This window comes from Spermophilus citellus (assembly GCF_964194105.1).
Source record: "Spermophilus citellus genome assembly, chromosome: 2".
NCBI classification, from domain to species: Eukaryota; Metazoa; Chordata; class Mammalia; order Rodentia; family Sciuridae; genus Spermophilus; species Spermophilus citellus.
In genome coordinates, this window is record NC_138183.1 from 6569306 (window position 1) to 6637618 (window position 68313).

Here is a 68313-nt window from a genome sequence, read left to right on the forward strand (position 1 = left end):
GAGGGACGTGTCAAGGGCGGCCACCCAGGGGATAGGTAGGGCGGGGTCACGTAGAGGGCGTGACTGGGCCCCCTGCCCGTGGCCCGAACTCCTTGGTCCTTGGCGCTGGGCATCTCCTGGGAGGGCCAGGTCAAGGGCGGGGAGGGGCTCCAAATTGTCCTGGGGCCCGCGGGAGGACCGGTGGCGATCACCAAGGGAAACTGAGGCCCAGAGGGTGCGGTCGGGCCGGGACGTGCTGGGCTCCCGCCGCAGGCTCTCAGGGAGGCCCGCCGTCCTCGGCTTCAGCTGGGGCTTCTGCAGGGCAGAGGCTGGGAGGCGGGGCGGAGGACACCAAGGTCAAAGGTGAGGGGTTGGCGCGGGGAGCGCAGGCGGGCGCAGCGGGCTCCGCGCCGGCCCCGCCCACCCGGCGCGTCCCGGCATTACCTCATCGCCGCGCGTGCCCATTGGCTGGTTCCGCCGGAGGCCGGCCCAATGCGGCGGAGCCCGTTAACCCTTTGCGCCTCTCGGGCTCTCCCCTGGCCAAGCCGCCTGCCTTCGCGGCCCCCACGCAGCTTCAGGTGCCCGAGGGCCACGGAAGTCGGGGAGAGGTAGAGCGGGAGCAGACCGGCGGCCGGAGGTGCCAGCAGTTAGAGCACAGGACAACTCTGACTCCCGTCCTTGTCGTGCTATGAGCTGTGTGACCTTGGGCAACCGGCTTCACCTCGCTGAGCCTCTGTTTTCTCAGCTGTAAAAAGAATGATGTAACTCCTGCCCTTCCTAATTCCTTCCCGGGGTGCTTGCCAAGTGCTGGGCACACGTGGGCCCCGCGTTCCACTGTGCCTCCTCGCTGCAAGAGGTAGTTACTATTATGGGTTTTCAGGAGAGGGAGGTAGGCTCAGAGCAGCAAAGCCATCTCCCAAGATCACACAGCAAGAAAGCCCCAGAGCTGGGGTCGGACCCCAAGCAATGCAAGATACGCTTCCCAGCTGGTCACACCATGACACGTGCCACTGTGATCAAATAAAACCAGCGACAAGCTGGAGAGCCAGCCCAGGGCCTTCGGAGAGGGAGAAAGGAAGAAGGGGGAGGGAGTGGAACCTTCAAAGGGGGGGGGGGTGGAGGAGGACTCTCAGACAAAGGCTTGGGAGAGACTGAGCCCGTGGGGTGCACAAAATCGGGATGGGAAGCTCTGAAGGAAGCTCAGGCCTCCTGGGGTCAACCTGCTGGTCAAGGGTTAGCTACTAGAGGAGCCTCTGTGGGGCCAGGGGAGGCTGCTACTCTCTGGGCAGCATAGGGGTCAGCCTGGGGCAGGAGTACAGAGGACGCCATCTGCCTCCAGTCTAAGTGTTTACAAGTTATAAATCAAACTAACAAACTGCTAAATAAAATATGTTCTGTCCTCCTTCCTTGACAAATCCACCTTCATAAGGGCAAATACACCTGGAAGGCTGGGTTTGTGTTTAGAATTCTCAGTCTTGTTGGAGTCTGCCCTAGAAATGGTGGCGTGGAGGACACTGGCCCCTGACCTGTGGCTTCCCACTTGGCCCCTCTCTTCTTTCTACTCTGGGTTTCGTCCTTTCACATGAGGGGGCTGCTTGTACTCAGGTGTGGACACTCAGTTTGCACACCTAAGCTGTCTACACCTGCTGCAGGCAACCGCTTCCCGGCCACCTCTAGGACAGAAGGGCACCCAGATGGGCGGTGGAGACAGCCCTTGGGAGAACAGACCCAGGGAAAGCACTGGGGCCTTTGAGCAGGGAACTGCAGGGTCCCAGGCACCAGGTCATGGTCACAGGGCCCAGGGTGTCAGCTAGGCATGTCCCCACAGGTCCAAGTGACCTCTAAATCAGGATTCATTTGAGGGTGGTTCTGCTGCCAGCCCTGGGTTGTAGCTGGAGATGGAGTGGCCTGAGTGGACAGAGGGTCTCCCTTTCTTCTTGAACTTGCTCTTGACCGTCACTTCCAGCCACATACCCACCCTAGCCAGATCCCAGGAGCTGTGCACCTTGCAACCAAATGCCAAGCCCTGGGTGGCATCCAGCGAGGCGAATCAGCTGTCTCCACCCTCCCCCATCCCCCGGCCTTCCCTCTCCTGTCCCCTCCCTGGGCTCACAGCCCCTGCCGCCTGCCCGCCCCATATCCAGTGTGTCCTTATGTCAGCCACACAGATGTTCCTAGGAGGCAAGCCTGGCCGCCTCCTTCCCTCTCTGACCAGGCCTGGCTCCTGGACTCGCCAGGTATCACTGCCAGGCCGCAGGTGCTAGCTCCCTGGCACTCCCCCCCACTACGGTTCGGAGCACCAGCCATTTGGACATTCTCTCTCATCTGGACAGCTTCATGCTCTCTCTCCCTAGGGTCATCAGGCATGTCCCTCTCTGCCTGGAACATTTCTGCTCTTCACCTTGCCCACTGGGCTTGCAGGAGACCCTTCCTGACCCTCTGGACCACGAGGATGAGCTGGTTATCTGCAAATTTCCTGTTCCCAGGGTGTTTCCGCCTGGCCTGGGAGTGCCAGGGGACGGGTCTGCTCAGTCTTGCTGGAGCTCCATCCTGGGAGTCAGCAGGACCCCTGGCATGAGGGGGTGTCCTGGGACCTGGGCGGTGGAGTGACTCTCGCTGCTGCGTTGGGGAACCGCAGCGGGTGTCCCCGCGGCTTGCGCTGCTCCAGGGCCGCGTTTTAAGCACATCGTCCATCTCAATTCAACCACCTTTGAAATAGGAACTGTTGTCCCCATTCTACAGCACAAGGACACGGAAGCCTGAGAGGTGACAGAGGCATAGCACACGGCAGGAAGCAGCTGGCCCAGATCTGAACATTTGAACAGAGGCCGGTGAGGGCCAAAGCTCAGCTGACCACTACTTCTAGCCCCGGCCAGGCCAATACCTTGCTGTGGGTCCCTGTCCCTCTGCCTCTCTGAGCTGAAGCTTTTCTGTGTGTGACTGTGGAGTTGGCCAGGGCAGGCATCCCGAGGCCCCTTCCCCTGCTGACATCCTGGGGTATTGTGACCTTCCGAAGTCCCCCTGGTGCTCTGCCCTGCAGTGAGCACCTGCTCTCAGCCTCCCCTCCCCAGGGCTCTCTGTGAGGCACAGCTGAGGGGGGCTATAAGTCAGGTGAGGGGGCTGAGCACATCTTTCCTCTCAGCCGGCGAAGGCTGGGGTCCCTGGGCAGGGGCTCTGGCTCGGGCATCACAAGGGTGCAAAATCTTCTCCTCTGGGGAGCAGCTGCCTGGCCTGGGGCCTGGGACCCCCTCATCTGCCCTGCCTCATTAGCTGCACGAGTCTCCTGGGCCTGAGAACGTGTCACAGGTCCTGCTGGCATGGTGGCAGGATGGGTACGCAGGAGCACCGGTCACCCTTCCTCTTCTGACCCGTGGGCCCAGCAGGCAGAGGGCGGCTCCCCCAGCCAAGTGAACCAAGTGGTTCCGGGCGTCTCTGTTCCAAACATCCCCCGAGGCTGGAGCCCCGAGCCCCTGGCCTCTCTGGCTGTCTTGTCCTGTAGCCAGACTGGACTGGCGCTGGGCCTCCAGCCAACAGGGACCCAGCCCAGGCGATGAGCTAGCTACCGGGCACCGGGGCTCAGCAGATGGGAGGCTAGAGGTTGTGGGGCCTGGGGAGTTGGGGCCTGGGGCAGCAATTTGGGACAGCAACTTGGGACAGAGTTAAGCCTGGGTTCCCCACCAAGGGCTTCACGCAAATGGTGTCATTTTCAGAGGAGGATGTGAAATGGAGGCTCAGAAAGGGATAGTGACTTGTCTGAGGTCACACAGAAAGGAGCAGGAGTCCGGATTCTGCTCTTGATCATCCTGCCCTCAGGCGAAGGCGTTTAGAAAACTCTTTATAGAGGGGGAGCTACACCTAAGAAAGGTCTGGAAGAGCCCCTGGAACGCACACGTTCCTGTAGAAGTGTCCATCAGTGTGCACGGAGGCTCCTGGCTTCATCCCAGCAGGACTTGCCTGCATTTGTCCCCTAGTCACCTGTCTCTGCTAGACTCCCAGCTTGGTGGAGACGCCTCCCTCCTGACTGCCACAGATCCAGCTCCCACAGCTGTCCCTCTCTGCACTGACCAGGGGCCTCTGCTTCTCCATCTCGGCCTCCGGGGGTGAGTCCCACTGGGATTCTGGGCTGGCAGGAGCCGGGTTCCTGCTGGGCCAGGGGAGGGGCCCCAACACCCCAGGGGCAGTGAGGCCGGTGGCCATTCTGCAGCTGTGAGCAGCTTGACCGCCTCAGTCTCTCACAGAGGCACCCAGCTTGGAGGTTGCCTATAACTCTGCTCCTTCCCGGGTCCCCTCCCCTCCCCTCCCTAGGTCCCTGATTCTGACACCCATCAGAAGAGACCCACCTTCCTGCTCGGCAAGGTCAGGGCTCTGCTGGACCAGCACAAGGGGTGGAGGCTCCAGTCCAGGTCCCCTGGGAGGGGCTATTGGAAAAGAGGCACCTGTCACGTGTCAGAAACCCCAACCAAATACCCCACCCTTGGGGCCAGCACAGGTCTCATGGCCATTTTAAACATTCACTTGGGTAGGAATACTCACCTAGGGGAGGCACCGCACCCCCCATGGTCAAACTCAGCCCAGCAGGAAGCTGGTGGCCATGGTAAAGGTGCTCACAAGGACGTCTCTGAGTTTCCAAAGAACACTTCTCAGTATAAGCCCATTTTACAGACTAGAAAGTTGAAACTTCAGACAGCAGTGACCGTAAGGCTCTGGCCTTGAGCTGGGGCAGGGTAGGTCAGATCCAAGCCAGGTGAGTGACCCCAGGTGAGTCTGGGCCTCCAGTAGCTCTAGAGGAAATGGGGCAGAGGTGTGCTTAAGAAGGCCTTGAAGGAGGCAAGATTGGGACAGTGGTGACCACGGGAGAGGTGGTGGCCAGACAGTAACTGGGCAAGACTTGGTGCTTTGGGGAAGGCCATGGTAGGTCCCCACCCTCACTGGGGGACAATGCCACAGGGAGGGGGCAAGACTTGAGGCTATAGGAGGCCGGAGGAGGGGGCACACTGCCCTGGCGAGTGTGTGCTAACTGTGTGCTCGGGTACACGAGGTGTGTGTGCGAAGGGTCTGTGGATGTGGGAGATTCGCGTGCCCGCTGTGTGAGGCATGTGGAATGTGTGTGTGTGTGCGTGTGCGTGGGTGCCTGCACACGCCCGCAGGCACTGCTGTGGTCTGCGAGATGGTGTGTGTTGGTGCTGTGTGTGCTGTGCTCTGGGGCGTGGGGAGCGTCTGCTGTGTGCAGTGTTGTGGGGTGGTGCTAACTGGGACACTCCCCAGGGGAAGAGCAGGGAGAGATGGAGGCGGAGGAGTTAACCAGGAAAGCAGAGAGGCAGGGAGTGTTCTGGCAGAGGGAGCGCAGGGCACGTGCAGAGGCCTGGAGGCAGAAGAGGCAGCCTGGAGCACTGGGGGACTTGAAAGAGTTCCAGGGAGGCTGGGGGTGGGGATGCCAGGGTGCAGCAGCCTGGCCATCCTTTCTCTGCAGCCCAGGGTTAGCAGGAGGGGCCAGAGGGCTTTGCTGACCAGGAGGGTCGGGCTGGCAGGGGCAGATGCTGGGTGGAGGTGGGGGAGGGCCACCTGGGATCCTGGACCTGAGCCTAATCCTGGGCAACCCCCTGGAGCAACAGCCCTGCAGCAGAAATGGTGGTCCAAAGGAAGTGCCTGAGAGCTGCAGACCTCCTGGAGCACTTTCTCAGTGTGACCATGGCACTGCTAAACAGTCTTACCAGGACCACCAGCTGGACAGGGCCAGGATGGTGGAGGATGGGGAAGAGGGTGGGGAGGAGGAGCCAGGATTCTAACCCAGTTGATCTGACCCGGACCTTAATCATGGGGTGGGGGGACTGCTAGCCCAGGGCACACAGCTACAGGCATTTTCTCATTTGCCCTGCCCTCACAGAGAGTCCACCTGGCCATCTGGCATGTCATCACCCTTGGGAGATGAGAGGATGGTGGCCAGCAGCCTCCTTCCTGACCAGGCCCTGCACCCAGCAGACGGGGCCTGTTCCAGAGTGAACCCCACCCCTTGCATGAGGTGGGGCACAGTTTTCTCATCCCTCGGCCTAAAGGGTCTGGTAGACAAAGTCCTGCCCAGACAGCCCAGCGCTGCCGGGTCCTGAAGTGTGACTCTGGCTGGTCCCTTGCCATCTCTGCCTCCGTTTACCGCCGGAGGGTTCACGCCGGGCATCTGCTAAGCTGCAGAGCAGGCCACTTAAGTTCTTCGGAGAACTTGGGGAGTGGCCCGAGGTCAGGCAGCCGGCACCAGGCCCCCCGCAGTGACGGCCCGCCCCCAGGTGTCCCGCGGGGCGGTGGCCGCGGCCGGCCTGACGTCAGGCGGCCTCGCTCGGCACAAACAGACGCGGCGGGCCGGGGCGGCCGGGGGCGGCGATGACTCAGGGCCCCGAGACCGGCCGGGCGGGAAGCGGAAAGTTCGGGCGGATGACATCAGCCGGCCGCGGGCGCGGGAGGGGGCCGGCTCCGGGAAGCCGCGGCCTGGCGGGCGGCCCGGCGCGCGGGGCGGGCGGAGCGGGGGCCGAGGACGCGCGGCCGGCCCGGGCCTCGGAGCAGCGCGCTGCACCCGCCCGCGCAGCCGCCGCGCTCCCCGCGCTCCGGAGGCAGCCGCATCCATCCTGCGGCGGCCCTGCATTTTAATTACCCTGCATTAATATTCATGAGCCGGGCTCGAGGGGACCGCGCTGTCATTCCCTCCCTCGCCCGCGCACCCCTCCGCCTGCCGCCCGCGCGCACAGTGGGCGCTCAGCAGACCCGGGTGTGCGTGTGAGCCCGGGCGCCCGGGAGGCCCAGGGCAGGATCCGGGCGGAGCCGCGGACTGCAGAGCCCCGAGTCGCTTCCGCGCCTGTTATCCTTGGCTGCATGCCCAGCGAGTGTGAACCCGTGTGAACCAGCTGGGGCCGTGCGCTGCGTGCATCCGGGCAGTCCCAGGGGCGGCTGGGGTCTGGGGAGGTCTTGTGTGCACATGTCTCTATCAGCCTTGGAGAAGAACCAGGCTGGCCAGGTCAGCAGGGCCTGACTCTACACATGGGGAAACTGAGGCCTGGAGGGAGGCTGGGCTTTGTCCATCGTCATGGGATCCATCGGAGCCTGGCGATTGGGCCCCCTCCCACCCACTGTGCCGAGATGTGGTTTGTGACAGGTAGACACATGTGCTGGGCCAGCACCTCTCACAGGCTCATCTCAGCAAACCTGGGCAGCACCTGGTGTGTGGGACCCTCTGCAGATGAGGAAACTGAGGCAAGTGCCCAGCTGGTTGGGGTGGGGCTACAGCCCTGGGGGGTGCCATTCTTGGGTTCCTGGCCAGGACATGCTGTCCCCTGTGGTGCTCTCAGTTCCTCATGGAGGTGGTCTGGGGTACCTGGAAGTTCTTGGGGGTCCCAGGCGTCAGTGTGCCTCCTCCGAAACATGTTTCCCAAGTGAGTCGTGACAGGAGGCAGTGTTGCTGTGGCCCTCCTGTCCCTGTCCTTGGCCTCCTCCAGCCGCAAAGGGGAAGGTGAGGAACCACGACTCACCAGGGCTCCCTGGAAGGCAGGCAGCAGGCAGATGCTGGGCTCCCGGCCTCCCGCCCACCCTGGACCTGGGGTCAGACACTCAGTCCTCCCACAGAGGTTCAGCTGCCTCTGTGTGGGGTCACTGTGCCAGGCCACTAGGGGTTTTTTGCCCCCCAATTTGATCATTGCCACTGGGATAGGGGTTCTCAGGGCCCAAAAGCAGGCTCTTCTTATACTTGTGCCAACACTGACTAGGGGTGGCAGTCTCTGGGCACCTGTGCCAGGGAGGTCTGGGGTGCACACACTTGAGGATCAGAAAGGGGCTGAGGTCTCTGGGCTGGTGGGAAGGCGAACCTATTAGGCAGCCACATCTTGGGTTCCCTCTTCTGCAGCTTGTCCTCCTCTGGTCACCAAGCCAAATAATCCCAGAGGCTGGCCAGTAAACTTCGCCTTGCTCCCCCTCACATCCAGCCTGCCCGCCTTCTGGCCTTCAGAGCACCCGGAGCAGGCTGCCTGTCCCCTCAGGGCTGGGCGGGCATGTCCCTGGTACCTTTTCCTCCCGCCTTTGGGAGCTCCCCAGGGGTGAGGGCGAGAAGACAGGATGTGTCAGGGGACTCTCTGGAGAGGAAGTTAGGGTTAAACTGGGCTTCAGGAGGGACAGGAGTTCGCCTGGGAGGATTCCTCGGGGGACAGAGGCAGCCCATGCAGAGGGATGATGGCAGCCCCCATTCTAGGAGCCAGAGCAGGCCAAGGGCAAGTGACCTGGGGAGACTGGAGGGACCGGTCTCCTGTGGAGCAGGCCAAGGCCCCTATAGAGCCTAGTGGTTGGGGCTCTTGGGTGAGAACCCCACCCTGTGCTTGGGCAAGCCTAAGGGCCCCGATTTCTTGACTGTGAAAGGGGAGAGCAACACATTTCTTGGCCCAGGAAGCACAGTCCCCATGTACCTGCGCAGTAAGACCCCCGGTCCTCATGCCCCAGGCAGGCCCATTTAGCCCAGAATGGGTCTGAAGGAGCAGCTTTGCCTCACAGCCTAAGGGGGCGGGTGGAGACCGTCACCAGTCAGGGGAGGCACCGCTCTAGGTGAGGGAAAGGGACTCACAGCCCCAGGCCCCCGCCAGCTAGGCCCAGCCAGAGAGCCAACAGAGGGTCACACAGCCTGGTAAGCAAAACAAGGGCTGTTTGCCGAGTACCCTGTGAGGTCTTCCGGTTGCCTGGGATAGGGACTCAACCATGGATTAAGTCCTCCTCCTGGTGGCCAGGGAACTGGCAAGATGAGCCCCTCAGAGGCCAGGTCTTCCTCACAAGGGGCATAGCATAAGTGGGCAGTCACTAAGGCAAACAGTCTGCTTGTGGCATGCTTTCCTGGGGCGAGGAGCTGTGCTCTTAGACGTGCTCACTCCTGCTCCTGGGCCAAAGGGCTTGGGAAAAGAAGGGCAGAGCTGACCCAGACCCAGACCTTGGTCCTGCGCTAAGCAGGCACTGACCACCCAGGACCAGGGGCTTTGCCTGATCTGGTAGCTCTGGGGCTGGGGCTGGGGCTGGGCTTGGGCCAAGCAACTCCCCCACCCCAGAGGTCAGGAGTACTCCTGGGTCTCAAGGTCCATCTAGGTTCCCTCCCTAGCCTGGCCCGCAAAGCCTGCCTGGCTGTGCCTGGGAACTCCACCCAGACTCTTCCCGGCTTTGCCAGGGAGCCTGGAAATTTCTGGTCAGCAGATTGGTCTGGGTTGATTTCCACACCCGGCTCTGTGGCTCTGGGGGGCGGGGCAGGGAGGAGGAGCCAGTCTGCTCTGGCTGAACAGGCCCAGCATTCTTGAGGCTCTGCTTGGGGGGCACAGGGAGGGGGCTTCGCCAGGACTATGTGAGTCTTCAGAGAGAACAGTAACAAACATGACCCTGTGCAGATGGCTCAGCGCGCCAGGCCCCAGGCTGAGTCAGGACTTGCAGAGCCTTGCGGAATCTTCTAGCTCCCTGTTACTAACCCAACTCAGCCATGAGCAAGGGCTGCTCACAGTGGGGAGGCCACACAGCCACAGAGCTGGGAGCTAAGCCTGGACCCGCCCTTGGGTTCAGCCCAGCAACTGGGGTCAGGCAGGACTGGAAGCTGGTGGTGGTGAGGCAGGGGTGGGGCCCCCAACAGAGGACACAAAGTCAAGAGTGGCTCTGTCTGGGCTGGGGATGTGGCTCAAGCGGTAGCGCGCTCGCCTGGCATGCGTGCGGCCCGGGTTCGATCCTCAGCACCACATACCAACAAAGATGTTGTGTCCGCCGAGAACTAAAAAATAAATATTAAAAATTCTCTCTCTCTCCCCTCTCTCTCCTCTCTCACTCTCTCTTTAAAAAAAAAAAAAAAAAAAAAAAAAAAAAAAAAGAGTGGCTCTGTCAGAAACTGCTGCAGGGGGCCCTGCTCCTAACTGGGGCCTCTGTCAGCATCTAGGAGCCCCCTCCTTGGGTACCCAGGTTACCTCTGGGGACCCCAAGGGGCTGGATTCTCTGCTGCTGGTCCAGTTGCGGGGTCTGCTGAAGCACTAATCCAGACACTTCTTACCCACCTGCCCGCCCTGCCAGGCCCTGAGGCTGGGGCCTGGCAAAGGTCCCCTGTCATATTCGCCCAGTGGCTTAGGTGCCCCTACTGTGCACACACAGAGCTGTCACCCAGGCTCAACCGCACAATAGGGTAGGAGATGAATGGAGAGACCCAGACCCTGGCAAAGGAACCAAGAAGGGACGAGCCACCTGGGTAGGCAGGGAGGGCAGGGTTCCAGGCCCGGAGCTGAGTGACTCCCTGTGGCGCCTGCGCGGAGAAAGGCGCCTGGGGGCAGAGGACCCGAGAGCCGCCGGCTCCCCGCCCTGGGCTGGCCGCCGAGGGCGCAGCGTGCAGGGCGCGGCGCCCGGTTCAGCGGAAAGGAATGTCCCGCTCGGCGGGAGGCGGCGGCGGTCGGGCCCGGGTCAGCGCGGCCTCCAGGCCCCGTCGAGCGTGGCTTCGAGGCGGGCGGCGGGGGGCCACCGGCGACCCCGGCCCACCCGGCCTGGCCCTGGTGACCCGTCCCGCCGCCCCGGGGCCGCGCCCCTCCCCGTCGCTCTAGCCCGTGAGGCGGCGCAGACTCCTGGCGCCGGGCTGCGCTCCAGGGGAGAAAAAAGGGCCGGGGAGACGGGAGGCCGATGCGAGCAGTGGAGGGACGGGCGCGGGCACGCGGTGCGGCGGGTCCCCTGCCCGGGACCCGCCCTGGGGCTGGCGCGCCCCTCGGGCGGGGTCTACAGTCGAGTCCCTGACTCAGCGGCGGGCAGGGGAGGGGGCCCTGCGCAGGCCACCCCCCGCCGCGACGCGGGATCCGGGTCCCGCCGCTCCCGTGGTGAGGCTGCGGGGGGGGGGGGGGGCTCCAGGAGGGGCGCGGGGAAGTGGCTGCTCCGTGGCCTCCCGCGGGTGGCGGGCTGGAGGTGGGGACCCGTGGCCGTGGGCGGCAGCGGATCCGGCGTGGGAAGAGGGCGGCCTGTGCATCCTGATCCTCCCTCCTTCCCACTTTCCTGCGAGCCCACTACATGCCCCTGTGACCGGGGCAGAGGCGGTAGCCGTGGGGGAGTTCAGAGCAACAAGTTAGAGTTAGGGCCAAATCCTGGCCCCTGTCCTGCTCTCCCCTGCTGTGTGACCTTAGACCAGAGGCTTGTCCTTTCTGAGCCTCCACTTCCTCATCTGCCTTGTGGAGATGAGCAGATTGAGGACTACAGAGGGGGACACAGGGCCTCGGACAGAGCCTGGCCCTGAATGTGTGTGTTGGGGTTTTCCTGTTAGGAAACTCTATAGGAGTGGGGGGAGGGCAGATGCCCACGCCCTAGGATTCCACACCTTGCCCATCTGGGGGTCCTGGGTGACCTGCATCCCCTCCAGGGCTCAAATATTTGATGGTCATTATCAAAACCAAGTCAACTCCAGAGTCTCACCTGGGCTGGCTGCTCAGTGGTCTGGCCCTTTTAAGGGTGGTGCATAGGGCAGCCAAGGGGTCTGCCTGGGGCTCAGTGGGATCCTCCAGCTCCCACCTCCACTGCCTCTGCCCCCAGGCCCCTCCCTCTGTCCCCAACTCTTCCTTTCTCCTTCCTCCTTCCAACCTGCTCCTCCCTGCTGCCTATCTGGTCTGGAAAGGCCATGGGGGTGGCAGGCAGTCAACAGGAGTTCAGCTGGCCCTCCCTGGACACTCCTTGCCCATGCACAGAGTGCCAGTATCCGCCATTCTCCCCCAAAGTCTCCAAAGCTGAGGAGGCCCCCTGCAGTCACAGCCTGCTGAAGGGTTTGCTGGACTCCGACTGTGACAGCGCTCTGTTGGGAGAGTCAGGGCCAAACCAGAGTCTCTAGAGCTCAAGCTTCATTAGCTTGCTGGTAAGTCACCTCTAGAGGTGATGACGCAGTTGTCACCCCTTTGCAGAGACGGAAACAAAGCTTAGGAAAGGAAGTTGATGGCCCAAGGTCATTTAGGTAGAAAGGACAGAGCCAGTACTGAAACCCACATCTGCCTCCACAGCACCCCATACCGCCTTGCCAGTGTTTCCCCACGGCCCCTCTCACCTGTTCCCCCCATGCCCAGCCTGGGAAAGATCGATGAGGACAGCTTATGCTTCCAGAACCCTCGGCCCTGCCTCCCCAGGCCTCCATGCCCCAAGGCTGCAGCCTAGGAGGCTTTCTGTCTGTGACAGGACCAAAGCTCCAGGGCTTGGTCTTTTCTAACCTTACAATCCCCATGGAAACCTGACCATTCCAGCATCGCAGCTTCCTTCCGGCAGCCTGGCAGGCGCTCCCCACCCTTGCCAGGCAGCTAGTTCCCTGGGGAAGGTGCTGGGTCTGCCTCTGCCTCAGCACTCCAGCCCTCTGTGCGTCACAAGCACAGAGCAGGCAAAGCACAATTAGCAGTGACATCTGCTCCCAACCTCGGGGACAGAGGGATACTAAACTGCAGATTCCTGGGCTCCTAAACTACTGAACCAGGCTGTCTGAGCACAGGGCCTGGGACTCAGCATTTAAAAACAGCTCCCCTGCATGGGTCTCCAGCCCAGTGGAACTGGAAAGCCACTGACCCAGAGGCCAGAAAGGGCCTAACGTTGGCCCAGAGGAGCAAGCACTTCTCGCAAGAGGGACTCACCTCCCCTAAATCGGACCCACCTCACAGTGTCCAGATCCCCCAGCTGAGAGCTAGTTGTGTCTCACTTCTTAGAGGCCTGTGCCTGGGCCTGGGCCTAGGTTTGAGGCTTCAGAGTGTTGACCTCATTGGATTCTCACAAACCTCCTGAGAAGTAGGGACAGTTGTCATTCCCGTTTTCTAAATGGGGAATCTGAAGCCCAAGGAAGCAAAATGACCTCTGGAGGGAAGGAGGAGGCAGCTGGGAGGGACTGATCTGCCCGAGTGCGGCACTCACGTCCTCAACTGCTGCCACTGCCCACGCTGGGCAGCAGGCACAGGTCACTGACCCCAGGTACGTAACTGGCCAGGTCCTTGGATGGTACCCAGAGATGAGGGTTGACACAGCAGCCTGCAGGGGCTTCAAGAAGCCAAACACCCTCTAGAGCCACTACAGGACCTCAAGCTAGGCCGAGCAGCAAAATTAGGAGGCAGGCCCCAAAGAAATCTCATCAGGAGGCCTCTCTCCAGCCATCTTTGGAGTCAGCATTCAGGGGAATGTGAGTTTGCGGTAGGATTTGATGTATTTGCTTCAGGCAAATCTTTGCCTTTTCTCTGCTGCGGTTCTGGTGAGGAGGGAAGAGGCCCAGCAGCAGGAGGGGAGGGCCAGAGCCCTGGTGGTGCCTGGCCATGTGGCTCCCTGGCTTCTCTGCAGGGTGTCGCTGAGCTTTCCCAGAGCCACAGCTCTGGGAACACTGGCTCTTTCCTGCTCGGGAGGAGGTCAAGGCCCCAGGAGTCTCCCAGGAGACAGCGAGGCAAGTTCTCCATGCAGAGCTAGGCTCCCGAGCCTGGGGTCTTCCTCAGTGTTGAGATTCTGGGAATTTCCATTCCCAACATGATCGATCTGCCTAAGTGGGTCTGAAGGGGAAACTGGCAAAGACGGAAAGTGGCGGATGACGCTGTTGCTGCTCGGACTGGGAACCCACAGACCCTAAAGCGGCACCAGGGAGACCAAGGGGGACCCCAGCCTGCATCCTCCTACAACACTGCCACTTCTCAACCTTCACACACACCCCTTTCTCTTGCAATTATTTTTAATGTCTGTTAGCCTTTCATTACATTATTAGTAATTATATTACTAATAATCAACAATGAATAACCATATACCCATAGTATTAATGGAGCACTCATGAGACAGGCTCTATTTAAGTACTTTATTTACAAATGCACAGAATCCACTCCACAGTCCTAGGAGAGAAGGCCTCCACACCTCCTCTTACTCCTGCTTCACAGAGGAAGACACCGAGGCTCACAGAGCTGCCGTGCCAAGGTCCCCGTGCAGGGAGGCAGGCTTCTCTCCATCTACATCCCCCCAATGCAGTGGGGCAGAGCCACCACGAACCCAGGAGGGGAGTTTTCCCTGGGTTTCTGGGGAGGCCTGTGGTCTATCACCTGACTCTGCAATGTCACTCCCTTCACCCTCCTCAAAGGATAAGGGTCCTTGACAACACTGGTCCCACCTGGTGCCAGGCCTCATGCCAAGACCCAGGAAGGAACTGTGAAATGCTGGCAGAGGGAGGGACAAGGGGAAGGACGTGGCCCTCATCACAGGGTCACTTCTATCCCTGGTGGCCAGGGACCCTGAACACTCCTGGAGCTACCAAGCAGTAGCTCCCAGAAAAGGACCAGGGAGGGCACACGTCCCACCCAGTGTCCTCATCTTAAACAGGAAACCACGTGTCTGAGAAGGAAGAGACTTCTCAAGGTCCTCTGCAGGCACAGTGGCCACTGGCTCTCCTGAGTGCTCCGTGGGCTTCTCTTGCACGTCCCCATGTCCCCTCCTCTGAATGTCCTTAATAGATCATTAGTAGCATGAGAAAACATCATCAAGGGAACTAGAAGAACCTGCCCCGTGGTAAGTGGCTGCCACATGCCAGGTTGTCTCCTCACCTGCAAAATGGGGATAAAATGGATGTCACCTCTGCTGACCTCTTTGAGTGGGATCAAGGTCAAAGATGACAGTGGACGTGAGATACATTTGATGAAAATTAGAAGTTAGGTTTTTGGCTCCCAGCAGAGAAAGAGAATGACTTTAGGGCCCAGAGACCACAGTCCTTCTAGGCTTAGATCCTGCCTAGGACAGCCCCTGGCCACCTGTTCATCGACTCCTGCCCCCACCTGACACTCCTGTGTGCTGTGGGCAGTGCCAGTCCATCCAGCCCACTGGCTGTGAGCACTGGCTCTGGACCAGCTCCCTCAGAGCCCAAGTTCAAGTCTGGGCTTCACCACTTGCCACCTACCCTCTGTGAGCCTTCGGGTCTGGGTTAGGATGCTGGCCCAGCGCATCCAGCAGCACCTCAGAGACCGTGGCTAAGGGACAGTAGAGCTGATTTCTCACACACCAGAGGTTCTCGTTTCAGTCTCAGGGATGGGACGCTGCCATGTGAGCCCCTCCAGAGGGGTGTCCCTCATCCTTCCATCCACCTGGTCAAAGATGGCCACTCTCCATCCACCAGCCTCCATTGTTCTTGTGTGTGTTGAGATAACCAAGGATTTGGATGCCACACCTTCCTTTTAAAGGCCAGCCAAAAGGAGCCCAGGTCATTGATTGGGCCCCATTGGCCAGACCTGATCACGTGACCCCGTCTGGCTGCAAGGGAGGCTGGGAAATGTAGTACTGAGCCTGGCAGCTGTGTCAGTGGGACCTGGGAGGGGCTGCTCTATTACCAAAGAGGAGATGGCCCAATGGATGCTGGGTGTGCCAGGGAGGATGGGGGAGAAACAAACCACAGCAGGGATGGTGCTCAGGAAGCGTGTGCTGTCATCACTGGTGCTACAGGCACGTCCTTTGAACTGTCCCAAGGGATACAGGGACCCTCTGTGACCTAGGCCCCAGCCTCTCTGGCTGACTACAGGGGCCTCATCCCTTGCCCCTCCTCTTCCAGGTGATGAGGGGCCACAACCCCAGTCTGACCCCCCAGGACCTGGACCAGTGCAGGGAAGGCCTCAGACCCCCGTTCCCTTCAAAGGAAAAGCAGGAAAAGCCTGCAGGAGACATTCAGGGCCTGGCACCCCTGTCCCATACCGCCGTTGTGGGCCTGGTGACCCCTGCTGCCCCTGGGAGGCTGGCCGCTAAGGCTCTCCAGCTGGTCAGAAGCCCCAGGCAGGCGTCCTGGCCAGTTCCCTCCCAAGGCTGGGAAACATTCCTCCCTAAATGCTCCGGATGCAAAGTCCTTTGCAGTCCAAGGAAAGTTGGTGAGTGACAGGGAGGACAGAGACCCCCAGGGGCCCAGCTCACCCGGCCGCAGGGCTAGAGGGCCTACCCTGCAGGTGCGGGGTTCAGGTCAGAGGACGCTCGTCCTGCCTCTCAACAGTGCGCAGCCGTAATGGACCACTGTGGACGTCCCACCCTCTCGCAGAGATTTAGAGAGCCACCTGCACAGCCGCCGTGGAGGGAAGCGGCCCAGGGAACAGCGCTGTGGCCTCAGGGTGGTGACTCCTGTCTTCTTTCATCCCTTCCACAGGCCTTGACTTTCTTCCCCGGCCGCGATGCTCTCCCACCCAGCAGTCTGCACCCTGAGCCTGTCCTGGGCCCCAGCTCAGCAGCCCCTGCACTCGCCAGCTTTCTCCTGCCAGCCGGTCCAAGGTCCCGAGGTCGAGGTGTGAGCATTATTTGGGTGGGGTTTTGCCCTCCAGGCAGGGAATCTGGTGGCAGCAAGCTCTGAGGTTATTTCCTTCATTGCCACAGACCCAGTACCCAGCCAGCATGGGTGTGGCGCCAGGAGGGTTCTTGGGCAAGGCGGGCAGAACCCATGGCTGGCTGAGCGAATGACGCACCACTCTGCCACCAGCCTGAATATGTGCATATCCGGAGACTGAGAAGAGTCAGTTTGAATCTTGCCTGTCATTCATGGGCTGGGTGACCTGGAGCAACAGCCGTCTTCTCCATGAGCCTCAGTGTCCTCATCTGTGAATTGGGGGTAACGCCACCCTCCCAAAGTGTGTTGAGGGGTCACCGTGACTGTGCAGGTGTGATGCAGAGGCTCGGGGCACCTCGGACCTAGGGGTCACTCAGTAATCCTCTTGGAACAACCGCAGAGGCTTGTGCTGCACTTTCAGGTCAGAATCTCCTGGATGGGGCCGCAGCTAGACCACTGGAAAGGTCAGGGTCGGCTGATAAACCGTCCACCCATTCACGTGCTCAGCAAATCGACAGACGTGTTTTGAGAGTCCCCAGGTGTGGGTCCCCCGGCTGGACCTAGCAGGAAAGGAGAGTCCTGAGCCCAGGAGAACCCATGGGGCCTGTCCTCTGTCCACATCCTGTCTCCCGTCCTCCTGTCCCCACTGGTCCACTTGTGTCCTTTCCGGTGCCTCTTTCTTCCTGCGCTAGGCGGGGGCTCTGTGCCCTGTCCCCTGCCTTCCGCCAGTCCCTGGCCTCTGACTGTTTCCTTTGATGCCTTTTTGGGGGTCTCTTGGGATTCTCTGAAACGCTGGCACCCCGTCCACTGGGCTGGGGCTGGCCTGGTTTCCCCACAGGGGCCGGGGCCAAAGTGGGCTTTTCCTAGGACACTCTGCTCTTGCAGTAGGTGGGCCCAGTCTCCATCTTCATTCATAGGGGAGCAAGACCGCCACTGTCCCAGTCTTGTGGAGTTTCAGACCAAGGGACCACATGAAGGAGACTCTCCTCCAGGCTCCCTCGGTCCTCCTCTGGACAATACGGGTGACTGCAGGCAGGTTGATGGCATCCTCTCTAAGGTCTTCCAGACTTGGAGGCTGTGAGAGGCTGAGGGTGCAGCTGGGACATTGACAGAGGGGGCTTCTTGGACACAGGAAGGGTCCCTGGGCCCAGCAGAGAGGCAGGGTGGAGGCCGGATGGAGAGGGAGCCCCGTGATGAGGGGACGTGGAACACATGTTGCTGGTTGGGACGTGAATAGGGCCTGACCATTTCTTTGTCTCTCGTGGGCCTTGTTGAGGGCGGGGCGGTCATCACTGTGGAGGGGCTGCCATGCGCTGAGGGCTTAGTCTGTGCTGGGCAGCTGGACGAGCTGTGTGTCAGTGTGAATCCCGCGAATTTTCCCTCTGGCGCTGGGAAGCGGCTGCGGTCACCTTCCCATTTTACAGATGAGACATGGAAGCCCAGGGACGTGGAGGTGATGCAGCTTCCCCGCCGTCCTGCAGCTGGTGGGTGGCACAGGTGGTTTGGGGCCCTGTTTGCTGGACGTGGGCCCCACACTCTTCTGACCCTGGTGCGTGGGGTGCTCCAGGCGTCCGGCATAGGGTAGAGGACCGGCCCGTCCGTCCGTCAGTAGCCTCAGTCCCGGCTGGGAGGCTGCGGGCCTCACCCCTTCCTCTAGCAGGGAGGAAACAGCGAGAAAGAGCCACCTGCCGCAGAAGGCCCTTCTGAGGACAGCTTGGACCCAGAGTGGCTTCCCTGGGGTCACAGCAGGGCTGGCGCCAGCGCTATCCAATCCTATAAAGAATTTCCCAGTGGCCTTTGCAGGAGGGCAGAAGAGTCTGAGCGTCTCCCTTTCTTGGTACCTTCCTAGACAGCCCTGGGCTTGCTCCGGGCCCCTCAGCCTCTCTCTGAGTCCATCCTGTGCTGCTATACAGTACGCACAGGCCAGGTAGTTCATAAACAAAAGTTTATTTGGCTCTGGAGGCTGGGAGGCCCAGATCTCGGGCTGCCTCTGCTGAGGTTCTTGCTGCGTCATAACAGGCGGGAGGTCTGGCATGGTGAGAGCGCTCCAGAGGAGGGCAGGAGGGCTGGACTTGCTTTTTGCTTTTTTGTTTTCCAGGGCTGGGGATGAACGCAGGGCCTCACCTTTGCCAGGCTCTACCATTGAGCTACATCCCTAGGTCACTCTTGCCATGCTGAGGGTCTCCCTGAGTTGCCTAGGCCAGCCTTGAACTTAGGATCCTCCTGCTTCCGCAAGAAGCTGAGATCACGCGCGCACCACTCTGCCTGGCCAAACTTACCTTTTTTTTTTTTTTTTTTCTGTACCAGGGATTGAACCCAGGGGTGTTTAGCCACTGAGCCACATCCCCAGCCCTTTTTATATTCTTTCTAGAGACAGGGTCTTGGTAGAGACAGCCTCTTGCTGAGGCTGGCTTTCAATTTGTGATCCTCCTGCTTCAGCTTCCTGAGCTGCTGAGATTACAGGCTTTCTCCACCATGCCCGGCTCCTTTTTATTTTTTTTTTTGAGACACGGTCCCCCTAAGTTGTTTAGGCCCACACTTGCTTTTATAACAAACTTACTCCTGTCAAGTGCAGTGGTTCACATCTGTAATCTCCGTGGCTCCAGAGGCTGAGGCAGGAGGATCCCAAGGTCAAAGCCAGCCTCAGCAACTTAGCGAGGCCCTGTCTCAAAATAAAAAATGGAAAGAGCTGGGGATGTGGCTCAGTGGCGAAGCTGCCCATGTTCACTCTCCAGTCCCCCCTCCCAAAAAACACCTCACTCTCTGGATAGGGAGCCCACTCTGGCTTAAAGACCCTCATCCATCGTGAGGGTGGGGGTCCCCACTGGGTGGCAGACACCCATGACCTGACCACCTCCTGGCTACTCTCCTGGCAGCTGCCCTGGGGACTGTTTCCAGCCCGTGAACCTGGGAGACCCCTTGAAGCACAGCAGCCTCCTGGGGAGGCCTGGCTCACTCCCCGCTCTGGATGCCCCTCATTTGTCCCCTCCCACCTCCACACTGCAGTGGGTACCACGGAACCCGGCAACCGCGCCCGTGATTGGTGATACAGCGTCCTGGCTCCCCCGTCCAGCGTGCTCCCTCTGCCAGGCCTCGTGCCAAGTGCTCCCTGCCCTTTTACCCAGGAGCACCTTCAAGCCCAGAGCACGAGGTGCGTGTCCATGACACAGGAAGCATGGTGGGGACAGCGTGGCCCAGCCCATCCTGGAATCCTGCCGGCCCCGCTGCCTCCTGGGCGCTCCACCTGTTGGCAGGGCGGCCTCCCTGTCCTCTGAGCCTCAGGACAGTGTCCTGCTGACCTCAGACCCTGAGCTCCCGGCCTGGCCCGCAGAGTCCTCTTGTCCACAATATCCAGTGAAGGGAGACTCCATTTTCTTGGAGGTGCTGGGGCCTGACCTGCCCACCCCCACCACGTAGCTCCTCTGCCCTCCTCCTCCCCTCCTCTCCTGCTGATCTGGTCCCACTGGGTGGCAGACACAGCAAGGCCTCCCCTGTGCGCAGACCTGCTGTGGACCTTGGTCAGAGGGAGCAGCATCTCTGGGCATCTCCTTCTCCCACGCAGGAGTTCAGCCTGCGCAGCCTCTCCCTCCTGACGCTCAGAGCGGGAGCAGGCTGTGGCCGGGGGTCTCCAGGTCCCCGCCTCTGCAGAGGATGAGGCCTGAGAAGGAAGGCCCAGGCTTCGTGACCTCTCTTCCTCCTGTCCTCGTTGTGCTGGGCAAGGGTCCCAGCCCGACCCCCGCCCAGCCTGACCTTGGCTGTAGACACCCACTCTGTTCGGGCAGCCTCCGGAGGCCCCACCTGGCCTTGCTCCAGCCCGGCTCCTGGGCCCCATGACCCCTGCATGTGGCCATCTGCTCTTATGCCCATTTAGCAGACCGGGAAGCAGGCCCGGGGAGGCTGGGCCCCAGGGACAGGGAGGGACAGGAGAGGGGGGGGGGCTGCATTTCCCAGCAGGGCTCAGCGGGAGCTCCCTTAACCACCTGGTCCCCTGAGGCACACCGAGGGGGCAAGTCACACAGCGGGGAAGGGCCAGGGCCCGCACCTTGACCTCCAGGCTAAGGACCTAGCCTCCCCTCGACAGCAGGTGACATTGTCTTCACCCTGCTGTCCTTCTCTGGCTCCCTCCGCCCCACCCAGAAGGACACCAGCACACCAGGCAGATTCAGTGGGCACAGACTGTGACAGTGGCCTAGGCTCACATACCCAGGGACCCTCGTGCACACACGTGGCTCCTGCACTACAGGATGCCCTCAATCATCTGCGGGCCCCGACCGCCTTACATGCTGGTGGCTGGTCGTGGACCGTCCCACCCCAGATGCAGCGACGCCCAGTCAGTGTGCTTTGTCCGTCCCTCCGCCTCCGCCCGCGTGGGCTACCAAACACAGGTGAGCAAGAGAGGGGCGGGCAGCATGGGGCAGGCCAGGTGTCCAGCGCGCAGGATGGCGGTGCTGATGGGAGGAAGAGGGGCCAACTGTGGCCTGGGTGGGTCCCCCCAGGAGGTGGGCCCGGGGAGAAGCCCTCCCGGGTGCTCGGGGAAGCTGCGGGGCTTCCCTGGTGCTTCGCTGAGGGGGTGGTGAAGGGGGATGGAGGCTGCAGCCCCTGGGGAGGGTGGCCCTGGGGGCAGAAGAGGCAAACCTGGTGGCAGAGCCAATAGGCTGTGCTGTGGTGGGGTGTGGGGCAGGGGGTCACAGTGGACCCTGTCTTTTGGGAGCTTCTCTTTTCAGATCTTGGAGCCAAGGAAGGGCCTGGTGTTGGGGCAAGAGGCACTGCAGGTTCCCGGGGCCTGGGGCTCTGACCACGGCACCCCTTGTCCCCACTCTCCTGTGATCCATGGGGGCCCAGCAGTGTTGGCTCAGCTGCCAGGGGCTGGGGGGTCTGACCCCTGCCTCCATCTATCAGAAGGAGGAACTTCAGGAGGGGGATGGGGCCCAGGCAGGGTGCATCTGCCGCGGCTGGGCGCCAGCCCCCTGCCCAGAGATGACTCACTTGGGCGGAAAGTCAGGCCAGGCTTTGATCCTCCTCCCTGGCTGCTGGTGTCCCCCAGGCCTGGGACTTGGCCCCGTGGCTGCCCCCTGCTTAGCCATAGGGCCCTCTGCTCATCAGGGATCCACATTTCCAGGCAGGACAGACCCCTGGAGACCCAAGGGGGCAGCTGCAGGGTCAGGGCTGGTCTATGAGGCCCCCGGGGAAACCGTGGGAGCCCCAGACTAAGGACAGCCCTCCTCCAGCTCTGCCTCAGATGGTCCCCCCCTGCCCACCCTCTTTCTGCATCCCCCCCGCCCCCAGGCTAGTCAAATCTCCCTCTAAGTCCTTTCAGTCAGTCCACACCCCCTTTGCCATCCTGGGCCAGCCCCCCGTTATCTCCTGACATCTGCAGCACCTCGATGGTCTCCCTGCTTCTGTCTTTGGCCCTGCAATCCTCTCTCCTCAGACAGAGATCTTTCTAGAAGATCTTTTGAAGGTGCCATTTTCCCTGCCCCAAACCTTAGTGGGATGTTGAAAATAACTTGACCTTGAGGTCCGGCCCTCGCTGGCCTCTGCCTCTGGGGCGCTCCTCTTGCTCTCTGCTTCTCAATTGTTCTGCTGAACCCTGCCTTGTTCTCACCCCTGGGCCTTTGCATGTGCCCTGATCCCTTTGCCTGCACCCTCTGCTCAGCTGACTCCTCAGGTCTCAGGCTCCCACAGACTCCCGCCGCTGGCTCGGTGGGGTCAGGCTGGTGACTCCGACTCCCTCCTGCCCTGGCTCCCTTCCCACAGCTCCACCCTGCTGTGAGGGGGCTTGGAAGGCAGTCATGGGAAGGATGGCCGGAGCCCTCTGCCTCCCAGAGGCTGCCCCTTCGCGGCCACAAGCCTGGGAAGCTCCCACAGAAGCACCAACCCCTGCAGGAAAGAAATGGAGCGGTTCTGCAGCCTGCCCAGGCCCAGCGGAGGGGCACCAGCCTGTGAGCACAAGGCAGGCTCCAGCCCACCTGGCTGGGCGGCCAGTCGCGTCCACCCTCTGGCCGGGAGCCTCCAGGCCTGGCCTGTGGGAATCTCTCAGGTCACTCATCCCAGCGCGGGGCTCTGCCTGGGGATGGGACCGGGCAGATGCGGGGCAGCCTCTGGCAGGGCCTCTGCTCAGTGAGCCAGGGAGCAAGCCGGGCTGGTCCCAGAACCAGCTGCACCCAGAAAACCAGAAAAGGGGCCCACGTTCACCCTAAAACTGAGAGCGCCTGAGAGGGCAGCGGAGGGGGGTGTCTCAGCTCCTGCTGGGATCCCTGGGGCCACCCTGCCCACCAAAGGGGAGTGCATCTCCTTGTCCCCGACCAGACAGTGAACCCCACCAAAGCAAGAGCTCTGTCTCCTTCCCGGGCCGCTCAATTCACCTCCGGGGACACTTCTTGGGGCCATATTTGTGCCAGGTACAGAGGCTCAGAGGGACGGGCTGCAGGAGCTGTCCTCGGGAGCCCACAACTGACAGAGCATCCAGGTACCCAGAGCCTGAAAATCAAGAAACACAGCAAACAGACAGAGGTATTGGTACCACCTGGCTCCCCCTCGCCGAGCCCTGTGCCAGGCCCTGTGAAGGGGCTCTGCCCCGCCCCCCATTCTCCAGATGGTGATTCAAGAAGCAGTGAGCTGCGGAGTTGGGAGCTCGGATCTGCAGAGCCGTGGAGTCACCGACACGGACTCCTACAAACCACATCCAAGGGCTTGGCAGCCTCAGGAGGCTCCACATTAACCTCCCTGCTGGGCACAGAATAGGTCACATGATGAGGCCTGTTTGGGCTCCACTTGCCTCCATGCAAGTCACAAACCCTTCCTGTGGATTCTAGGATGTCCTGCACTCCCATCAGCCACAGGACCTTTGCACATGCCCGGATTGCTCTTCCCTTTGTTGGAAGGATCAAGGTGTGGACCCATGAGGATGGAGTTGGGGCTTGCTTCTCCCTTGTAAGCTCAGGAAGTGGCTGGAGCTGGCATGCAGCAAGGGTTCCTCTTCTCATTTTAAAGGCACCACAGTGAGTGGGGGACAAACTAAAGTAGGGCACATCTGATAGCCCAGGGAGGGACAGGTGGGAGGGGCAGGTGGGCTCCAGTCCTGTTCTTCTTGGCCTTGGATGGGGCTGAGCCACTCACCAACATGGGGCTGGTGAACCCTCACTACCAGCCCATGAGGTTCCAGCCCATGAGGTTCCAGCCCTCCTGATGCCAGTTTCGTAAAGAACTTGGAGAAGTGAAAGGACCCCACCCACGTCGTTCATCGGAAGTCCTGAAGCAGGAATTGGCCTTCCATTGGCTGCGGTGTCCTGGACACACAGGACACACAGCAAGTCCACATGCTTAGGTCACACGACTGGGTGAGGTTTGGCGTGTTTACACCATAAAACCATCACCGCCACCGCCCTGGACTCCCGCCCCAGCAAGACTCCTGCAGCCCTCGGTGGCCATCCCAGCTCCCGAGGTCCTCGAGGTCCTCAAGGTCCCCAGGCCTCCACTGCTCTCCTTCAGGCTGCGTTTCTTGGCGTTTTCTGTGGCGGACAAGGGGTGTCCTCTGGGCCGCAAGCCCCTCACTCAGCTTGTTATTTGGTCCCTCAACAGTGCCTCGGCCTCCGTGGTTCCTGGCCCTTGTGGCTGAGTCCCGAGTCCCATGGAGGGAAGCCTGTTGACCCCCTCACTGGGGTGCACACTGGGCTCTTCCGATTCCCCCATTGACCAACAGAGCTGCTGTGGACACTCCTCCTGAGTGTCTGGGAACTGCTCTTCCTTTATCCAGATGCCGGCCTAAGGCCGTAGGTGACCAGTGCTTCCCCTTTATTTTTGCTGTGCTGGGGCTGGGACCCAGGGCCTTGCCCGTGCTGGGCAAGAGGCTGACCACCTGTTTAATTTTTAAAAATGTGCCGTGCTCCTAAAATGGTCCAGCTACCCCGTTCTGCCCAGCCCCTAGGGGATCTGAACCCAGGCCACCCCACTGCAGAGCCTGCGAGCCCAGAGGCCCTGCCGGCCTCTCTCAGCCGGCCCTGCTGGGGCTGCGGGCCGGGAAGCAGCCCGACGGCAGGGGGGTGATGTCCCAGGACCCTGGCTAGGCGGCTCTGGCCTCTTTTCCCAAATCCCACCGGCCGGGCCCTGGAGGCAGGGCGGGCGCAGGGAGCTGGGGACGGGCGGCGTGCGTCGGGGAGCAGCAGGCCGCCCTCGGTGGACCCTCGGTGGACCTTCGTCTGGGGCTAGGCCTCCGGGCAGCGACAAAGGCCAAAGGCGGGGGGCGGGGGGGGGGCGGTGTGTGTCTCTGGCTCCTGCTCTGGCGGCGGGAGGCTGGTGTGCGTCGGCGTGAGTGCGCGTGCCCCGCGGGGAGGCGGCCGGTCCCGGCAGCCGGGAGAGGAGACAGAGGGGCGCCCTGCGCCCAGGCGGAGGGGTGGGCAGCTGGAAGGACGGACAGGCCGACAGAGCCGGGCGGCAGCCCCAGCCGAGAGGCGCGGCCCCGGGCTCGGGCCCCGGGCGGGCGGCAGGGGCTCCTCCTGAAAGCGGCCACCGGAGCCGGCCGCGGCGCGCAGCCCGGGCCCGGCCGCCTCCCTCGCGCGCGCACCGAGGCCCGCGCCGGCTCCAGCCGCCCGCGGCCGACCTCGCGCGTCCTCAAAGCCAGCCTGTCCCACTTCCCCCGCCGGTTGCTACAGCAACTGAGCTCTGAGTAATCAGCTGCACGGTGACCTTTCTTCCCCCGGAGAGAGGGAGGAGGGAGGCAGGCAGAGCGGGGGGAGGCGGAGGGAGGAGGCCGGGGAGGGGAGAGGCTGGGGGAGGGGAGAGGCTGGGGAGAGATGGAGGGGGAGGGAGGAGGAGAATGGAGGGGCGCCGGAGGGAGGGAGGAGGGGAGGGCGGCGGAGGAGGCTGACTGCTGGTCAAAGCTGTAAAAACACCGCAGCTGGGGTCTGGGGGCTCTGCGGGAGGAGCCGGCGGCCGGGGCGGGGAGGGGCAGCTGGCGGCGCCGCGGTGGGGGAGGAGAGGCTGCGGAGGGAAGGGAGGCCGGGGCACCGACCTGGCCGGATTCCTCCCCAGCCCCTCCGGGCCGCCCCTCGCCGCTCTGCCCCCAGCCCAGCGAGGGAGTCGGTCCGCGTGCCCCGCGGCTCACAGGACGCCCCCTCCCACAGCGTGACCTCCCCATTGCCCAGATGCGAAAACCAAGGCAGGGAAGCTTGCCCACGTCTCAGGGCCCGGGGGCTGGGTGCCTGGAGCACCCCTCCTCCCCCCAGCTGCCACTAGGAGACCGCTGGGGTGGAGGCGAGTCCGGTCCGTTCTCGGCGCTCCCACCGCCCTTCTCCGGCCTGGGTTTCTCTGGTGCTGGGTTTCTGTGGTGCGGATCTCAGGCCCCCGGGGCGCGTCGGGCGCTGGGCCTGGGAGGCAGGGGGTGGGGTGGGGTCCATCCAACTCTGCCACCAGGTATTGACTGGAAATTCCTCCAATGGCAGAAGCCAGGGGATGAGGATGTGGCCAGGAGCTGGAGGTGCTGGGCAGGGTGGCCAGGGACTCGGGCTTCTCCAAAGCCCCCTCTGGCCTGGAGCTTTTCTGGGTACCTGACGCCCCCACCCTGGGTTTCTCCCCAGCTGGCCGTGCTGGGGTGGGTGCCAGCACCAGGCCTATCACCCACTGGCCCTGGGGACCTGCGAGCGCCTGTTTACCAGACAAGCCAGCCCTGGAGTCACAGCCGTGCCCACAGGGTGGGGGAGGGATGAGGGAGGGACAACAGATGGCGGAGGTGCTGTTGAACCAGAGTCTGAGGCAGTTAGGGAAGGAGAGAAAGGACTGCAGGGCTGAGGGGGCTGGGACCTTGCCTAGCTGCTGTCCCCAGGCTCCTCTGTCCCCACCCTCTTCATAGGGACCTGTCCCAAGCTTGTCTAGAGAGGCTCCAGACCCAACACTATCAGCCCGCCCACCCTCCTGGGATGCCCTTGAGCCCACCAGGTGTTGGGGAGGGGTCCCCAGGAGCCTGAGTGAGTCCCTGCCTGGGACCAGGGCTTGGGCAGGTTGGGATCCAGGGCTGGCAGAGAGGCCTCTGGGGGTCCAGCTCAGCACCCGCGTGGGTTCCAGAACCTCTCTGGACTTCAGTGTTTGCAGTGCCAGCTGCAAAGGGAGCCACCCCCCCCCCCTTCTGGGGACAAGCCAGGTGGCAGGAAGGAAGCAGGTGATGCAGAGGCCAGCTTTGGCAGGTGGGAAATCAAGAGGTGAAGTGGCTGGGGCCACCGAGCTGGTGAGGGAAGTGCCAGCCCTGGGTGCCAGAATGTGCTGCACACAATACCCTCTGGCCACAAAGTGACCACACACAGCTGGCCCTGGTGGCTGCGAGTCTGCTGTCCCCTGGAAGGGACCCTCACTCAGCCACCGCTGTCAGTCTCCCACTGGAGAGAATGGCAGGGATGGTGCCTCGCCCTGTGCCCCAGGTGGGCTGAACTTGTGCTTTTATCCAGGATGTCCTGGCAAGCAGCAGGGCTTGCTGCTGTCATCCTTGTGGGAAGAGAGAGTGGGGGTGGGGCCTGGGCATGGTGACTTGCCTTGGTCCCCCCCCCCCCCGCACTGAGTGCTGGACTAGTATCCAGAGCCACCTCGTGACCTTGGGGACACCCTTAGCCCTAGCCCACACCAGGCTTGGGCGTGGACGTTCCCCAGGTTGGGTTTTGCTGTGAGCATAATTCTCTGGACCTCAGTTAGAAAATGTTTACGGAAACCACACAGAACATCCCTGTGTGGAGAGAGGACAGTCACCACAGGTGCAAGACGGAGGGGGCCCTGTTACAGAGAGTGCCGGGAGCACCCAGTCTCGGGGTCTTTACAGACATCCGAGGGCAATGCGGGGGGCGGATGAGGAAGCCGATGCCCGAGGAGGGCACAGGGTCTCTGCGGGTCCCACGGGGTATTAGCACACAACTGGAGCAAAGGCGTGATTTCCTGGCCTCCAGGTGGGCTCTTTGCTGCACACTGACCCCCTCCCCCTCCCCACTCATCCATCCGCCCCCTCCCCTCCATCCGTCTGCCCACGCGCCTCCCGTCTACCCACGTGCCACCCGTCTACCCACGTGTCTGTCTCCCCTCCTGTATGTCCAGCTCCACCTCTCCCTACTCCCCTACCCCCATCCATGACCCCACTCGCCCTCCATCTTCCCATTTACACGTCCTTCCACCCGTCCATTACCCACCCACGCACCCCATCATGCACACACCCCACCCACTCACCTGCCCATGCAGCCAGCTGACACCCATCCGGGCATTACCATCCACCCAGGTTCCCATCCATCCATCTACCCTCCACCCGCCTTCCCACGCCCTCCCTCCATTTCTTTCTTCCGCAGCCATTCGGAGCCTTGATGGACGCTTCTTGGTTCTGAACCCGATGTTCCTGTGCCCTGGGTGCTGCACCTGTCCTCTGTAGGAGCACACCACCTCCGCCCATCTTGGCACACCCCTCTTACTGGACCCCAGAGGCTGTGACTCCCACTGGACCCCAGAGGCCTGAACCTCCCGCCCCGCTGCCCTGGCTGCTCTTCTCCTTCCCTCTTTTAAGTCACCCCACATCCCCACCCAGGTACTTCAGTCCCAGGAGAGATGCCTCAAAAGTATGGAAGAAGACCCAGTCAGTGCCCAGCCTAGTCCCAGAGCCTCACTGCCCTCCAAAGGGAACCGATCCTGAGGGTCCACCCTTGCCTGGGCGGGAGGCTGGCCAAGGTCCACAGGCTCCGGGACTCCATCAGGATGCGCTGGACAGGAACTGACGGGCTTGGACCCTGCCCCTGACCTTCGGGCGACACTGGACAACTGAGGAGTGGGGGTAATTGTCCCTGCCCTTCCTAAGCCTCAGAAAAGGTGACAGCCCTTGAGCTTTCTCATCAGTGAAATGTGCAAGGGGCCAGGGAGCAGGGGGATGAGGGGCCTGCCCTAGGGGGAGGATGGCCGCCTTCCTCCTCGAGACCCCCTGGGTGTCCAGAAGGCGCCCTCTCTCCATCACCCAGGAATTCCATCCCCATGCACATTTCACTGATGGAGAAGTTGAGGCCCAGGAAGGACCAGCAGTTTTCCTGAGGTCACAGAGCTCTCACCCAAGATCTGGGACACCAGCCCAGGTCTGGGGTCTGGCTCCAAGGATTGGAGCTTTGCCGTGTCCCACCACCTGGGCGTCTCCCCTCAAGGTGAGGGGGGGGAGAAGTCGCTTGTCAGCATCTGCCCCTGGAGGTGGCTTCGGAGGGTCCTGCATTCATTCCGTGAACAGATGGTCACCCACTCTGCTGGGCTCTGGGATCCAGCCGAGAGACCTCAGCTCTCTGCGGGGCGCCAGTGGTGGGGACAGACCTCAAGTCCTCGAGAAACCCTGTTTCACCCAGGCTTAAAAATAAATCCAGGTTCTGTCCAGGCCTCAGGCTCCCAGAGCCTGGCCGGGAGGCGAGGCCTCTGTCAGCACGGCTCCCTCATCAGCATGGGCCCCAGCCTCCTGCTTAAAGATCGCCTGGAGCGCTCTCTTAAAGATGCTAACGCTGCTACTGACATTTGGGAGATCCTGGCAGCGATCAAACCTGAGCTGAAAACCCGAGCTGCTGGCAGGCGGGGGTGGGCACCAGGCAGCAGGGCGCTGGGCTGCCTGGGGCCTGCAGGAACCCAAGGCAACAGGGCTGGGAGCCCAGAAGCCCGTCCTGCTTTCAGCCTGGCCCAGCCCATCTGGGTTCCCTGCTCTTTGCTAGAAGGACAAGGGGACGGGAGGAGGAGGGGAGCTCCCGAGCTTTCTGCTTCCTCCCGACACCCAGTCAGGACCCACAGCGAGCCCAGTGGGCCCCAAGCCCAGGGCAGGCCAAGAGGCCGAGGCGAGGGGCAGAGGGAAGAAGGGTCCTGGCGCAGTTAGGGTGCAGCGCAGTGCCCGGGCCGGGTCCCCCCAAGTGGGAGGAGGCAGTAGGGAGCATCCCCACCCACCTGTCCACCCTGACATGTCCGAGCCAACCTGCTGTCCTTCCCGCCCCTTCTAGCCGGCTCCCCTCTGCCCATCCACCCACTCACCTGTGCATCCTGTCTCCCTGGGCCTGCCCTTCCGCTGGCCAGCTCAGCCGGCTGCCCTTCCAGTGGCACCTCTTGCTGGTCATCAGAGCACTCCACCCCCGCCGTAGGCTCCTCCACTCAGGCATTTCGCCACCTGAGAGGCCCTCCCACCCACCACATGTTCACCGTGCCCTCTGCGTCCAGCTGGAGAATGAGAGACACAGGCGTCCCAGTTCGGGGGATCAGGAAGAGCCTTCTCAGGAGGGGACACTTGAGCTGAGACGGACAGCAGGAGGTTCCAGGTCAAGGGGGAGGGTGCGTTTCCCAACAGAGGCTTCAAGGCCAGCGACCCTAGGGGCCTGGGGGGGTCACACTGCTTCTGGCTGTGTGGAGAGAGGGGCTCACCAGGGTGTGGAGAGAGGCCAACCTGAGGCCAGAGTGGCTGGCAGGGTCAGGCCATGAGGCTGGGCCCTCCGGCCCCGGAGGGTTCAGGCACGTGGGGGCCGGGGACTGTGGAGGGGGCAGTGGGAGATTCCCAAGGCCAAGTCCTCGCCCTCCACCGTTTGCACTCTGACCTCTGAACTGTGTTCCGCCCTGGAAACCTTTTCTTGGGGTCGGGCTGTATTTGGGTCCTGCCCAGTGGTGCGTGCCCAGAGTGCAGACGGCCCGAGGGATTGCGAATGTGTGCTCCCCAGAACCCCCTCCACCAGCCTTTCTCCTGGGGACCTTGGCCATCATCTCCATCCACCTGTTCTCTCCCCAGGCCCCTGCCGTAGCCCACCAGTGCCACCTGCAGTGCCACCTCCAGTCTGTCACCACTGGCCTTGCTGGGCCACCAGTGTGGATCAGCAGCAGCTTCTTGGGTACCAGAGGGGTCTTTCTGAGATACAGCCTACCCACTCTGTCCCCCTGCCTGGGCCTTTCATGGCTCCCCAGTGCCCTCGGGGTGACGTCCTACACCACCTTCGCAGCCTGTGGGACCCAGCCAGCCCCTGTGACTCCTCTGGGCTCCAGGTTCATCTGCCAAAGGTGGAAGATCCACCAGGTTCATGTTGTTCTGGCTGCAGCTGCTGGACCCTCCTGGCCAAAAGCCCAGAAAAGCCCTGAGTCCTCCAGTCCCTGCTCGCCGCCGCCTCGACTCCACTTGGACTCCCACATGGTCTTCTCCTGGCGGGCCAGGGAGCGAGGCCACATTCTCCACACCATGTCTAGTACCCAATCGGCCCCCAGGAGAGAGAAAACACTGTTACAGCTACCAGAATATTCTCGTCCCCCACCGGAGACACTCCCTCCCCACATTTGACCATTCCCATTCTGTATTTGTGCCTTAAACCCAAGCCAACTGCTTGGCCTCTTCTCTGCCTACAAAACATTTTTACTCATTTTATAGCCACAAAAATTTCCTTCCTGTCCTCAGATTTACAGGAAAGAGAGAGCCCTGGCCCTGACTCAGAATTGGATTCTAGCTGGAGGCATCCGCTGCGCGGCTCCAGGGAAGGGGTTTATCTGTTCGTTCCTTGACCTTGAGCTGGAGCTGAGGCAGCCGGAAAGTCAGGAGGCAGGCCTTGGGAGGGAAGAGGGGTCTCAAGGAGCTGAGGCCCAGGACCCTGTGCCCTGCCCTGAGGGACCAGCCAGGTGACGGGAGGGGGCCGTGGGGGAGCCGAGTCCTCCGTGAGCCCGAGGTGCCTGCCTTGCTGCGGCCTGGGTGGCCCTGGAAATGACAGAGACGGGGAGGTCTCCACCGTGTAGGCAGAAGCTGACTGTGGCTGTCACAGACCCCGTGCTCCGGGGAGGGAATCAGTCCCTTGTCCACAGCTGTCATCCTCACCAAGGACTGTGGCACCCGTGAGGGAAACAGATAAAGAAAGGAGGCCCCTCTCAGGAAGGCCTCTTCCTCCCTCCAGTCCTGGGGGACCCTGCTGCTTCAGTGTCCTCACTCACAGCGAGACCTGCAGAGCGGCTGTCTGCCTCCACCAGCGTGGTCTCCTTCCTGTTAGAAAAGGGATTCTTGCGTACTGGAGGCACTGTGGAAGACTAGAGGTGGCCGGCTGGCACGCTGCCTGTGATCTCAGCGGCTCGGGAGGCTGAGGCAGGAGGATCGTGAGTTGAAAGCCAGCCTCGGCAATTTAGCGAGGCCCTAAGCAACCCGGGGAGGCCCTGTATGCAATAAAATACAAAAAAGGGCCAGGGATGTGGCTCGGTGGTTGAGCACCCTGGGTTCGATCCTCAGTACAAAAAGAAAAAGGGAAAAGAAAAGAAAACTCCAGATGATCATGAGGAAGAAAACAAGACCACTCTTCACCCTCCCTCTCCCAAAGACGGCCACCTTGATATTTGCAGGTCCCCTGTCTGGCCCCTCTTCCGGAGCTACATCCAGCTTGGGACCTAAAGTACGGTGGACATACAAGGGTGAGTCTAAGTTGGATCCTTTATCTGTTTATTCACGATTGGTGAATTCCAAAGGAGCCCCCTGGGTGCTCAGGAGGCCTCGGTTCTTGGTGTTTTAAATTCTTTGGGGCTGAAAAGAGAAGAATGGAACCAGAAGTTCATTCCAGAGTAACCCAAGTAAGAGCCAAGGGCCCACGGCTCCGTCTCTGTTCCCAGTGACTTAATCCTTCTGTCAAAAGTAATTTGAATGAATTTTTTAATTCACTTGTGGCTCCAAAAGACCCTCATTTTTTATTTCTCGGGGCTGAGGACTGAGCTCAGGGCCTTCTGAGTGCTAGACAAGGACCCTCAAAGGTGCCCGATTCCTGACTCCTGGCAGCAACTCTCACCAGCCACCTCCTGCTTCCTCCACAGAAGGTCTGACGTTCTGCACTGTCCCGTCCTCCTGAGGAGTCCTGGTCACCCCGTCCTCTCCTGGCTGCCCCAGATGCTTACGGTATCATTATTCACTACCTGCACGGTGGCACATGCCTGTGGTCCCAGCACCCCAGGAGGCTGAGGCAGGGGGATCACAAGTTCAAGGTCAGCCTCAGCAACTTAATAAGACCGTGTCTCAAATTAAAATAGAAAGGGCTGGGGGTGTGGGTCAGTGGTGGAGCGCTTGCATAGCATGTATGAGGCCCTGGGTTCCGTCCCCAGCACCTCAAAAAAGGCAAAAGCTCAGAGATCAAATCCTCCCCTGTCTTCCCCAGGAACAGGGAGTGGCCCAGAGCCAGGCTCTGCAGCTGCGTAGATTGTCTAGGTCCCTGTCCCCACCTCTCCCAACAGCAGTGTGGCCCTTGGTGAGTCCTTTGCCCTTGTTCTAAGAGTGGTTTGAGGGCTGGTGCTGGTGACAGGACGAGACACTTAGAAACCGTCAGAGCCACTGGACGCTGCCCACCTCCAGTTGTGACTGAGTGTTACACAGTATCGTTCCCGAGAGGCGAAGGTATTCCTTGAAGTCCACCCCAGACGGCTTGGGAGACACAGACCTCACAGACACTGAGCCTCGGTCTCCCCCTTAGTAAATACGGGTGGCCTCCGACCTTTTCCCACGGTGGGAAGAGGAAACTCGAGTGTCTGTGGAAGGCTCTGAGGACAGTGGCCGGCATGGTCTTGCAACAGATGTCGGTGTCACCGGGACACATACTTTCCCTGGATTCTCCATTACAAACTCCCAGCTCTGTGAGGCCAGGGAGGACTGAACCCCATCAGCCACCTCTGCTCCCCTGTGGCTCAGTCCCCGAGGCCGGGGTGCCTCTGTCACTGCGGCTGGAACCTCTCGGGTTCCCAACGCCCCCGGGGCACTTTACCCACCCACGACCAAGTACCTGAGGCCCACTAACAGGGCGGGGTTCCATCCTGGCTCTGTCACTTACTAACAGGTGGCCCCGGGCAAGTCACTTAACTTCTCTGAGCCTCCGTGTTCCCAGGGGAGGGCCAGGAGGAGGGCTGGGACTGGGAGACGTGGCGCACGCCTGCAGAGAGCCCGACTACACAGGGCGCGCCACCCCCTGCCCATGGGTGGCCTGTGCTCTGGGTTCTCCGTCCGCAGTGAATTCTTGGGGTGCTGTGAGACACCAGGGTGAAGGAGCTTGGGGCTCTGATGTCGGAGAGTGGAGCCCTGTTGGGAAGACGCAAAGCGGGTGGTTCAGGCGGCAGAGTCTGGCCACCTGGATCTGTCTTGTGTGGAACCGGGAAGCTCGTCCACAGCCCTCTCTAGGACACACTGTTCTTTTCAGAGGGAGAGCCGAGCAGGCGGGCCGGCCACGTGACAGCTCTTGAAGCTTCTCCTTTGAACAGCCTGCTGTGCCTCCTGCTCCCAATCCACTGGCTGCCGCCAGCCACGTGGCCAAGCCTAATGTGTGGGGAGAAGCGCACCCCCCAGCCCAGGCCCGGTGTGTCACGTGGCCATAGGACAGCCGTGGATACTTCTCCCTGGGAGGACAGCGAATAATTGGGAACGATGACCCGTCGACTGCCGTCCGCCATCTTGGTCGCAGATAGGTGGACCTGTCTGTGGCACAGGTGCCCTGGGTTAAAGATGGCTGCACACTGTCTCTCCTCCCTTCAGAACACCCGGCTCTTCCCCCTCCCTTTACCGGCTCTGAAGAACAGGAACATAGCTGAGCCTCAGATGTCAGGCCTCTGCTTTCCCCTACCCAGCCTCCACGGGGAGCCCCGCCATGTTGGGAGGAAGCCCAGGGGAGCCGATGGAACAGGAGGCCTGAGGTGGAGCGCCAAGGTGCTGGACCGTGAAGCTCACCTGCGTGGACCTTCAGCCCAGCCCCCTGCTAACAAACAACCCCGCAGATGACTGCAGCCCTCGCCTCTCTTGATGGGAAACCTGTAAATGGGAGAGGGGGAGAGAGTTTTCTGGTCTCAGACACTGTTCGGGCTGATCTGTGCCCCACTCGGGGGTCGAAGCCCTCACCCTGAGGACCTTGAGGAGGTCGCTGAATTAAAACGAGGCAGCTGGGGGTGGGTCCTAGTGCAGTGGTGTCCTGATAAGGAGAAAAGACTGGACTGTGAAGATGCAGTGAGGTGGCCTCCCAGGCCAAGCAGGGACTTGTAGAGGCCAACCCTGCGGAGCCTGGTCTTGGGCTTCCAGCCTCTAGAACTGTGAGGAGTTCCAGCCACAGTCTGTGGGGTTTTGATGCCACTGGTGGGTGGGAACAGGAGGCCCACACGCTGGAACCTGGTAGGACAGAGGCGGGCCGGAAGCCTGGCTCCACAGGAGCTGGGTGGTGGGGCGCAGGGGAGGGCCGCCCACCCTGGCAAAGGGGGGGGCTCTGGAGCGAGGTCCCACAGCTCTCGGAATTGCTCCCAGCCGCCCTCCGTGCTCTGTGGCTCCTGAGCCACCCTACCTCCTTGGCCACATTGGACGGGAAGCCTGAGAACAGGCCCTGGTGGCGGTGACTGGCTTTCTGGGTGTGCCTTGTGCCTGAGCCCAGGGTGGTTTGAAGTGTCAACTGTCACAGGACATTTGAGTCCCCTGGTAGCTTTTGGGACGTGCAACCCTCCAACTGAGGTAACCCCAGAACCTCGCTTCTCATCTGCTTGTTTCCAGCCGGCGTTTGACATTAAGGACGTGCCTGGGTTTCCTGGAGATGCAGCCCTGGACCTGACCTTGGCCCTGCAGCTTGTTGGTGCCCCACCATTGCGCCAGCCCCCAGCCCCACGGGGCGGTTAACAGAGGGTGCGAGAGTCACAGCCCTTACCCGGCCTTCACCCTGCGAGCCAGTCCTAGCTGAGTGTGTCATAGTTTTAGTATTTCCCCCTAATCTAGAATATTCCTTATGGGCTATCCATGGATTATCTGTTTTGAAGAGTCTCGACACTAAGTTTAAAATTCACCATTAGGCTTCTCCCCAGTGCATTTCCGAGGACATAGACTGCTGAGGGCCATTACCAAGTAGGAAATTTCCTTGCCAGCGTACCCTATGTTAATGATTTCGCTGTTGACATTGCATGTTAGGTGACCCTGCCCAAGGACGAGGGTGGATCCAGGATTAGGGTGTATCCTGCAGTTTGAGGAAGTATCCTGGTCCTTGGATTAAGGGCGTTCCCAGTTTAAGACCTTGGATTTTAGGGAAGTTCGATGTTGAGGATTATTGCTGCTGGAATTAGGGCGTTCCTGCTGCCTGAGCTCTCATTGAGTTCTCGTGAGATTCAGAGAGGATTTTGGGAAAAAGCCTGGTGGAGTAGGTGAATTGGTTGGGAGCAGAACTGGGATTGCCCCAGAACGTGTGTGGAGACTGGTGTGAGTTCGGGAATAAAGAATTGCTGTTTGAATCGACAAAGCTGTGTGGTGGCTCGTGATTCTGTGCCCAGCCAAGACTGCGGCATTTGGTGGCCCGTACGCGGGATGTCTGAAGCTTGGGGGTAAGTGAATTTGCTCGCTCCTGAAGGAGAGCAAAAAAATGGGTGACTATTTCAAAAAACAATGTGTTCTTGTTTTGATTTATTTTGTTTTTGTTTCAAGTTGCCTGTTCCTAGAACTTTCTCAGGCAAACTGGCGAAAATGGTTGACTCGAGGTTTGAAGCTGTTCGCCTCCGAGGAAGAGAAATTGTTAGAGAAAGGAGGCACCCCAGTGAGACCAAGAACAGCTAGGACATATGTTGATACAATACAAAAATGTAGTAGCCCATGGCTTTTTAAAGACGTGTTATTAAGTCTATCAATGGGACCATCATGGTATCCTGTAGAAGGATTTTTCTTCAACAAGAAAGAGATGCCTAGTTCTGTTTACTATACTTGTCGAAGATATTGGTTTTTACAGACATCTGATTAATTTACAAAGCTAAAGTGTTAAAATATCAACCACTAAATATAAAATCAAGTACTCTTTACTTATTAAGTTCCATAAGGTAATATATGTGTGTTTTCATAAATTGGTAAATAGAAAAAAGTTTAATATTGCTTTGGTCTGTGTCTTTGCTGAAACAAGGTTACTAAGTCTTAAGATTCTATCAGGTGTAATTTATATACAAAAAGTATAAGAAGTTTCAGTTGGGTTTCAATTACAGTATTATAGTACCTTAAAAAACATGAAAGTATTTCATCTTATTAAAGTGGAGTAATTTGTCTAAATTCAAAAATTTTATAAGGGTTGTTTCAGAATGTGAATTTATAAAAAGGGTTAATGGTTAAAAAAGAGATATAAAAAGATTCAAGATGTGGAAATATATTTTAATATAAAAGGTTAAAGGAAAAAGAAATGTTTCTAGATGAGATAATCTCTGTGGTAATGTAAAAAGTTGTAAATGCCATTTAAAAAGATTTTGAGGAAACTAGACTTACTTTATAAGCTTGAGAAAGGAAGAAAGAAGAAAAAGGTATTTGTACATGGCAGATTGAGACAAAGCTTCTTAATGGAGAAAAAAAAAAAAAGCCTTTGGTTGAAGGGCAGCCATGTAAACTAACATTAAGCGATTTAAACAGAATCTAAGCCTCGTTTAAAAGAGTAAAGCTGTAGGTGGTGAAAAAGTACATTTAAAAGTATAGTATAGATGATAATTAGAAGGCTTTAAAAGGTTAAATTGAAGGTGGTCGAGATACCTTCATGGCGGAAAAAAGATTGCTTTACTCATCAAACTATTTAAATGTACTTATTAAACCAAAAAGAGGGAGATGAGATAATCTTTGTGTGGTAAAGCAAAAAGTTGTAAAATGTCTAAATAAGTTGCAAAAGGCTTTAAAAGGTCAAATTGAAGGAGGTTAAGATGCCTTCATGATGGAGGAAAAAAAAACCATGAAAATGGGAAGATAATAAGATAAAAGATATTTAGATAAAGAAGATTAAAAATTTGAAGTGAAAAACTTCAAAAACAGAAGTACAGAAAGGTAAAAAAAGAGAAGATGTAGAAAGATAAAAAAGATATAGGAAGATAAAAAAGATGTACAAAGACAAGAATTTTAAACCCACAAAATAGGAAACAAAAGAAAACTAGGAGGAAAAAAAAAAGCAACTAAGGGTGAATGTACAAACCTTAGAAGAAAACTAGAAGATAGAAATAAGATAGAAAATGGTTGAAAATGTCAAGTAAAGGTATTTCAGATAGAAAATGCAAGAGGCTAAGACAACTATGGTTTAAAACCACATCAAAAAATTAAAAGGACTAAAGTAATTCTAAAAACTAAGGCAGAATGCTTTTGAATGACTTAAATTTAAAAGGATCTTATAGGGGTATATATCCCCCAAAGATAAACTTAAAATAACCCTTTTTACTCTAAATTTTTAAATTTGGATTCATCAGGACTTAGTGCTGCGGAAAGACATATGTATCCGAAAAATGTACATAAGCCTAAGGTACTTTGGAAAGATATTCTAACAGGACAATGGAAAGGTCCGGATCCAGTTATTGTCTGGAGTCGGGGTTCCGTTTTTGTTTGTTTCCACAGGGAGAACAGCAGCCGATTTGGACACTAACTAAAGCAATTTCTACAGACCAAAAAGAAGATAATTTGACTCAAATCCATAACAGCTGATATCCAGAGTTCCAGCTTGGCTATTCTTACATCTGCGACAGTGATTAACCAAGGTGTTTTTTCAATATCTATTTTATTATTGCATTTTTCCCACATCGTAAAGTTCTATTTTATTTTTTGAGCTCATACAAACCTAGGTTAATGTTTTTCTGATCAGTTTTATTTTTTGACTAGAGTTTTTAAACATTGCAATGGAGATTTCACCTAGGTAAAACTACAAGGCCTTTATTATCTTATGTGTTGTATGTTATGTGTGCACTGTTTTGTGTTGTATGTCTGTATGTGTGTATGTCCATATTTCATATGTGAGGAGCGCTCATGAAAAAATGGATCCAAATTTTTTTTATTCACGTGATTTAAATGGTTTAATTTAAATTAGGTAAACAGCTGTTAATGATTATTTTTAAAGGTGGTTAACAGATCTGTTTGCTTACTAATTCAAATTAGGTAAACAGCTGTTAAGGATTGTTTTTTAAGGAGGTTAACAGATCTGTTTGTTTACTTTCACCTTTCCTTTTCATTATATTTAATAATTCTGTTCAGGATAATGTCTCTTTAGCGTCATTGCCAGAATTCCCATCTCCATCCCAGTGCCGGTGAAGACTAAGATAAAACCAAACTACAGCTTCTCTCTCACAGTAAACTGTATAAACTGATGCATCAATGAATATAACTCAACAAGTAATGCTCAATCAAGGACTTGATTTACTTTGGGAGGAAATGGACATATTGATAGACTCCTCCGATTTGAACTGCCTGCAGAACTTGCCTGGACTATATATCAGTTGCATGCATTGTGAAATATCGTCTGATGCAGCGAATTGTGGTACTGCTGGCATATCTTTGCTGATGGTGTCACCAGTGATGCAATTTCCTTGCCAGCGCACCCCATGTTAATTGTGGTAATGCTGGCATATCTTTGCTGATGGTGTCACCAGTGACGCAATTTTTCCAAAAGAGCCATCAATTGGCTTGGTGTCGTGGCATTTCTGTATCCTCCTCCCTTCTACTAGTGATGGTCTAAAATTTGGGGGCCAACAGAGGTGAGGCAAGAACCTCACCCCCCCACTGGCACCAAGGATATTTGGGGGCCAACAGAGGTGAGGCAAGAACCTCACCCCCCCACTGGTGCATAGGCCTATCCACAAGCATGGCTGTATGCTGGACCGGTAGTCAGTGACGGGTATGATCCAATTGCAGTGGTATCAACCTAAGACAGGAGGCTGACGCCTAAAGGTCAGTTTTCCCATGACGGGTAAGAACCATATGTTGAATTGGACAACCTACCAGGCACGGTCCTTAAGCCACATTGCTTGTTGTTTAATTAATCAGAAGGGGGGAGATGCTGAGGGCCATTACCAAGTAGGAAATTTCCTTGCCAGCGTACCCTATGTTAATGATTTCGCTGTTGACATTGCATGTTAGGTGACCCTGCCCAAGGACGAGGGTGGATCCAGGATTAGGGTGTATCCTGCAGTTTGAGGAAGTATCCTGGTCCTTGGATTAAGGGCGTTCCCAGTTTAAGACCTTGGATTTTAGGGAAGTTCGATGTTGAGGATTATTGCTGCTGGAATTAGGGCGTTCCTGCTGCCTGAGCTCTCATTGAGTTCTCGTGAGATTCAGAGAGGATTTTGGGAAAAAGCCTGGTGGAGTAGGTGAATTGGTTGGGAGCAGAACTGGGATTGCCCCAGAACGTGTGTGGAGACTGGTGTGAGTTCGGGAATAAAGAATTGCTGTTTGAATCGACAAAGCTGTGTGGTGGCTCGTGATTCTGTGCCCAGCCAAGACTGCGGCAATAGACAAAGTTAAATTTAAAACTCTCATCCACTCCAAGATCACATCCTGCGTTCCAAGTGCAAATATGTCAGAAGTTTTGCTAAAATGTCATTTGTAACTAGCACTTTGCAGAAGCAACCAAGTGCCGAAGGGGCAGGGGAGGTGCTGGTCTGGCAGAGAGGTTTCTGCAGGTGTCTGTGGGGTGGGGCTGGGGAGGGCCACACCTGCCAAGCTGGGGGAGTAGGGGAGGAGTTCCCGCCAGCCCAGCCTCCACAGACCCTCCTCCCAGCTGGAGGCAGGCCTCCACCCGGCTTCCTGCAGGACGTGGGCTTCTGAGGGTGTCTCTAAACATCCCATGTCCTGGGGGCACAGAGGGCCTGGGGACAAGTCGCACTTGGCAGTCCTGCAGACGCAGACACTTCCGCGGCCCTCGAAGCCCTGCTCTCCTGAGCAGCCTGGCTCCCCCGGGAGTCTCCTCTCTCTGCGGGGCCTGGTGAATACAGTGTCCTTCTCTGCCCTAGCAAGGCGGCTTCGGCCTCACGCACCTCCTGTCTGGGAGGCCCTGGCCCAGCCTCTGCTCCACCGTGCGCCTGAGTTGCCTCTTCTTATGAGGACGCCAGGCCCATTGGACTAAGACCCCCCCACATGATCGTATTTCATTTGAATCACCTCTTTAAAGGTTCTGTCTCCAAATATAGCCACATTACGATGAGCTGAGAGTTGGGGCTTCAATGTAGGAATCTTGGGGGAGGGGGGCACACAATTCCGTCCCTAACCTGCAGTGATACCACCAGGACATGCTACACAGTTTGCTTCCCAAATTCTTCAGCGCAAGCCACAAGAGCAGAATAATGTTGGCTTTGCAATTCTTATAGGTAAGAGTCTTACCAAGTATTTCCCACTGTGTGACTGACAGGGGTGCCATCTTTTCGGTAGCTGTTTCTTTGTCAACTGTGTCCAGCCCCTCAACCCACCCTATGTGTCTGTGGTTGCAGCCCACTACTTCTAGGAGTCTGTATCAGTCAGATTTTGCTAGATTATGCTGTATAACAAACATCCCCTGAATATCAGTAGTTTGCCATAGTCAAGGTTTATTTTCATTCAGGTTTAACATTGGTTACTCCCACTCCAGCCCCACCACACTGCTTCACATGCCCTCTTTGTTCTGGGGTCCAGTCTGACAGCAGACCCCCCACACAGAACATCCACCAGACAGAAAAGAGCCAGAGGGCTGGTCAAGCTGCTACCAAGCTCTTAAAACTTCTGCTGGGCAGCAGCACATAGCCACACCTGCTTCACTGATCAGCTGGCAGTGGGTGCAGATCTGTGCTCTTGGAGTAGGAGGGGGTACAGCCTTCCTGGGCAGGGGATTCCTGGGAAGCTTGGCTCACCTGTGGCTGGGATGTGGCTGTGGAAGAGCATTGCTTAGCATACCTGAGGCCCTGGGTTTCATTCAAAGAGAGAGAGAGAGAGAGAGAGAGAGAGAGAGAGAGAGAGAGAGAGACCCATCTTCCACAATACTTAGCCTGTGGGGCTTTGCATGCCACGCCGATTCCTTACTATAGCCCCTTCTTTTTTGGGGGAGTACCAGGGATTGAACTCAGGGTCTCTAGACCACTGGAGCCACATCCCCAGCCCTAGTTTGTGTTTTATTTGGAGACAGGGTCTCACTGAGTTGCTGAGCACCTCGCTTTTGCTGAGGCTGGCTTTGAACTTGCGATCCCCCTGCTTCAGCCTCCCGAGCTGCTGGGATCACAGGTGTGGCCACCACACCCGGCCCACAGCCCCTTATGGAGAAGACTGAGGCTTTGCAGTGTTCACTGTGTGCACGGAGATGCAGCCCAGGGACCTCGGGCCTCTCTGTGCATACAAGGTCCTCTTCACATTGCACCTCTGTTCTCAGAGGCCGGGCCAAAGGACTCCTGGCTCAGGATGTGGACCTCGTGGCACGCACAATATCAGCATGTCATGGTTTGAGCCGAGGTGGGGGGCCATGAGCCAGCCCACGGCACAGTTGCACTCCCACCAGGGGGTGGGAGGCCCGTTCCCCGGAGCCCACACGCCCCCAGCTCTGCTCCGCTGTGCCCACTGTTCGCACTGTGCCCAGAACTGGGCATCTGCCAGAGCGTGGGTGAGGGAACGGGGGATCTGTGAAACAAACCCATCTCTCCTTCCACAGGGACACTGCTGGGCAGGAGAGTCTCCACTGACCACCCCAAGGATTCTCCTGCTTCAGTGCCCGGGTGGCTGGTCACCCCGTCCATCTTGCTGTTTCAGAGTGTGAGGAGCTGGCTATTTAACCTTATGACCTTTCCATTATTACCCCATCTGTAAGCATTTCCTTTAGTTAAGGGGGGACAGACCAGGACTCGGTGGGCCACCGTGGGACCTGGACACTAAGGCCCCACACGACCCACATTCAAGGAGGCTGTGGGCTGGGGCTGGATGGGGTGGTGGTCAGAGATGGGGTCTTTCTGTTCTTCCCAGGCCAGCCAGGTCACATGCCTCTCCTCCAGTGACAGGCAAAACAGGTGTGAGGGTGATTCTCAGAGAGAGGGACAGTCCAGGGGCTGGGGGAGTGGGAGAATTCTGAGCAGGGAGCAGAGGCCCATGGGAAAGGGTGTGGGGGGACCCTCCTAACCACGCGCACACACGCTGCCACAACTCCCCCTGGTTTAGACACCCAACTCACAGAAGTTCTGTTTTGCTTCAGATTTTTTATTTTTTTTTAATTTTTTTAAGAGAGAGTGAGAGAGAGGGGGACAGAGAGAGAGAGAGAATTTTAATATTTATTTATTTTTTCTTAGTTCTCGGCGGACACAACATCTTTGTTTGTATGTGGTGCTGAGGATCGAACCTGGGCTGCACGCACGCCAGGCGAGCGCGCTACCGCTTGAGCCACATCCCCAGCCCTGCTTCAGATTTTTTAAAAGTCATCGTTAGGAATGAAAATCAAAGCAATAAGCCGGATGGAGTGGTGCGCCTGCAGCCCAGGCACTCGGGAGGCCGAGGCTGGAGGATCCTGGAACCCAGGAGTTGGAGGCCAGCTTGAGTGACGTAGAGACCTCAGCTCAAAAAAAAAAAAAAAAAAAATGGAAAAGAAAAGAAATGAGTGAAAGGGCTGAGGAGCAGCCAGCCTTGCCTGAGAACCCGCAGGCCCCTGCAAGTCTTCACACACCCCTGGAGGACAGGTGTTGTTATTACGGATTGGGAAACTGAGGCCCCAGGACACAAACCTGTATGCCCATCTATTGGGGACTGGATAACTGATTGTAGGTACATGTGTTTCACAGAATACTATACAGCCACAAAAAGGAGGTGGAATGAATTGCCAAACAGGACACATAGTATTAGTTGACTTTAACAGAAGTTCTATAAGCATTTGTAAGGACAGAAAATGTCAGCCACACTTCAGGCACAAGTAGGAAGTGTTGTCAACAGGGCCAGGGGTTCTTTTTTCCTCTCCCAATATTTGCCTTTCCGTCTTCGCCAGCACAAGGCCCCACCTGGGCGTTCCAGTGTGACTGTGCTGAGTCGGGGCCAGGAGGCATTCTGAGATGGTCTGGGCAAGGTTCTGGAGAGGCCCGGAATCTGTGGAATGGAAGGGGTGGGCACACGGGTATAATGACAAAACAATCACAACAGCCTGGGAGCCCCTTGAGTGCCGGCCTTTCCACCAGGACTGCACCTGCTGGACGTCCCTGTCAGGCCCGGCTGGTAGTTCCAGTTCTCATTCCACAGAGGAAACCGAATCTGAGAGAGGGCCCTGGGGTCCAGTCTCAACCGCAGACTTCAGGGAGAGATCCTGTAGCCACCCTAGTTGTCCCCAAGAGCAAGGGGGACAGCAGGTGAGGAAAGCATGTGTGCCTCGCAGGGCACAGGCTGCAGAAGGTAAGACAGGGGACAGTGGGCAAGGTCACTGTGCTGGAGACACAGGTCGGTGCCTGGTGGCAGAGGCCCCCTCACCCAGCCCAGGTGCCAGGCTGCCCAGGGCTCAGTGCTCAGCCGCCCCTCTTATCCTGGTCCTGCTGCTATGTGACCTTGGCCAGGGACAGGGCCTCAGTTTCCCTGTGTGCCCAGAGAGGGTTTGTCCCGGGGGGTGCCCTTTCTGCCCTCGGGCCCAGCATTCTAGGCTTGGGGGCGTTGATGTGGGTCTCCTGGGGCTGGGGCAGCTTTGGGTCCAGGGCCACTTCCTGGGGTAAAGTCTGGGAGCCCCAGGCCTCGCCCAGCAGCCAGCCGGTCCCTCTGCCACCAGAGCCGCTTAGGCCACAGCGGTCCCCGCCCCCGGCCCTCGGCCGCCTCCCCCCCCCCCCCCCCGCACGCCGCCTGGGCGGGTCGGAGCGACGGGGCGACGGACGCGCGAGCGCGCGGCCCGGAAGGGAGATGCAAATGTTGTTCATCCTCCTTCCTTTTAAACGCTGAAACCAGCCTTGACAGCCCCGGAAAATAAATGGCACCGACTCGCTGGGATTTCAAATTCCGTGATTAAGGGCTGAAGCGAACGCTCGCCCTCCCCCGCCCGCCGCCCTCCCTCCCTCCCTCCCGGGCTGCGACAGCGGCTGGCGGCCGGGGACAGCTTCTTGCGCGCCTGCCAGCAGCCGCCCGCTCCGCCCGCCCCGCTCCCGGCTGTTGATCAGCGGCGCCCGCAACGCCCCCGCCCCGCGCGCCCGCTCACACGCACGCGCGGGCACACGCGTGTGCACACGCACACGATGCACGCCTGCGTGCACAGCGGGCAAGCAAGCACCTGGCCGCTGCCCGCGCCCCGCGCGCTCCACACCAGCCCTGGGGATCTGCTCGTTCTGCGCCCAAAGGAGGCTGCCACGTCGGGGCTGGGGCGGGGGGGGGGGACAGGGGGAGGGAGGCCCAGGGCAGGGCGCAGCCAGGGCCGGCGGCTCAGGCTCCCCGTGGGCCCGGGAGCACAGGGGCGGCTTTCAGGCAGCTGCCAGAGCTGTCCCCACGCCGGCCTCTAACTGCCCCGACCCCGGGAATGTGGGCTGCCTGTCTTCCTCCCGCTCAGGCGCGAAGGCAGCCAGAGCGCCAGGGACAGCTGACCTGTCTCAGCCGGCTGGGAGGGGTCCGTGGGAGAGTCAGGTTCTCTAGCTGTGTCCAGGAGAGGCCCAGAGGAGTGAGGGAGGGCCACTCCTGTTCACAGTCACTGCCCCGCCCCCACCTCCTGTCCCCAGCGGGGCTCTGGCTGATGGCCGGTGATAACAGGATCGCCCAGGTGCCAGCCGGAGGGGGCTCCCCTGCTCAGGCGGTCGCTGGGAGCTGGCTGCTGGTGCGAGGTGCAGAATCAGTCTTGGGGCACCCACTGGCTGTGTGGGGCCACCTGCCCCACACGTGAGAGAGTGGGCACAGACCTCCTGGGCAGTCTCTGGACAAATGCTCCTGGCCAGGAAGAGTCAGGATCAGGCCGGTGTTCACCCCAATCTGTCCCCAACCCGAGATGTTACAGAAACCCTGTGTTTGTTTGTTTGTTTTGTTTTTGCTCCTCTGTTCCTTTCGGTCGGGAGGAGGAACCCAGGGCCTGTGCTGCTGGGCACGGTCCGCTCTGCTCTCCCACTGAGCTGCACCCAGCCCGCTAGCCCTCCCACACTCTGACCTGTGAACCGCTGCGTCAGCACAGCTCAGTCTGAGAGCAGTGCTCACTGTGCCTCAGCCGGGTCCTGGGCCACCAGGCTTCAAGGCCAAGCTGCACCAAGTTCAAATGGGATCTCCATCATTTGGAGCTCCAGGGCTCCCAAGGGAGGGGCCGCCTCCAGAGATCGGACGCTGGACTCAGAGATGGAGGGATGCTCCCAAGGCCACACAGTGGGACCGTTCTAGACAGGCACCTGCTCTCCTTGAAGTCCCCCCTTACCCCCTAGCTACAGGGGGTCATGGCGAGTTTTAACAAATAAACGTTTACCGGGAAGACCTGTTCACTGTGTTTCTGCAGGTTCTGTTGAAGCCAGGCCCTGGCTTTTCGTCTGGCCATGCCTCTGGGCACCATCAACCCAGCAGCTTTCCCACCGGAGGCCTGAAAGCAGTTGGGAAGCACCCCTGGGCCCGCTGAAGTGGGGGGCCGCCAGGAGAGTGAAGCAGCCGGGGCCTGGGGATCCACACACACCGGAGGGTGGCTGCCATGAGTCAGCCGGCCCCGGACAGCAGGCAGGTGCTGGGGAGCGTGGAGATGCCGCTGACTTTGAAGGTCGCCACCATCAGCACTCAGCTGAGACTTTGCAGAAAACCACCAGAGAGGTCTCTCAAACACACATTCCCACCCGCTTGTCCCTGGATTTCCCAGCTTCCCTTGCACCTAGAATGTAACCCAGCTCTGGCCAATGAGCGAAAGGATTCCAAGGAAGTTTTTTCTTTCTGAATTAAAAGGCAAGGATTTCAAGGAAAATATACTTCACTATACCCTTCTTCTCCTTGCCTGGAATGTGGACGTGATGACTCAAGACGGGGCAGCCATATTAGCACTGTGTGGACAAAAGCCAGACACTAAGACTGGGAGAGCAGGAAGCTGGAGTTGCCTGGATCCTCCTCTAGGGACCTGTGCCTGGTGGCAAGTCCTTGCCATGTCTCCAGCATGAGGGACAGTGTGAGGTCCCCAGTGCTCTTTTGGGGGAGGATGTTCCTTCATCCTAAAACCATGTCCTTCATACTGTGGGTTTCAGAATGTAACTTACTTCATGAAATGATCATCCATGATGGGATTTAACATTTTTTTATTCTGGTTTTGTTCCCATCCTTCCCTTGCAAAATAAAAAATTGGCATCCTTGTTGTCCCACATTTTCTCTGGAAATCACACGGGTCTTTGGGCGCCTGCCTGGGAGCCCCCAACTCGCTCACACCAGGCCCTGAGGGGAGAGGCAGTGGCAGGGGCCAGGGGCCTGGGCTGCTGGCCCAGGCAGAGCCGTTCCAGGTGACTGCACTTTGGCCCCAAAGGCCTGGCCCTGGGAGGACCTTCTCAGCCCGCTGGGCCTCTGCTGCGCCTCCCTACCTCCTGCACAGGGTGTGCCCACTCCCAGGAGCACGCCGCGTTCCAGAGGCGTGAGGGCGCCTTCCGGGCCGGCCAGCAGTGTGTGTGCGTCCCAGCCTCCAGGCCCAGTGGCTTGCAGGCCCCTGCCAGGGACAGCCACCTCCAGCCAGATGGATGGTCACCCCAGCAAACAGGGAGAGGGCCAGGGATAGCAGGGGACAGCAGAAGGCCTCCGGGACCCCGGCATCCAGCAGTCTGGGAAAGGACCCTGGGAGCGCGAACAGGAGCGGCTGGGGGAGCCGCTGGACCAGGGAGCAGGACAGCCAGCACCGAGCCGCAGGGGCTACACTCCACCCGCAGCTCCAGGCAGCGGGCCCAGGAGAAGCCCGGAGCTGTGCAGGCAGGGAAGGGAGTGCCGGGTGGCTCAGAGGACGGGAGGGCAAAGAGCTGAGCCAGGAGCCAGCCTGCCCCTGCAGAGCCCTGAGGAGCCCCGGGATGGGGAGAGGAGCAGAGTCCCTCGCTGCACTGGGGCTCCGTCCCGTCACAGGCTGGTGGGCACCAGGATTAGACAGAAATGCAAAGGTGCCTTGTGGTCTCACCATGGACCACGTGTCACACAGAAAGTTCCCGCAGCCATTGTCGCCAGAGCCAGCAGCGCTGCCTCCACCCCCTGGATACCAATATCACACAGCTGGGGTGCGGCTGACGGGAACCTGGGTCCTCTTCCCAGGGGCGAAGCCTGGCTTCTTCGACGCAAAGGACATCCAGGGCTGACAGTCATGGCCGCCCTGCCCAGTGTGTCTGCTCTTGTCAGCCTCCACCTTCCCGGGCCCCAGCTCAAGGCCCAGCCTGCTCTTAGCAAGGCAGAGGAGCGTCAAAGGTAGTTAAAGGTCTCCAGCACCCACTGAGCTGAATGTCAGCTGGGTGACTCTGAGCAGGTGGCTTACCCTCTCTGAGCCTCAGTTTCCTTCCTATGATGGAAATGATGGGCACCTCCAACCACCGCCCTGAGGTCTCCCGCCAGCCCCAAGAGCAGCCGGTAAATATGAGTACCAGGAAAAGTCTGCGGCCTGCCAGCTGGGGAACAGCTGATTCCTTCCAGAAGCTCCTAATGTTTCTGGGCTGCAGGCTCCTGGGGGACGCGTCCGGATCTCTTAGTGTTCAGGGAAGCAGGGCGACACTTGTGGGGGGGGCATGTTTTACTTTTAAAGGGGTCGAGGCCACTTTGCAATCAGAGCCTTGGTGGCTGGAGCGGGGCGCCCGGGAAGGGGTGCTAATCAAGGCGCCTTAAGGACATGCAAATCAGAGGAAGCTCAAGTGATTAGGGTGCCCGGGCCAGCGCTTCCCCAGCTGAGAAGAGCGCCAGAGGCCTCGCGGGTGTCTTAGGAGGGTGGACCATGAGGAGCCAGGAGGGGCCACCGGGAGGGCCAAAGTGGCCGCAGGGCTCCCTGCCTCCCCCAGCTGCAGGGCCTGGCGAGGCTGAGCACGGGGCCAGCTGGAGGCCCAGGGATGGTGTCCGCAGACCTGGCCGCTGCGCACTAGGGGCCACTGGAGCTGGTGAGGGGACCTGCTCACGAGGGGCTTCCGTGTCTTCCTGGGAAGCCCTGGCCTTGCTCGGCGAGGGGGAAAGTGCAGGCGGAGACCCGGGGTGGAGCAGGATTTATGTGTCTGTCAGGCAGTCCCACTCAGCAGCCACCCGTTCCTTCAGAGGGAGCCGAGCGTCGGGTCGCTGCTTTCTTCTTGTGCCTTATTGTTATTAACTGGTTTTATACTAAGCGCCCATTCCATTCCCCACCAATAAGCGATTTTCTTTTTTTTTAAGAAAGCTGCCTTGGCCGGGCGCGGTGGTGCTCACCTGGGATCCCAGCAGATGGGGAGGCTGAGGCAGGAGGATCAGGTTTGAGACCAGCCTGGGGGAATTAGCAAGATCCTGTCTCTAAATAAAAAACAAAAAGCTCCGGGGTGTGGCTTGGTGGTGAAGCACCCCTGGGCTCAATCCCTGGTGCCCAAAACAAAGAAAGCTCCTGGGGAACAGGGCTCGGCCCAGGGGTAGAGCGCTGGCCTAGCAGCTTGAGGCCTGGGACCCAGCCCAGCGACACAGAAAATAAAGTAAAACAGAAAACCACCGGATCCCGCACGGAGCATCTCGCCCCTGGCCCAGCAACCTCAGGCCAGCGCCTCCCGTGCCCTCTTTGGATGACAGGAAGTCCCCGGCCAGGCCGAAACACAGCACAGACCCCCTAACCCCTAGGCAGGAGGAACTTGGGACTGGGTTCCTTCTTTCAGGTGGTGGAGAGGAGCACATGGCTGACACAGGTGGCAGCCCTGCAGGTCGGGGCACCCATGATCTAGCGCTGGTGACCCTGCAGTGCAGTGTGCAGAGGTTCACGCTGAGCGGGGAGGAGGGACCTCAAACAGCCCCCCGACCAGCGGACAGGTCAGCCTCCGGGTGGATCTGTCTTAAAGGACTCCAGGTTTCAGATCCTGGGCTGAAGCCTGGATTCCAGTTCTGAAACAGCACCATATCGGGACCGGCTCTGGGCTGTGGTCAGCTCTTGTCCAGCACAGTGGCCACAGCAGCGGGCTGGCCTGGCGGGCAAGCCACCTTCAAATTTTCAGTGATGCTTTTTCAACAAGGGACACCCCAACATTTTTCTTTTGCACAAGGTCCCAAATCATGTCACCTGTCTTGCCGGCCTCCAGAATGAGGCTCAGCATAGGGCAGTTGCTCTGTACATGATGGATGGACAGATGGACAGATGCATGAAATGTCTCCTTCTTGAGTCTCCAACCTCAGGGACAATGGAGAGTCCACCCGTCAGGGTCTGAAGTGGCCGCTGACCTGCCAAGATCCCGATGTCTGTGCAGATTCTCTGTCCCTAGCACAGATTCAGGATCTGGATGCCCGTGACATGGGGAACCAATCATGTAGTTTTGTTTTTGTTTTTGAAAAACTGAAAAAATTTTTCAATTCAGTTGAAAAAATTGAATTGCACCTAGAAATGCTCAGCTACTGAGCCACAAGAGAAAGGATCTTGTTGAGTTGTCTAGGGCCTTGCTAAGTTGACGAGGCTGGCTTTGAACTTGTGATCCTCTTGCCTCAGCCTGCTGAGTGGCTGAGATTACAGGCATGGCCATCATTCCAGCCCACTTGGTTGTTTTGAGGGCCACCTTACCCTCTCCCTCCTGTGTAATCTTAGACGGGTTGCCAAACCTCTCTGAATTTTCCACACTGGGCCACACTCACCCTTAAATCCCAGGAGGCTTTCTTGCCCGGCCTCAGGGAAGTCCTGGGGTCAAGCAGGCCTTGCAGAGTCTTCTGCTCCCTGTGTCCCCTGCTCGCCCAGGTGCTACCTCCAGGGTGTGTGGGTGCATGAGGGGTGGTTCCCCAACCTTGGAGGGCTGTGTGAGGATGGGCCTGGCTGGCAGAGGGCTTTGTCAGCGTGGCTGGGGACACAGGAGGTGCCCCGTGGATGGAGTGGGAGTGACTGGTCTCACGCCCTCCTCCTGGGCCAGGACCATAGCTGCTGCACCTCCCTGAGGGTGGGTGGCAGGTGAGCCCTGCTGGGGATGGAGGCCCACAGGGTGGAGGAGGAGGTGGCAGAAGGGGAGGAGGGCAGGGGCCTGGCGGATGGAGTCCAGGCACGTCCTGATACCAATTAAGGCAGCTCTGGCGCTGGGGCCTCGGCCGGCATTTATCAGCCCGCCGGGAGGGGCTCGGCAAGCTGTCCTCGCTGACAGATTAGACAGCGGACAATTAGGTTCCAGGCTGGGCTGCTGGCCTCCCTCTCCCTCCCTCCCTCTCCCTCTCCCTCTCCCTCACGTACACCTCCCCTTCTCCATCCATCTGCAAGGCCAGTGGCAGCCCAGCTCCAGCTCTGTCCCTTCCTGGACACAGAGCCCCCTCGCTGGGGGTGGGGAGCACCCCTGCAGGAGAACGAGGGAGCCCCAGGATCCTCACCCAGCTCTGCACCCCGAGACAGCGGCTCAAGTCCCACGGCCCCACCCCAAGCAGGGTCAGGAGTGGGCACGTTCCGGGAAAGGGAAGCGTGGGACCCGGCCCTGGGAAGCAGCCTCTGCCCTTCACCTAGGGGGCCTTTGATCCGGGCCCTGGGAGGAACTTGGAAGGACTTCTCAAACCTGCAGGAACACATCTGAGGTTCTAGAATGTTCTGTACTGCGGATGCCCCCAGATGGGACCCCGGAGAGGCAGGCTGGAAATTCAGAATCAGGAAGGGTGACCTCGCCCTTCTTTGGGAAGAGACAGGACAGCTCTTCCTCCCGCCTCTGTCCTGATGTCCCTGCTGACCCTCTGATGTCAGTGGACACCTGACCCTGGGCAGCCTGCCCAGGCCCTGCACCATGGGCACCCCAGGGCCCCGTGCAGAAGTTAGGCTTAGGCCCACCCACCGCCCCCTGCCCAGCCCCAGCAGCCCACCCTGCCCTCGGCAGCCCTCGCTCCTCCTCGCCGTCCCCAGCAGCCACCCCGGGTGTCCAGCTGTGGTCCCCCACCCCTGTTCTCTGCACAGCACTAGGGGTTCAGTTAAAAACCCTCCCCAACCCACAGAGCCCAGCCCACAGTGAAGCCTCCCCCTGCCCCAGAGCCTTTGTGGCTCCTGCCCCTCTGGAGAAAGGCCCCGCCTCAGGCTCCAGCTGGGGCAGGGTCCTGGTGCCCACAGGCTGCTGGCCTGGGTGCCACCTCCTCTGCCGTCTCCCACCAGGGTGAGTCCTGAGGGCAGGGAGAGGGGCTAAAGACCTGAGCAGCCCGTGAGGACAGGAGCTCCCCTGCCACTCTGCCCACCCTCAGTCCTGTCTCATGGCTGCTCTGCCTTCCCTGGGGACAGGATGACATCCAGTGACCTGCTGCTTCCCAAGGACTGGCCTTGGCTCACCCCGTGTCCCTCTGCCTGGAATTCCCCTGGCGTCTTCCCAACCTGACCTCAGCTTGGGGGCCACTTCTTCCTGAAGGCTCCTGAATGTCCAGCTGGACAGTCCCCCCGAATGGATCCCACTGGAATGACCACTGAGCAAGGGGACCTTCCTGGAGCCATCATATTCACAATGCCCAGCAAATAGTAGGTGCTCAATAAATATCTGTCTCACAAACCAGCGAGCCCTGCACACAGGCTCTGCCTGCGTCCGGCTGGGTCTCCCACCTGCCCGGGGCTCTGAGGGTCCAGGTGGACGTGAGCGGCACCAGGCTCTGGGGATGTCTCTGCCCTAGAAAGGCGGCAAGAGCTTTGGAATGAGCAGGCTTTGAAGGGCATGAGGTCAGCTGGAGAGCTCAGGCCCCACGGAGTCCCCAGACTGAGGGCATCAGGACCCACCTCAGTAAAGTCCTGATGACCTCCAAGGTCATGGGGTGCAGGACCTGGAGTGGGCAGCGGGGGAGGCAGGCTGGAGTGGGGCACAGGGGAGCAGCGGCCGAGCCCCTGGGCAGGGGAGTGGGGGTTGCTGTCCTCTGCAGGCCTGGGGAAGGCGCTGTCCCTGCCAGGCCTCGGTTTCCACAGCATAAAGCCGGGAGCTCATCAGAGCCGGGCACAGACCTGGGATCCTGCGAGTCCCAGGATGCTGTGTGGGTCCTGCCCTGGGAGGGCACGTGAAGGTCAGCAGGCACAGGTCACACGGGGGACCAGTGACCCTGGCGGCAAAGGTCAAAAAGGCTGTGGACCCCAGAGAGGTCCTCTGGCCCCAGCCCTCTGCAGGTCCCCGCCACAGCCATCCCCTCCTGCTGCCTCCAACTCTGCTCCCGGTCCTCCCCCGTCACCTCATCCCAGAGGACAGAGCCCAGTCAGGAGGCCGGGCTTCGTGTGCCTGGTGTGCCCTCTAGGACCCTGGTGTCGTTCTTGCCGACTGCCCCCAGCACCCCTTGACCCCAACTTTGAAGCCCACAAAGGCCCTTATGGAGAAATTGGTCAGTTTCCTGCTAATTAAAATAAACACGATGCCACACTAAGGGCCAGTTAATTCTCGGAGCCGCAGGGGACAGCGCCTGCAGAACGCGCTTCCCACGCCCACCCCCGCCCGGGGCAGGGGCTCCGGTTCCCAAGGCCAGACCCCAGGCACCAGGAGTCCCAGGCCCTGCAACCAGTGCCCCAGCTTGCCCTCGGCCAGGGGCCGGCCCTCCTGTCACAGTGCCCTTTGCCTGAGCCACAGCAGCCCTGGAGGGAGGCCCCTGTCCCCATTCTGCAGCCAGGAAACTGAGGTCCAGGGCCACCGAGCCCCTTCCTGAGTCAGTCCACACAACCCCAAGCAGGACCTTTGTGACTCTGAGGATCATTCCATGACAAAAAGGGTAGGGGGACCGCCCCCTTCACATAAAAACACGATTCATGACTGAATTTGCTCAGGCCGAGGCTCAGCTGCTCCCTGATCCAAAGTCAGCTCCTGTGGCCTTGGCCAATCCTCTCTCCCTCCCTGGGATTCAGCTTCTCATCTCCAAACAATAAGCTGCGCTCCTGCCCCCTGGACTCTGTTTAATTTCTCGTGCGTCCTGTGAGGGTCCCAGGTCAGTGGGCGGGTGGCGGGGACCAGAGCACCTGTCCAGATACCTGCAACAGCCGCCCTCTGGCTAGGCAGGGCGACCTGGCCGCCTTGCAGCGAGAGGGGCAGGTTGTTGGGGGTCCCCGACCCTGTGCAGGGCCCTGTGACCCCCCTGGGAGCTCACGAAAGCTTCTCCTGCATGGACTCCTTGGGGGAGCGGAGGAGAGGCGGCCCTGCCCACCCCTGCTCTGGGGTCCGCCCACTCAGGGAGATTCCGTCCTGCGGCTCCACCCTCACGACTGGGTGCCCTGTAGGAGACCTGAGGGACCTTTCTTCCCTCCACCTGGGAGGACACCAGCATCCCTGGTGCTGGACACCAAGGACAAGGAGACAGACAAGCCTGAGAAGTCCCAGTGACGCCAGAGACTCAGACAGGGGACAAACATGGATGTCACACTGGAACGCTGGCACGAGCCAGGCAGGCACAGGACCTGGGTGCACAGGGGTAGATCCCAGAGCACCAACAACCCACTGAGGTCTGAGGGCAGCAGGAGGGGAAGGGCACATTTTGGGGGGTCACAGCACAGGCAAAGGCCCAGCGGCCTGAAAGAACATAATGTGCTATGGGAACAGAGAACAGCTTGAGGGGGTTGTTCACCTGGGTGGAGCCAAAGCTGGGCACACAGGAGAGGCCGGCCGGGAAGTCGGAATCAGTAATACTAACAGCAGCCACTGCGGTCACTGAGCACATGCAATGCAGCCCGCACCCTACAAGCCCCTCTCAGGCATCAGCTCCCCAAACCCTCCACTAACCCATGAGGCTCAGAGAGGTTAGGCAAGTTGCTGAAGGTCACACAGCTGATAGTGGCCTGACTGGGACTTGGCATCGGGCTCTCAACTCTCACCCAGCAATACATGGTGTCCTTGAGGAGTTTCATTCCTGTCTCAGGAGGCCCCACCCGAGCCTGCGTCCAGGACAGGCTGGGCCCTGCTCAGCCCCTCGGGCTCCCCAAGGCAGTGACTCCCACAGCAGCATCTCTGCTTCACCAAGGGGCAGCCTGCAGGAGGCACGGGTCTGCAGCTGACCCAGGCCGTGCGGCAGGCAGCCAGGCAGGTCTGCTGTCCAATGGTTCCTGTTTCCCCGTGGAGCCCGCGCATCTTGCCGCTGCCCCTTCCCGTCCTGTGCGGGGATTATCTGTGGATGAGGCCTCAGGACACCCTCAACACAGCCCTCGCCACCCGTGGACCCGGAGGTCACCGCGACCTGGGAGAGGGGCAGGGTCTAGTCCGATCTAGTGCCTGCCCTAGCCCCGCCCTGCGCAGTGACCGGCCCTTGCTGGGTGGGGCAGATGTTAGTAGCTTCACGAGGGAGGCCTCCCAAAGCCGGTCCTCTAGACCTGCTACTTGGTCACATAGTCACTTGGCAGCAATAGCAACAGTAATAGTAATGTCCCCAAGTCCTCAAGGCATTTCATCTGAGCTGGACACTCAAGGATGCCACCTCACCAGGTGACACATCACATGACAGCACCAGGACCTGACCCTCGCCTCCTGCCCCCAAGTCCAGTGCTCTGCCCTGCCCCACCTTGGCCAGGTATCACCCAGCTGTCGGGTTCGTCCAGTGGACCTGGGCCTCCGTTCAGAACCAGGCAGGCACTGAGGGCTGCTCCTGGGGACAAGGGTGGGAACGGGTTCTGGGGACAATGGTTAAGGAGGGTTTACGTGCTCTGCCTGGAATTCTAGAATCACAGATGGGGACAGGAGCCTGCAGCGTGGTGGTATCAAAGGTGGGGCCCTCGAGGTGACTCAGCCCTGCGGGCTCCACCCTCACGGCTGGGTGCCCCTGTAGGAGACCTGAGGGACCTTCCTCCCCTCCACCTGGGAGGACAGGCTAGAGGTGCCACCTGTGAGGACACCCAGCCTGCTGGTCCCGACACACTGGCCTCTTGCCAGCCTCCAGCACCGTGTTCACAACGGATCCGGTGGCAGGCATGGGCTCCAGCAGCCAGACAGACGGACGGAGGCGCCCTCCCTGAACAGCCCGCAGGTGTGGCATTGGCGCCCGGCTGAGAACCAGTCTGAGCGCCTGGGACGTCCATGCCTCTCCTCGGCCACCCAGTTGCTTAGTGTCTCTGTCAGAATGGGAGCCCCTCTGAGGGGGCCCGAGACCCAGTGCAGGGCTGGGCTTCCGATGGTCAGGACCACTGCGTGCAGCGGGGAGGACAGCGAGGGGGTGCAGGATGGACACAGGGCAGAAGAGAAGCTGGCTGGTGAGGAGTGACTGTCCCTGTCCCTGGAGGCAGCAGCCACTCGGCCACGGGGTGGGGGGGGGCAGGAAGGTTGGGTAGAGAGGCGCAGTCGGCTCACCCCTGGCCGGTCCTCATTTCATCAGGACGCATCTCCTGTCCCTGGACCCTCGGCCCTGCAGCTAATGAGGCCTGCCACCACTGGGGACCTTGGTGGGGCATCTCAGAGGACTTCCGGGGGGAGGTCAGGGACCCGGGTTTATAGCAGGGTTAATCCCAGCTCCTTGGCCAGGGGCTGTGTGGCCTTGGGCAACTTCCTTCTCTCCTCTGAGCCTCAGCTTCCGGTGTGCAGTGGAGGGTTCACTGAGCAGCTGTGTGAAGACCAGCAGAGTCAGGCTTAGAACCAGCACTGCCCGAGGCCCCTGGAGCCAGGCCCAGGTGGGGCGCCCACACACAGCAGCCCCATCTTGGGACAGCATGTGCCATGGCCAGCCCTGTTTCACGGACGAGGAAACTGAGACTGCTGAGGAAATCCAGGGCTTGAGCAAAGCCACACAGCCTGGCAGCTGCGCACCTGCACTGGGCCATCTCCTGTGGGCTACTGAGTGGGAACAAAGCCAGGGGCGGGTGGGCAGGGCTGAAGGGGCTTCTCCCACAGACTCCTCCTCCAGGTGACAAGCACAGCAGGGGGGGGGGCACAGGGACAATAACGCTGATTTACAGCTTCCAGCACGATTAACTGCACCATCTGGATGCCACGCGTCCAGCCACTGTGTTAAGGACCCCAACCCTTCAGTGTCGGCAGCAGAAGAAACAGGATGGCAGACCTGTCCTGAGCTGCCAGGACCCCTCAGGGCGTCTCCCACCAAGAGCTGGTCTCTGCCAGTCTCAGAAAGGCAGAGGACAAAGGAAAGGCTGTGATCTGAGGCCCCAAAGGCAGGCGCAGGGGCGGAGAAGGTGGGGGAGTGACGGTGACACAAGCAGCTTGGCGCTCTTCTCTGGCGTGACAGACAGGACATGCGTGATCCCAGGGAAGCTCTGTCCCTCATCATGGAGTTGGGATCATCATAGTCATTTGCCCTCTGCGTTGCTTTCAGGGTCAAATTAGATTAAAAAAATAAACAGACCTGAGTGGGGGGCCTGGCACTGGCACTGGCCAGCGCAGTCAAGGGTGGTCATCATTCTCCCCACTTGCCAGATGGGAAGGCTGAGGCCCACAGGGTAGGTGACCTGCCTCAGGTCACACAGTGAATTGGTAGCAGAGTCCACAACCAGCTGTGCTTCTGATCCCAGTCAGACTCCTTCCCTTAGCGTGCACCAAGGTCAACCCACCTGGCCGGAAGCCAGCCCAGGTCTTGGCCGAAAGGCAGCTATCCTGGGTCACACAGGGCAGAGTGGTCACCCCCTCCAGCTCAGAGTGGCTGCCATATTCTGGCATCTGGTGTGTGCCAGGCACCGTGGGAAGAGCTCTCCTACTGCCCTCAATGAACCATCTCAACCCAAGCTGCAGGCACTGCCTTTCCCCCATATCCAGCAGGGCTGTCCAGTACAAAGCCTGCTCTCAGGAGATGGGACTACCTCTTGGACAAGGTGAGGCTTCTCCTGACCGCAGCCCCTGCTCCCAGTCTTTGCTTCCTCCTCCAAGTCCCTGGTGGCAGACTGAAGTCTTCTGGGCACTAGGGGCTTCCCCTCCAGGGCAGGGGCACCTGTCCATCTCCAGAGGAAGCCGCTAGGAGAAATCCCTCTCCTGGGTGCTGTGGATGCCCTGCTGCCTGCACTAGTCTACGGGGTTGGCGTGGGGGGTTGGAGGGCCCCTGGTCCCCTCCCTGGGCACACTGCCTGGTCCTGCTGGCCAGTGGGACTCTTGTTCAGCGGGTCCTGTGCAAAACAGAGACCTCCCTCTCCAAGCAGAAAGCCCTGGGGACCTGGGCCGCTCTGCTTGCTCCTCTCTTGGCCAGCGTGGCCGCGGCCAGAGCGCGAAGATGACAGCTGTCTGCCCAGGGAAAGAGGTCCTCAGTCCTTGGTCCTCTCTGGGGCTACACCCTGGGGAGCAGGTGGGAAGCCTGTCGCCTGCTGACTCTGGCCCTGCCTGCCGGGAGCAGTGCCAGATGGGAGGGAGGGTTCTGGCTCCAGGCCCTGGCCAGCAGACCCAGGCCCCGTGACCCGTCCCCTGGGGACCTCCTGGCCTGGCCATCTGAGGTGACCCTTCCCCCTGCCCCACAGAAGCCCAGAACTCTGACCCTTATTAAAAATAAGCCAAACAAAACCTGGAGAAAGAAATTCTCCACGAGAGCCTCGAGGTGACCGTGTGCCCCCGACACACACGCACACGCACACGCCCGGTCTGGCACGTGGGGCTGCGGCCCTTCGGCATAATCTCGCCGGGACGGCCTGCGCGGGCGGCCGGGGCTCCCGGACTTCCTCGGCCGGGCCGGCCGTCGCTGGTGGACGGGCCCTGGTGTCCTCTGCACCCCGTGCAGCCGCATCTGGACACCGGGCGGCCCGGCCTGGGACGCCGGGGGCTCCGGGAGGGCAGGGCCGTCCGCCCGCGTCCCCCCAGCGTCCCCGGCCGGGCCTGTCGCTCAGAAGACGTTAGGGACCGCTGGGCCACCGCCCCCTCCGGCCTTCAGCGCACGCGCCAGAAACAAAGGAGGGGCCCGTTCCCAGCAAACAATGGAAACTTTTGCTTTTCTCTCGCCCCCACCGATCAGAGCCCCAGGCCCGGGCAGCGCTGGGGGGTCCCGGCGGCCGCGGGGGCTGCGGCGCGGCGCCCCCACGACGCCCGCGCGGGACCGGCCACTGCGCATGCGCGGCCCGGGCGCAGGAGGCCGCGGCCGCCCGCGCAGCCTCGCTCGGGCACGGTCGCCGTGGCAACGGGCTCGCGGGGGGAGGGGCCGGGCTGCGGCGGCTGCTATTTCTGCCGTTTCCTGTACCTCGCGGCCACGTCGCCATGGCAACGGTGTTACTCACCGCGGCCGCTTCCCGGCTCGGCTGGCGCGCGTGACCCCGGCCGCTCGCGCCCCCTCGTCTCTCACTTGCCGGTTCCCCTTCCCCCCCCCCCCCCGGCGTCCTCCGCTCCCGGCACCGGCCCGGTGCGGCGCGCCCGGTGCCCCGCATCCTTCCCGTCCTCCGGTGCCCACGGCCCGGGAGGGAGGCAGATTGATGGGGGACGCTTATTAAAAAACATTGTAACCGTTTCCGTTTTGGCTGCGTTGACAAGGGAACGTTATTTACGGTTATTGTCCGCCGCGCGGGCCGGCGGCAGCGCGGCCTCCCGGGGCTCACCCCGCGTCCCGGGAAACGCGGGCTGGGGCGGGACTGCAGAGGCCGGGGGCTCGCGTGGAAGGAGAAAGCAGCGAAAAATAAAAAGGAGCAGATGACTCCATTCCCGGGAAGGCGCGTCCCACGCGGACCGGGTTCCCGGGGACTGTGGAAACAGCTCCGCGGCCGCTGGATGCAGGGCTAAACCAGAGACCAGAACGTTCTCCGCCCTGCCGGAGCCGGGCCAGGGCAGCCCAGCGGGGCGTGTGACCCCAGGCTACACAGGAAGGCGGCTGGAATTCCTCCACCCCCGCCGGGCTGGGCTCCAAGATCCCGTCGATTGTTCCAAACCTCCCCACTTAGCCTCCTATACCCCGAGAGGGTGAGCAACTGCCCCAAGGTACACAGCCTCTGATTGTTTTCTTGAGGCACCTGCAGGAAGAAAACCAGCAAGTGAGAAGCAGCGGTTGGACCAGGGGTCTTGGAAGCAGTAAGGCTCAGCTGGGGGCCGCCAGGCGGAGATTAACACCGCAGGTCTCAGCTCTGGCTGGCCGGGCTCCTGTTCACTCTATGCGAGCCCTCTACTGGGGGGTTTGTCCACGGGGATCAGATGAGCCTGAAGGAGGCCCCCACCCCAACCTCCTGCTGGGATGTTAATCTCATCCTGCTAATTAAAGTTTGCAATTCTGTCCCTAACTCAGCTCCAGCTCTCGAACATTATTAGCTCAAATGCAAACAGTTGCTGCTCTGGACACGGAGCCAGAGGGACCGGCCAGAGGGGAAGGGCCTCCGTGCAGGCTATAAGTGGGTTTTTAAGAAAAATGTTTGCACTTACAAACAACTCCTCATGCCCTGCCCGGGTTTGGAAATGGAACTTTCAGAGGCCCCCCACCCGCCCTCAGTCGGTTTTTTGTTTTGTTTTCCCTTCCAAGGTCACCAGCCTAAGATTTGGCCCCTGGGATGCTCCCCATATCTTGGCTTGGATGGTCCAGATGATCAGCGAGGGCTTCTCAGCCCCACCAGTCCCCTCTGCAGATGTTCTGGGGTCTGGCAACAGAGCCAGCTCCCGGCTGAACTCTCCGGGTCTGGAGCCTCACAACCAGCTAACTTCCCAGCCCCCACTGGCTTCCAGCGCAGCCTACCGCGCCTGAGTGCGGGTACCCAGGGACTCCAGGAAGAGCCCTCCCCACGGTCCTTCACAGAGCCTGAGGAAAGAGCTCCCATGCCCTCGGTGGCCAGGGCGAGGCCGAGGTGGCAAGCAGCCAGGGGACACCTCCCCCGCTCCGCTCACCCCGTGGGCTGACTTTCCGGGCAGGCCCCACATCTGGCAGCAGGAATGGTGGGGAGGGCTTGGCTGGTGTGGGAATCATACCCTGGGCAGCAGTTGAGAGATGACAGTGACTGTCACACAACACCAGAGCTGGGAGGGGCCCTTGGGGGTCATCCAGACCCACCATTCCCCACCTTCCCGCTTCACAGATGAGCAAACTGAGGCCCAGAGGGGGGGCGCGCTGCTGGTTGATGGCAGGACTGAGAGGGACCCAGGCGCCTGGGCTCCCAGGTTCTTTTGCGCACCGTTTCTTGTGGGGACTTTTCCTCTGGCCGGGACTTCAGAGGCTGGGTGGGGCGCCCGGGTGAGGCAGGGGCACTGATGCCATTCTGCCTGGGTTCAAATCCTTATCTCCACATGAAACTTGGGACAAGAGCCTTCTTCCCACTGAGCCTTGGTCCCTTATGTGTTTGTCTTTAGGTATCAAGGCCTTGATGCAGGGAAACCAGGACCAGCCCTGGCCACACCACAAGGCCAAGGTTGGGGCCCCAGTGGACTGATGGTACCCCCTGAAGGACACGCCCACTCCACATGCCCTGGAACCTGAGATCGTGACCTGGCCTTGGCTAAGGGTCTTCAGAGATGTAATTGAGGATGTTGAGATGAGGTCATCTGAATTACCCAAGTGGGACCTCAGTGACATCGCAAATGTCCTTAGACAAGAAAAGAGAGACTCATGTGTAGACTAAGGCAGAGATTGGAGTGATGTGGCCATAAGCCCAGGTGACTTGAAGCCACCGGATACTGGAGGAGGGGAGGAAGGATCTCTCCGTAAGGAAAACAGCCCTGGTGACAAGCCGTCTTCAGCTCTCTCTCCTCCAGAACTGTAAGAGAATAACTGGAGTTGTTTAAGCCACCAAGGTTGTAGCAATTTGTCACACAGCCAAAGGAGGCTAAGGCAGAGATGAAGCTGGGGTGGTGGTGGTGGTGATGGCCATGATGGTGGTGATGGTGGTGGTGGTGATGATGATGAGAACGATGGTGGTGTTGGTGATGGTGATGGTAGTGGTGATGGTAATGGTGATGGTGATGTGATGGTGGTGGTGATGGTAATGATGATGGTGTTGTTGTTGGTGGTGGTGATTGATGATGATGAGAATGATGGTGGTGTTGGTGATGGTGATGGTGTGGTGCTGATGGTGGTGGTGATGATGGTAACAATGGGTGGTGATGGTGGTGGTGGTTATGATAATGATGGTGGTGGTGATGATGGTGATAGTGATAGTGGTGGTGGTTATGGTGGTGGTGATAGAGATGGTGGTGATGATGATGGTGAATGTGGTGGTGGTGGTGGTGGTGGTGGTGATGGTGATGGTGATAGTGGTGGTGGTCATGGTGGTGGTGATGGTGATGGTGGTGATGATGATGGTGAATGTGGTGGTGGTGGTGGTGGTGGTGATGAATGGTGATTGTGGTGGTGATGGTGATGGTGGTGATGATGATGGTGGTGGTGGTGGTGGTGGTGGTGATGGTGATGGTGGTGGTGATGGTGGTGATGGTGGTGGTGATGCTGATGGTGGTGGTGATGGTGGTGATGGTGGTGGTGGTGATGGTGATGGTGGTGGTGATGGTGGTGGTGGTGGTGGTGATGGTGATGGTGGTGGTGATGGTGGTGGTGATGGTGGTGGTGGTGGTGGTGATGGTGATGGTGGTGATGGTGATGGTGGTGATGGTGGTGGTGGTGATGGTGATGATGATGGTGGTGGTGGTGGTGATGGTGATGGTGGTGGTGATGGTGGTGGTGATGGTGGTGGTGGTGGTGGTGGTGATGGTGGTGGTGGTGATGGTGGTTTGGTGGTGGTGATGGTGGTGGTGGTGATGGAGATGGAGATGGTGGTAATGATGATGGTGACAGCAGTGATGATGGAGTTGGCGTTTGTATTGGTTTGCTAGAGTTGTCTCACAGTTCTACAGAACAGAAATCCAAATTCAAGTATCTGCGGGGCCCTATACCCTCCGAAGGCACTGGGAAGGACCCTTTCCCTCCTGACTCCTAGTTCCACAGCTGTAGGCCGCATTCCTTGGCTTTAGGTACATCCCTGCCACCTGCTATCTTCACGTGGCCTCTTCTCCCTGCATCTTCAGGCCACCTTTCCTCCGTGAGTGTGCGTGTTGGTGTCCAAATACCCCTTTCAGTGGTCTCACTGGATAAGGGCCCACACAGTGGCCCATTTTACCTTGATTACCTCTGAATACCCTATTTCCAAACAATGTCACATTCTAAAGTACTAGGCCTAGCCGGGCATGCTGGCACACGCCTATAATCCCAGTGACTCGGGAGGCTGAGGCAGGAGGATTGCAAGTTCGAGGCCAGCCTGGGCAACTCAGAACTTGCTCAATAATAAAAAGGGCTGGGGATGTAGCTCAGTGATAGAGTGTCCCTGGGTTCAATCCCTACATTACAAGAAATAACTAAGTCCAGCACTAGAATTAGGACTGGATCCAGTCTTTTGGGGAGACACAACTCCCCCCATAGCAGTGGTGACGATGGAGGTGATGGTGGTGATGACTATAGTCGTGAAAATGACAGGGACAGCGACAGCTGTGGCCTCAAACCCCCTGCAGATGCTACTGAGGTGCAGTGGTCAGTTCCTGAGGGTCTGACAATCAGGGGTATCCCCCGAGGAGCAGAGGACATGGGTGCAGGCTAGCGCTGTGGGAGAGCCGGACACCGGCCCTGCCTTTGGAGGCTCTGCGGCTGGGCCAGGCAGCTGTGTGTCCTAAGGCGACGGCCCTCTACCGCAGCCGGCCATGGGTGGGGACCTGGTGGTGTGGGGGACCTCCTGCTCCACCGTGCTGCTAAGCTGGAGCCGGCTGTGGCCAGGTGGGCACTGCAGGGTGAGTGGACAGTAAAGGAGGGGTGGCAGAGTGGGAGCTCTGGCCCTCCCCCCTCCTCCCTCTGCACCTGCCTCCTCTGGGTCACGTGGAGCCATGCTATTTTTACACACAGCTAAGTCAGTGCAGCCCGCCCCTCCCCTACCAGAAACCACCCTGGGGGTGGGGGCCATGGTGTGTGCATCTTTGAGTCGCCCAGGGCCTGGCCTGTCCTCCAGGAATGCAGGGTGAGGATGGACCCTTTGCACAGGACGGCAGGTCCCTCCCTTCTCCTCCAACCCAGGCAGGATGGAGCTAAGACCAGGTGGAGGTGGCCCTTGGGTTGATCTTTCTCTGTCACATCCTGGGCAGCCTAAGGGAGCTGGGCAGAACGGCACAGTCAGCCTGGCCTGGCCTTTCCTCTGGAACGGGTGCCTGGTAACCATAGCAGCGGGAAGACTGAGCCCCAGCGATGGCAGAAGCCCACGGGTCTTTGGTCTTTGGCAGAAGACGGGCCGGGTCAGGCCGCCGGGTGGTTTCTCTGTTGGGCTCAGTGGCGCTGCCCTCCGTCCTCCCGCAGCCTTTGCAGAGCAATAATGATAGTCGTGGTGCTGGGCATTCATTCATTCATTTGTCCCATCCATATTTATGAGCAGATACTCCTGCCAGGAGCTCTTCAGTGCACCAGGAGACAAAGTTCTGGCATCTGTGAGGCTCACATTCTAGGGAAGAGAGACAAAGAACAAAGGAAAACCCAGAACTGCAATCCAGGAGCCAGGAGAGCTCCACGGGAAAGCAGAGCTGGGTGGGCCAGGGAACCCGGGGACTGGGGGCTGGAAAGGGAGGTCCGGGAGGGGAGGGGGCGACGCTGGAGCTGAGAGTGGGGTGAAGTGAGGGGGGTGCCCTGGAAGACTGGGAGGAGAGGCCCAGGGCAGGGTAGCAGGTGCAAAGGCCCTGAGGTGGGGTTGCCCACATCCTGTGTCTAAGCACACCTGAAGCCCAGGGAGGGAGAGGGCAGAATGAGCTGGGGACCGGCTTGTGGGTTGGCTGAGTGGTGCTGGGGACTGGGTTGTGGGTTGGTTGAGTGGTGCAGGGGACTGGGCTGTGCTTTAAAACACTGTCTTGAGTGGAAAACAGAGTGAAGGGCTGGAGGGAAGCTGCAAGAAGAGGGAGGAGCCAGGAGAGCCCAGAGGAGAGATGGTGTTGGCCGGTGAGGGACGGGGTTGGTGGAGGACGAAGCATGGCTGGACTTAGGTGCTGAGAGCCATTGCCAAATAGGAATGATGCATCAAAATTTCCTTGCCAGCGTACCCCATGTTGCTTAGAGGAAGGACTCGTGGAAATGGACTTGCCTTGGAAATGGACTTGCCTTGGACATTCGCTGTGACATTGCATGTATGCTTGAGTAAGGTGACCTTGCTCAAGGACCAGGGCGGATCCGGGTTTAGGGCCGATCAGGTTTTAGGGAGTATCCCGCTCCTTGGGTTTAGGGCGGTTCCAGGTTTAAGGTGTACCCTGCCGGGAATAGGGCGTATCCTGCTGCCTCAGGCACGCCGGATCCTTGAGTTCCGGTGGAGTTCTCCTGGGATTCAGAAAGTATTTGGGATTCAAAGCCTGGTGGAGTACGTGAATTTTTCGGCAGAACTTGATTTTCCCCAGAACGTGTTTGTAGAGGGCTGGTGTGAGTTCGGGAATAAAGAATTGCTGTTTGAATCTACAAAGCTGTGAGTGGCTCGTGATTTTTGTGCCCAGCCAGACTGCGGCACTTAGGGTGTTTTAAGAAGAGCCATGGGGATTGGAGAAAGGATCGGGTGTGGATGTAGGACAGGTGGAAGGGGAAGGCAGCATCCCCACAAGGAGGGACCTGAGCAGAATCCAGGTGAGGTGGGGACTCAAGAGTTGGGATCTGGCCTGCGCGGCGGAGCACACCTGTAATCCCAGCGGCTCATAGGCTGAGTCAGGAGGATCTCGGGTTCAAAGCCAGCCTCAGCAAAAGCGAGGTGCTAAGCAGCTCAGTGAGCCCGTCTCTAAATAACACAAAATAGGGCTGGGGATGTGGCTCAGTGGCCGAGTGCCCTGAGTTCAATCTCCAATGCCCCATTCCCCCAAATAATAAGAGTCAGGATTTGGGCAGTTATATCCAAAGAGCCTCTTTAAACCTCACGTGTGCAGCTTCCAGGTGTCGGATGCAGCCCAGACTCGTGCAGCCCATGCGGCCATCCAGTTATCACGCCCATTCCACAGATGAGGAGACGGAGTCCTGGTTAAGGTTAAGCAACCTGCGCGGAGGCCCGAGCTGCTCAGGACACAAGCCCAGGCTGCCTGCTCCCGAGCGCACCTCCCCTTTGTCCTTGGGGCATCCATTTCCTCTGAGTGAGCTACCCGAGCCGGCCCTGCTCTGAGCCCCAGGTTGGAGCAGTGGTTCCTTCCTGCTGCGCACGTGCAGGCCCAGGGAAGCAAGCCAGCCAGACCAGCAGGGCGCTAGCTTCCTGGGGGGAGGTGGGTGACAGCAGAACAGAGCCTGATGGCAGAGGCTCAGAAGTGCTGCAGGGTGGACGAGGGAGAGGCAGGGCCTGGTCGGGGCTCGGAGGGGCACCGCTGCAGGCTGGCAGGGGCTGCTGGGAGGAGGTGGTCCCCGCGCGGCCACACTACGGCAGGGGATCCGCATCCCAGCAGAGGGAGGGGCATCCCAAGGGGCCTCTTGGTGGGAGGCTGGGCAGGGAGGGACACTGGCCGTGTCCAAGTGGCCAGGGAGGCTGAGTGCCCCTAGAGCAGCTGCAGACAGGAGGCGAGGGGCATCGGGAGGCAGGCAGGAGGCGAGGCAAGAGGGGGAGCAAGGGCAGGGGGCTCGCAGCCCTGAGGAGGATGTCAAGGTCACGGCGACCCCCACCTGACCCATGCCAGTGCCCACTAGGACCTCAGGATGACTGGGCCCGCGGGTGACAAGGCCCAGCCTCTGCTGGAAGTGCCAGGACTTGCACAGCAACAGAGAAGCAGCCCACCCCCCACCGTCCATCCATGAAGGGCCTGGTGAGCCAGTGTCCCCAACCAGGAGCCCCGACGCCCGGAAGTCACCAGCTCACTCGCTCATCCAGTCGGTGAAGAGCTTGGAGCACCCAGATGGCACAGCCACCTAGAGGGGCCACGCAGGGAACGGGACCTGGTCCCTCCTGCAGGGCTGGCCTTCTGGAGCAGGGAGACCAGACGGAGGAGGAATGGACAAAGGTGGGGTCAGGAGAGGTCCAGGGCCAAGAGGAGGGAGGCCACCAGCCAGAACAAGGCCCGTCCGCTGCTGGGGCCATGCTTGGGCGGCCCTGCCCTCTTGGAGGCCCCTTGGTCTCAGGCCCTGCAGCCCACCCGTCCCAGTGGTACCCGGGCAGCTCAGAACCCGGACCTACCCTCCCACGGCTCACACCTGGCTCAGGGCAGCCCCTCCCTCCTCAGTCACCCCCCCAGAGCACAGCCTCCCGCTGTCTAAAGTGGGGCTCATCCTCCTCAGGCTGCCCTGTCCCGTCCCCTGCCTGGGCACATGACGGTGGGGACAGCGCCCTGAGCTCAGCCCACCCACCACGCTGCTGAGCTCAGTGCATTCTTGGGTGCTTTCAGCCAGTCTGGCCCCTGGGGGTCCTGCCGATTGTTGTCCCCGCTGTGTGGAGGGGGAAGAGCAGCCTCCTGGACGGCTTGGGTGGTGGAGCAGGGGCTCCCGCTCAGGGCCGAGGACACGCAGCTGGCCCTGGCAGAGAGCCCTGGGGTGTGCGGGCCCGTACCAGCGACCCCCGCAGGCCCGTGTCTGTGTGCAGGCCTCGGCAGTCCCTGGCACAGCCCTGAGGGGCAGCTGCCATGTCCCCATGTTAGAGGTGAAGAAAGCTGGGCTGGGGCTGGGGGACAGTCACCCCAGACGTTGCATGGCTTGTGAAAAGAGCTGAGATTCGAACCCAGGGCTGTTGATTCCAGAGCCAAGCCCTGCCCGCTCCCCAGCACCTGGAGAACAGGAGGAAGAAGTGAAGGAACAGGGGGCCGAGGAGGCAGGCTCCCCGCGGCCGGGCACCCGGGGCCAGCGGCCTCGCGCCTCCCCCTGAAAGCAATGATGCAGGCCCGAAGGTGATGGCCGCCTCTGTCCTTGGATCCTGGCTAGTCACCGTCGCTGTGGCCCTCCTGAGCCGACCTCTCTACCTTCTGGACAGTGGCCTCCCCTGAGAGGCTGCGGGGATCCCTGCCTCCCAGAAGCTTTGGCCCTCCGGGTGTCCCTCACTGAGACCCCAGCGAGCCCTCCTGGCCCAGCCCCTGCCCCATGATGCCACCCAGGAGGCGCCTCCGAGTGGGGAGCAAGACCTCCCAAGCCTCCCCTGGGGCCAGCCTCAGTTCCTTCCCTGCCCCACTGACGGGGGCTGGGTGTGCAAATGTGTGTCTTTGCATGAGTGTGAGCGCGTCTGCGTGTGTGCATAAGTGTGTGTGTGTGTGCGCGCGCGCGCGAATATGCGCGCGCGCGCGCGCGTGTGTGTGTGTGTGTGTGTGTGTGTGTGCGCGCACGCACGAGTGTGCGTGTTGGGCAGAATCGGCATGGAGAGCGGAGGGGAGGGAGGGAGAGGTGCAGACAGGCCTGGGTGACCCAGGGAAGCCAGAACAGAGCGGGGTAAGGGGCCCTTGGAGAGGCAGCAGAGGGGACAGGGGGGGAAGAGCCAATGGCAGGAGGGAGGGCAGTGCCCAGAACTGGGCCCTGGTGGGGAAGAGCCAGAGAGCCACCGCTGCAAGGTCTCGGTGACCAAAGAGGACAAACCTAGCCCCGTGCCGGCTGGAGCAAGGCCTCCCCAGCCCCTGGCTCCCCTGCAGCTGACCTGGGGAGAGCTCCTCCTTCTCCCGGCACCAGCTGGGCTGTGGGATCTTGAGCAGAACCTTTACCTCTGGGTCCCCGAGCCCCAGAACATGCGCAGGGGAGCAAGGTCTGGGACACGGAGGCCCTCGCAGGCCGGCTGGGCTCCCCAGCGGCTTGGCTGACGTCTCTGAACTCTTTGCCTCCTCTGTCCTGAAAGAGGGTCTGCAGCCCACAGTTGTTGTGGTATGGAGCAGGGTGTGTGGGAAGTGCCGGGTGGGCTGATTCTCAGGCACCCACACGGTGAGCTTAGGTTGGTGCCAGGTGGGGAAGAAGGGTGGCACTGGGGACCCCAGGGACACAGACCACCCAGGGCCAGGTGGACTCTGCAGATGGGCTGCACTGGGGGAACCTCCCCAAGCAGTGGGTCCCCGCGGGCCTGGCAGGACCAGGAGTCGTGGAACGGCCTGGGCATGGGGTGCACTGAAGGGTCAGCCCAGAAGCCCCTACCCCGCCCTGTCCAGGGAAGGGTGCAGAGGGAGGCTGGGGGAGCGACCCTAGGGCTGAGAGAAGCTGCCCAAGGAAAGGACCAGGCAGGGGCCCAGGGAGCCCGGTGTGGAGTCTTCCAGAGATAAAGGCCTAAGCAGAACGCAGGGAACCGGGAGAGGCAGCTGCCGAGGGGGCCGAGGCCAGCAGCCTGGTGCTGCTGCGGAGCATGGGCCTCGGACCCACCGGCTGAGACCTGCCCCCGTCCAGCTGAGGCTCGACCCGAGAGCAGAGCGCTTGAGAGGGAGGACCCTGCCAGCTGCCCTTGGGGCTGTCACAACAGATAAAGCCGCTCCAGCCTCGCCGCGCTCCCCCGCACGCTAATGCTCTGCAGCAGCTAAAAATACCGGCTGGAGGGGAGGGGGAGGGGAGGGGAGGGCGGGAGGAGGGGGCGGCTGCGTCC

The 68313-nt window shown here is 59.7% G+C and overlaps 2 protein-coding genes and 1 long non-coding RNA gene across 6 annotated transcripts; 2 read left to right on the top strand and 1 right to left on the bottom strand.

The window, feature by feature from the left end:
- Positions 1–7383: 7383 nt before the first annotated feature.
- On the top strand, positions 7384–32541 carry LOC308635257 (uncharacterized protein; the record flags this gene model as incomplete). The annotated part of the gene is made up of 9 exons (XM_081269611.1): positions 7384–7394; positions 10114–10820; positions 11676–11839; positions 16097–16691; positions 27586–28061; positions 29245–29569; positions 30018–30570; positions 30672–31663; positions 32057–32541. 3 exons carry the CDS (start codon positions 7384–7386, stop codon positions 11813–11815), a joined length of 858 nt encoding a protein of 285 aa, XP_081125737.1. The 3' UTR covers positions 11816–11839; positions 16097–16691; positions 27586–28061; positions 29245–29569; positions 30018–30570; positions 30672–31663; positions 32057–32541.
- On the bottom strand, positions 13789–27566 carry LOC308640841 (uncharacterized protein). 4 transcript variants are annotated; one of them, XM_081278775.1, is made up of 4 exons: positions 21382–27566; positions 19264–19353; positions 18831–18932; positions 13789–14522 (listed from the first exon to the last, which is right to left on the bottom strand). In XM_081278775.1, exon 1 carries the CDS (start codon positions 25404–25406, stop codon positions 24333–24335), a length of 1074 nt encoding a protein of 357 aa, XP_081134901.1. In that variant the 5' UTR covers positions 25407–27566; the 3' UTR covers positions 13789–14522; positions 18831–18932; positions 19264–19353; positions 21382–24332. The 4 variants fall into 4 exon arrangements, with proteins under 4 accessions (XP_081134901.1, XP_081134900.1, XP_081134902.1 ...); XM_081278774.1 differs by having other exon boundaries at positions 18831–19353; XM_081278776.1 differs by lacking the exons at positions 13789–14522; positions 19264–19353 and having other exon boundaries at positions 16685–18932; positions 21876–27566.
- A 230-nt stretch (positions 32542–32771) lies between the features above and the next one.
- LOC308640842 lies at positions 32772–46222 on the top strand. The gene is made up of 5 exons (XR_014020364.1): positions 32772–34935; positions 41353–41432; positions 41629–41729; positions 42371–43297; positions 45391–46222. It is a non-coding gene; the product is annotated as an uncharacterized lncRNA (long non-coding RNA).
- Positions 46223–68313: the final 22091 nt, after the last annotated feature.

What these genes read in the sequence shown, in the direction of transcription:
- LOC308640841 (XM_081278775.1), bottom strand. Translation starts at nt 25,406, where the DNA reads ATGGGGAGGTCACGCTGTGGGAGGGGGCGTCCTGTGAGCCGCGGGGCA.